This window comes from Vanacampus margaritifer, chromosome 7 (genome assembly GCF_051991255.1).
Source record: "Vanacampus margaritifer isolate UIUO_Vmar chromosome 7, RoL_Vmar_1.0, whole genome shotgun sequence".
In the NCBI taxonomy this organism is placed as follows: domain Eukaryota; kingdom Metazoa; phylum Chordata; class Actinopteri; order Syngnathiformes; family Syngnathidae; genus Vanacampus; species Vanacampus margaritifer.
In genome coordinates this window covers 20,938,059-21,009,617 of record NC_135438.1, presented here as the reverse complement: position 1 = coordinate 21,009,617, position 71,559 = coordinate 20,938,059, and the positions used below count along the sequence as shown (strand labels likewise).

The window sequence follows — 71,559 nt, the reverse complement described above, 5'->3', positions numbered from 1 at the left end:
GAACTCCAAGACTGAACATTGAGTACAGTACATCATTGCTGCAAATTACTTTACTTGTGCTTCTTGCGCTTGCTTATTATCTATTGAGAAATGGCAAGGCTATATTGCGCATACATTCTGATTGAGCTAATCTGCAAGACAACATTGTGTGATAAACGCCCAATTCACACTGACTGCTGGACGGATGCGGTGCGTTTTCCGTACGGCCGCCGCAAGGAATAGAAAGCATCTTATGAGTCTGTGTGCCAATTCACACCAGTTGTGGAGCGTACGAATAGACGTGTGGAATAGATGCGGTGCTGCGGAAGGTTTCCGCAAGTGTTCTATTTTTTCCGGACGCCGCATGCGGGAGGCTTGCGGATTGAAGCTGAATAAATTACACGAGCCGGACAGGAAGTCGAGCGTCGGCATCAAGGTGGATCCGGTATATTTCAAAATAAAACCATTTGCGAACGCATTTTTTTGGGGGGAGGGAAGCTAGCTAACTACATAGTATGACACGAGTCGGACATTTAGGAGCTCAGATTAAATTAAACATGACAAAATAACACAATTTAAACACAAAACATACTTACCCATGGTAGAAGAGCCATGGTAGAAGTCACAGAAATAATGTCCAAAAGCATAGCGATGTGACAACAGGCAAGTGTGGCTATTGTTTACAAAAAGGACTCTATATACACGGTTGTTATCACGTGAACTCAACTTTCCAGCGTGAACCTCCATGATCTTGTGGTCTGCTGGGGGCAGATTTCCAGACCCGGACAGCTCATGCAACGCACGCGGTGTGAATTGCAGTCCGTGCAGCGGCCGTACGGAAAATGCACCATGGCCGTTCCGCAGTCAGTGTGAATTTCACACCAACTGACTCACACAATATGTTTCACACACGTCAATTCAAGGCCAGCTCTTGCTTTTAATTCTTTTCAATTGAAATTCTGTGTTCTCTCAGATTCCCGTCTGTGGGACGCGGTGCTGGACGTCCAAGTGGTAGGTGTTGTTGCAGCAGATGGCCAGAAGGCGGCAGGTTTTGCTGAGCTGAGGCGCATGTCATTGACTGGAGGTGCGGCGTGGGTATGGCCCTTGGTCCTTGGACTTAAAGTTCTGCAGTTCGCCAAAACTCAGGGATAAGCTACCGTTGTCCTGGGAACCATGGCCTACTCACCCGCTACTCACTGATGACTGCGATTCCAATGTTGTGGCGTCACAAACAGTTGTAGGGAACCCTGGTCCACGAGAGCCGCTGCCCTGTTTTCCATGTCTCCCTCCATCAACACACCTGATTGATGAACAAGATCGTTATCAGGCTTCTACGGAGCTTGCTGATTAGCTGATCAGTTGAGTCAGCTGTGTTTGAGGAGAGAGACATACAAAACAGGCAGGACTAGGGTTCGCTATTCCTGTTCTATGGGGTCCGTCATATTCACTACATAGTGGATGTGAAAAATATGCCTTTAATGGACACTGACTGCTGCTGCGGGAGACAAAAGCAAGTGCAACTCAAACATTTGTCCTCATCTTTACTGGAAAATGTATTTCTTGGATTAGAAATAGAATGAGAGCAGATAAATAAATACATTTTTCGGTCTAAATTGCCTTGAAATTCATATTAAATTCATACTACTAGTATTCATACTATACTTGATCTTTTTCACATCATTTGATCATGAGTGTATTTTGTTGAAATTTGAAAATAGTGTACTGTTTTCATTTGCATTTGTATTCAGTTCCTTGTACTCTGATTTATCTGCCTTCATAAGTCACCTAATTAGTAAATAGAGTCAACTTTCTTTTTTACTTCAATCCCATCATACTAAGCATGTCGAACCCCCCCAAAAAAAGAAAGTGGTCGGACAAATATGTGCAATATGAATTCAAATGTATAATGGGACGTATGGTGTTCCACAAGGTTCAATTCTGGGGCCTCTGCTACTTTCATTGTATCTGCTGCCCCTGGGTTCCATCTTAAGAAAACAGCAATGGTTGTTTTAAAGTGCTGTATGAATATAGAGTTGAGTGATGAGAGTCAGCATCCTAACTGCATGATTTGCAATGCCAAGTTGAGCAAGACTTGTGCAGCACAGCTAGCTATTTTGCAAAACTAAAGGGACACTTCCTTAAGCGGCATGGAAATGGAGAATACAAGTATTTCTGAATTCTAGGTGAAGAGAGTCAGATTCGATGAAAAGGCTACTCTCTCTGTTCATTTTGTTCACGAGGAAAACCCTTACTTATGTCTTGAATATTTTCCAGTTAGGGTTCCTTGCTGGTGCTGGTGCTGGTGCGGTTCAGTACCTCCAACAAGGTTAAGAACCACTGGTTTAGATCATTGGTTCTCAACTGTGACGACCCAGGGGCCCGCATTTTCCTGTTGACTTCAAGTTGCAATCTACTACAACCTATGTATTGGGGATTGCCGATAAACAGTAGAAATAACATTATATAAAATTGTATTACATAAAAACTAATGATGCACCGAATATTCGGCCACCGAAAATTTTCGGCATTCGGCCAAAATAAAATTAAAGCCAAAAGAATATGGGCTAAATAGATTGTGGTGACGCAGGTAAAAAAACGCTGCAAGCAAGCACGCGTCTGTTTGAATTAAACAGCGAACGCGGGGGTGAGTGTCCGCCTTTTCTTCTCGCTGGCTTTTCACCATGTGAGTTTGCACCGGTCGGTTGCAGCAGCTTCCTGGGTCATTGCGCACACCGGAGGAGAATTGTACTGCAGTACAGGTGAGCCACTCTTTCTCCTGCAGCGCCTTCCCATTTATTTTTATTTTTATAAGAGCCCCACGAACGCTTCCACTTTTTCACTGGCGTCCCGGTGGCCGTGCTAGATACTTTAACTAATGCTAGCACTATTGTAATCAACAGTTTTAATCAAGTAAACACTTACCGCTATCTCCGGGTGGTGACAGACGTGTACAGGACGCTGAGTGTGACATTGCAGTCCGTTCCCAAAGCCGATTAGCTGTTGCAAATAAATGTATTTATTCATTTTTAAACGTTGGTGAATATGTGAATGTGCTGATTTTAAGTGCGCCGCACCTTGTACCGACGCACGCATTCCGTCCCCGCCTGTGCGAACTACAATGACTATAAAGTGCAATCGCACTGCCAGAAAATGCTCAACCCTTATTTGGTGTTTAATGTACCATTAGCCAACATGTCTGTGGTGTGGGCACGTTTCAATTTATATTGTGCTTGGTTAAAATACCAGTGCTAAATAAAAAAATTATAATAATATTATAATTTTAATTAATTATAATAAATGCAATGATAGTAAAAATTGGCATAATTTTTTTTAGCCGTTTCGGTTTTCGGACAAGATTTTTTTCATTTTCAGTTTTCGATTTCGGCCAACCATTTTCATTTCGGTACATCCCTAATAAAAACACGACATTAATGGAACACTAAATAAAAGTCACGTAATATCCATTGAATGACCATTGTGCTGTTGCCTAGGGTACTGACATAGGACATTTCCAGTTTACAGATGGTGCACGGCATGCTCAGTTAGTGTCGTATTACTATTTGTCATTTTTGGCCTAGAAGTGTTTTCATACAAATATATACTGTAATCATGACTTAAGTACTGTACTGCACTAGCGTAGGCTGGTGATACACCAAGGTATCTTCCGACTTGCTTACAAAGAGGGGTTACATCTCGGCGTACTTGATGATTCACAGATGTGTGTCAAACCACTGCAGTGTAGCTGCTGCTGAGGAGGACTCACTCAATGTCAGTGGCTGGTATTGGCTGCATTCATGAGTAACCGATACCTTGAAATAAAGCTGTTGTCAGCCGATACTGATAGCCTATCTGTCATCAGTAATCAACCAATCCAATCCATAATAAAGTAATTTTATTTAGGCCGTTTTTGAACAAGACATGCTCCTTATTGTTCTTAACTTATGTAAAAGAAGGTCGCGACTTAATGACAATAGGGCAATGTTAGTCCCTGGGTCACAACAGTTGAAAAACAATAGTTACAAAGGTTCTCTATGTATTTCCAATTACAGTGAGTGTTAGCATTAGCATTAAGCTCCCAGACTAAATGCTATTCCATGTCAATCTTTTGCATAAACAACATGTAGTTCTCCTAGTTTTATGTTTAGTTTGACAGACATCTTAAATTGGGAGTGGAATTAACAGCTTGGAGCGATTTGATGAACGAATCTTTTGAACGGTTCTTTTTTAATGAACTGATTCTAAAGATTCAGTTCACTTAAAAGAACTGTCATGCCCATCACTACTAGAAGCAGGTTCTTAAATGACTGTCACTCCATTAGTTTGGTTCCACGTACGTCCGCTGGCAAGCTTCGTGATGCTTCCGTCTGTTCCCTCGCTTTCAGGATATTGACAAAATAAATGTGTTTAAAAAAACAAACAATTTTAGCCTCTTATACGTCCGTTTGGATCTTTCTTTTCTGTCTGGAAACTGGGAAGAGTGAACGAAGGTTTACAAGTGTATACTTCTGTCTTCTCGAGCATTGTTACAATGCTGTCACAATGTTGTTTTTTAACTCCACTACGGCAATTAAGAATGGCACCAAGTGCACCTGTTGTTTTGTCACTTAAGGCTGAAAGTCATTGAAACAATTCTTGCCAGCTTTAAGGTGTGCAGTTACGCAAACACTTTCAGCACTCCATTGGGCGCCATTCAAATGACAGCTTTGTTTGGTAGCAAGTTTTTTTTTAAAACTGGATTTTCACGCATGCGCAAACGTAATGCGCACTTCGCTTATTCTATGTGCATCTTTTAAATAAACACCTTGCGATTCTCTTAGTTTTCTGTTTCCTTTGATAGTTAACCATCTGGGAATAATATTAAACAGCTTGAAGCCTGTTGTTTTTTAAGGATTGTTTACTATTTGTAAAGGTGCTGCTTATTGTGGAGTTGAGTTCACTGCTACCATACACCACTCGAACCTTAGGTTTGCGCTTGCAAATCAAAGCAAAAAAAGAGAGATAATTATTGAATCAACCGAATGATGGTTTGTATCTCAAAAAAACTCTTAACTTGGCTCACTCTTACCTCAATCCGCCGCTGTATAATGCATTTAGAAACAAATCTCTCATTTGAAAGATTGTTATTTTTCTTTTTTAAATTTCTTTACGTGATCAAATTTCAGCATTAGAATGAGAATTACAATTATTTCCCCTCCTGTTAACAATAATATAAGAGGAACTGAACATGAGAATGTTTAAAATGGATGAATAAAATACAGTATATACATATAAGTATGTTCCATTATGTGCTGCACTCCATGCTATATGCGAAGAATACAACTTGGAAACAGTTGACCAACTGACTCAGACTTTTTTTTTTTTTTCAGCTGCACATTCAGCATCTTTGTGGTTTGTAAAATAGCTTCCTCCTGGTATTGTTACATATTGTGAAATAGTACCTGAGTTGTGCAAATATTTCTTTCTACCTGAAACTGGTTTACAGTATTTCTCATGTTCGCAAACACAGGGTCGATTAATGGATGAAGTGTGTCATAAGATAAATTGATGACATTGCTGAGGAACTATTTAACAAACTTTTCTAACGCCACCTAGTTCAGGGTTGACAGTGGGTCATGAAACCTTTTAGCCAATTTGGCTAAACAGTATAAGAATCTCCTCGCCACATCTGTGTGCAGTTAACTATGACATCACGTGTTTATGTGGCAGCAGTGCCCTTATCTTGCCACGTGCGCCGCACATGCGTGCACATTGCACACGACAGAGATATTGTAGTCCAAATAAAACAAAACACACAACACTTTAGGGTCAAGATGCGTTTTTCCAGGTTATGGGCACAGTGTGATGCCTAACTGCTCACCGTTCCCTCAGTGGATGGGTCGACTATCACCCCACTTAGATGGTATGACAATCACTTTAACCTTTTAATAATAAATACAAGTGTTTCACCAGAGAAATAAAAAAAAATAATAAAATAAAATAAAATAAAATAAAATAAAATAAAATAAAATAAAATAAAATAAAAATAAATACAAGTGTATTTATTTTATTTCTTCCGCACTCCACATTTTCTTAGGGGTGGGGAGGGGTTGAGTGTTGGAGGGTGACGTCATGCTCGTCCTCACGGGCATGTAATGTTGTGTGTACGACACAATAGATAGTTCCCACAAAGTCATCCGGTGGGCGTGTCCAACCTCTATCTGCCATATTGTTTGGAATGTCATGGTTCGAAGCATAGACAAAAGTATACAACGATGTTAAGGACTAAATTGACGGTAATGAGCACATAAAAGTTTACATTGTACCGGGAAAGCCTACAGGCAAAGGAACTCAAGCGGTACAATTAAAAAAAAAATAAAATAAAAATTGGACCGGTCTCCAGGAAAGATCCCACTGAAGAAGGAAGATCTGGTAAACGGTGCTAAACGCCCGCCACCGGTCATGTACATCGACATCATAAACTACCTAATAAATGCAAAGAGTGCGTATACCTTTGAACAACCAAAGGCATATAAATCAATGGAGGCAAATGCTAATCTGTGTTGTGGGTGGGTGCACAAGTACAAAGCATGACTGTGAACTCCAATGTGTTGATGGTAAATTATTGTAACGGGAAGAGGGGAAAACACACTATTGTGGGTCCGCCACCGTATGTTTGCGTTATCCATTCGAGATGGGATGAGAAGCTCAGCCAATCTGGGAGGTGCTCAGAGTAGAGCTGCTGCTCCTCCACATCGAGAGGAACAAGTGTCTGGCTCGCATAAAACCCAGACACTGATTTTTGAAAACTCAAGTGCATTTTATTTGGCTGTAATTTGCAATGTCACCACAGTGTGCTAGTGGGATTCCAATTTAGAATTGCCGATATTGTCTTCAATAATTATATATACACCAAGTCCACCAAATGAACAAATAGATTGTCTCCTTTCTGCCTTTTCACATTATTTTATAATCAGCATTAGAAAAAGGTAGGTTCACAAATGTCACCTATTTCTCCCACTGGACCCTCAAACTGTGTTGATCTTATATCTAAAATGGGGCATTGACAGTTGTGCATCAGTAAAAGTTGTTGTCCAAGTTTGAAATTTACAGCAGGAACAGGCAGAAGTGAAGTTGTTATTGCAACAGTACAACACTGCACGTCAGAGAATTTTAACATGACATACCACTGCTTGACGACTGCTTGACGACGTTGCAGTTGGAACCTCGGCAAAGGTATTGGCACATCCCCTCATTTGAATATGAAGTAGTGAAGACCGCCATCAACTACTTCGATATCAGGTTATCGGCGAGAACCTTATGCCTCAGCCATCATTCTGGTTAGAAAGAAGGATGGGAACTCGCATCAGCGGCGCGACACAAAGAACAACCTACCGATCTGTGCCACTGAACATCGATGGCCTGCTCAGCTTGCAACCTTCAAATGTGACCTCAAGTTTCACTCAGGGTGGAGTAGTAAAAAGACTGATGCGGTTTCTCAGCATTTAGTTCCTCTGGCGCACATACCAAATTCAATACAGGCATTTTCCTAAAGTTATTGGAATTGTGCATAACATCAGGACATGCATCTTGAAATTGATAACTAAGATATATATTAAAAAAAAAATGGGGATAAAGTTTTTTGCATTCAATTGTGTATCTATTTAAGAAGCATATTCAGAATTCTTGTGAGTGCAGTACAGGTTTGAAAAAGTTGACCAACCAACGCTGACGGTTTTTGTAAGTATGATGCTAAAAACTGCACATTCAGCATCTGTGGTTTGTAGAATCTCTTCTTCCGGATATTGTATCATATTGTGAAATATTGCCCAAGTCGCTGTGTAGTTGCATGGATTTCTCCTGCATGAAGCTGCTTTATTTCTCACAGTCACAAACACAGGATAGATCAGCGGATGACATGTGACTATCATTTAAACACAGGAACTATTTAACTAACTTCTCTTATTGTACTCACTGCATGTGGAGAAGAGAACTTTTAAATATTGATATAATCAGTGCAAGGAGAGGTAAGTCTTCTTATTTTATACCTCATTTGAAAGTGCCCAAAATCACATGCTAATGCTTATGTTCATACAGCAAAAACTTGACTTCAACAACCAAGAGCAAGCAGATGCAAAAATGTCTGTTCAGAACCAAACTTCATCAGAGACAACAATGGACATCGATGATGGCGGCTACAAGCGTCTTTTAGTGGATGGCAGCAAGCTCCAATATTCAGGTAACAGAATCAGAGTTTATTGTTGGTTTTTTTCACCTGAGTTGTGAAATAAGGTTTTCCTTACTGCAGATACAATGTCAACATGGACAAAATTATATATATATAATTAAAATCTATGTGTTTTATTCAGTTTATGCATTGAGAAACAGCCCTTTTAGGGCTGCCACACTTGTCCTTGGGCTGATGTGTGTTATCCTGGTGGCTGTGATCATCGGTCAATCGGTCCAATGTGAGTCCACCTGATTGTTAATCTACCTTGCTAGAGGTGTTCACTTTAACACATGCTTCTATTTTCTGTGGCAGGCTCAATGATGGGTAAAGACAATCAGAAAAAGTTGGAAGCAGCTGGAGGGGAGAAAGACAACCTCAAGTCCCAACTCAAGACTGTGCAGAGTGAGAAGAGGAATGTCGAAGGTTCATACGAGCATCTACAACAAAGTTACAACTACATATCTAAATCGACAACTCAAATCAAAACCAACAACAACTTACTCAAAGCGGAAGCACAGCAACTAAAAGAGAGTCAAAGCAAGTTGCAAGCCAGTAACGCTGCTCTAAACAAAGAACTTGAGCAGCTGAAGACCAGTAAGGAGCAGTTGCAGACTAATAATGATGCCTTGTCGACTGCTAAAGACTTACTGCAAACAAAGTATGAATCACTGGGCAAGAGCAAGAATGCCTTACAGGCCAACTACGATTCTGTGATGACAGAGAGGGACATTTTGCAGAACAAATTCAACAACGTAACAAGGTCACGAGAGAAGCTGCAAATGAGTTACAACAGCCTGATCAAGGATATCGAGCACCTCGAGGAGCGATACAACTCCTCCTCCAGCGAGAGAGACAACATTGCAAGCAGTCACCAAAACCTAACATCGGAAAAGGAAAATCTACAGGCCGTTTACACCACACTCGCCAAAGCTACTGACGAATTGATGGCCTCCTACAATTCCACAGTTGAAGAGAAAAAGGATCTTGAAAGCCGTTTGAAAAATGTGACTGCACAGAGAGACCTGCAGAGGGTGCAGATCAGCAACATGAGTGCTGAGGTAGACCAGCTGCTGGCTACCGTCACAAGACTCAACGCAACGGTAAAAGGTAACGCAGAAAAATGTTTAAGGTATATAGTAACTTGGTGTTTCCCAATTATTTTTTTTTGCTTATGCACCCCCAAAACCTTGTGAAAGTACTCCCTCACTAATGCAAAAAATAGTTGGCCCACAATGGGAATTCCCGCAAGCCTCTGGCCAATAGTTTTCAGACTGGATTCGGGTTTGAATTTCCCGCCCTCTGTCTGCAGATGTGATGTCATGTGTGCATTGTGTATGTGAAGAAGGGTGTGTACAGTTTTATATTTCATCAACAGGTGGCAGTAGCGATTGGAAATTTAATATTCTGCATTCAGTAACTTTAAATGAACATAATTTTATTTTTTTTCCCTTAATTTGAACATTTAATGTGCAGGCATTGTTTTTAACTCAAACATAAAATGTTGCCTTGAAAATCAATACCAGTAAGCGCAGCAAGATTAAAAAAAAAAAAAAATCCTAATCAGAATAAAGAATAAACTTGCCTTTGTTATATATAGCTCTTATAACAGTTACCACAGAAAAACTGGAGCTCCTTTGAAAGATGCATTCAAATCAGGAACAACACACTTAAAGGAGCATTGAGGACTTGGTCACTTTTTTTTTTTTTACTCCTGACTGCCACCTCTGGCTTAAAGCATAACTGCAGCCTCTGTGTGAAGCTCGTGCATGGCGCCACTTTTTAATAACCAAATTAATTAATTAATTTTGCGACTGCCTTTTTGAACAAAATATCAAATATTTGGTAGAGAATAAATGTGCACAACGTTAAGATTAAATAAATAAATAAATAAATGTTAACATCCTTCTGTTCTAATTCTAAGTGCGTCATCCATCAATAATTTTAAAACAGGTCTTTTTCTCTTTTTTTTTAAGGACAATGCACATTAGCAGAGAAAAAAAAGTTCTTCTTCCCTTTTTGAAGGAGGCTGCTCATCCTCCCTGCATAAACCCCGCCTCCCCCACCATTTCCCTCTCTGTAAACTATCCTGCGTCAGAATCTAACATTGACCCGTGCCTAGTTAGAAGTTAGAACCATATGTAAACACGATCAATGCATTTTGTTAGATTCTGCTACTTAAATATATAACAAACATTTACGCAACAAACATGCAAATACTTGCATTAAAAGTCTCCTTTCATTTGGGTTTGATCTCAGGCCATTGTGAGCACGTCCGTGTATCCTTGAGCAAGATACGGAACCCCCAGTTGCTCCTGTTGCTGCATCTTCAGGAGATGAATGAGTTGTCAGAATGTAAAGCGTTTTGAGGTCCTTCTATTTACCATATGAGAAGGCATAGACCCATCCGTATATTTTAGTGTATGTATATTCAAATCTATTGTGCTCAAGTGAGTTTGTATTTCCGTTATGTTTTGTTCATGAGGTTTTTGCCATGTCTATAATAATAAAAAAAAAAAAGATGAAAAAAGGACTTGCATATCCACAAAGATAAAACTGATTACAATAGTGTTTTGTCTGACCACATGCAAATTCTCTAACAAGAATGCGTTAGATGGCAATGAATTCCTTTGTTAGGTAATGATGACAATAATTATATTGCCGGTACTTGTTCTCATATATTTTTTCCCCCATCAATGATTAACATTCCATTACAGACAAGGTCTGTCTAAGTGGCTGGAGGAAGTTTGAGAACAACTGCTATTTAGCTTCTTCTTCCAAGAAGACGTGGTACCTGAGCAGAAAAAACTGTCAAGGAAAAGGAGCAGACTTGGCCATCATAAACAGCCGAGAAGAAATGGTGGGTTCATGTGTAGGACTGGCTCAGTCAATCTCATGCTTGCAATTCGTTTTTTATTAGAAACTTCATTAGTCAACGTTTCATACAAGCAACTGTAAATTGTTATGTTTGAGAAAGTACTTAAAGTAAAATTGATTAAAAAAAAACTTCAAAATAAAATGTGGAAAAAGTCAAGGTAAACAACAAGGATGTGTAAAGAGATGTGTCTGAAGAGTTTATTTTTATGATGGATGCATTTCTCAGAAAAAAATAATATAAAATAAGCAGGGCATTCCATAACATGGAAGCCACATACTCACCTTCCACCAACTAACACCATCCACCATCTGTTTATTTGGTTTCCTCTATTTCACAACCAATTAGTAGATATTTTGTTATAATGTATTATATAATGTAGAATTATAAACAACCAACATGACCGTTATCTTTCTTTTTCTAGAGCTTTGTTAATGGATTATATACAAATAACAAAGAGGTCTGGCTTGGACTGACTGATGAGGGAGTGGAAGGTCAATGGAAGTGGGTGGATGGGACCCCACTGACACTAGCGTAAGTAAAGGATATTTTCTCATTGTGCTTTATTTACTACGGCTGGGTTAAAAAAAAAAAAAAAAAAATCAAATCATCAATATTGAATTGATTTTCCTTTTCGAGACAGATATCGATTCATAAAACCGTTAATCAATTATTTTAATATCTGATTTTCCCAAAAATTGGGCAGCACGCTGGATGATTGGTTAGCACGTCCGCCTCCCAGTGCAGAGGACGTAGGATCCAGTCCGGGCTTTGGCCTTCCTGGGTGGAGTTTGCCTGTTCTCCCCGTGCTTGCGTGGGTTTTCTCCCGGTTCTCCGATTTCCTCCCACATTCCAAAGACGTGCATGGCAGGTTAATTGAACACTCCAAATTGTCCATAGGTGTGATTGGGAGTGTGGATGGTTGTTCGTCTCTGTGTGCCTTGCGATTGGCTGGCAACTAGGGGTGCACCGATCGATCGGCCAGCCGATTTATCGGCCCCGATTTCTTTAATTTTGGGGGATCGGTGATTGGCAGATCCCTTAAAAATAAATACATCTTTTTCACCTATCTCATCTGGTCTGAAAGAGTCAGCCACTGTCCTCTTCCGCTGAGATGACAAATTGGCTTTTCATTTTTATTTGGGAGGACTACTTCATGTGCAGTTAAAACAACACGTTTGTATTATTTCACAACTATCATTCAATGTTTTCCACTAAAACAAAACTGGAACACTGAAGGTGTATGCTGCTTGTTATGGAAAAAATCGGGATCGGGAAAAAATCGGGATCGGCAGGTCAGACTTTTTAAAAGATCGGGAATTGGCGATCGGACAGAAAATTGTGATCGGTGCACCCGCCTACTGCCCAAGCGGTTAAGAAAATAGATGGATGGATGGATTTTTCCATAAATTCTCAAGAAAACAGAATTTTAAAGGTCTTTTTTTTGTAACTTACTGTTTTCTTGAAATTTATTGTTCACAACAATTTAAAAGTATTTTCTTTCATTTATGGAAGACCTGACTTATTGCACTTTCAGACAATACAAAATCTTTTTAATTGACATTTACAATTATTGAATTAGAAATATGAAAATATTTTCAGCTCATCCTGACTCATCCTGATGTCAATGTTTGTATAACACTTAAGTGATTATAACACGTGTTACTTTGATGAATAAACTAAATCATTTAACCAGTTACTGCTGGTGCAAAATTTTTATTGGAATTTGTGGATAATTTTTTTTTTTTTACCATGTCCTTGATATTTAGGACAAATCAATGTTCCCTAATTATTAAATGTTGGATTGAATTTTAAGTGAATCGAATCGAATCGAACTGAACTCTTGTGAATCAAAATGGAATCAATTGAGGAAATTAGACTCGATACCCAGGCCTATTCTTTACCACATTGATCAAGGGTTACTGGTGGTGTTGGTGGTCTACAACCCAATGTTAGCAACGGTCCAAATTGTGCTTCGAAGGGTGTGTCGAGAATCCAGGTGGGAATTTCTGTCGTATGCATTGAAGCATGAGTCATAGTGGTGGGCTGATACATTCAAATATTAACAATAACGATACCAAGTCAATCTTAATACCGGATTGATACATTCGTTTCGCTCTTGTATCCACTGCTGCGGTTTTGTCAAACAGGCGATAGACGCGCATCAAGCAGTTTTCTTTGTACTACTTGGATACACTAAGCAACAGTCAACGCTAGCTAAAACGGAACCACAAACTTACCGATCCCTCTCTTTTTCCGGATTAGAAAACCGGTGGTTCATCAATCGTCATAGAGCAACTTGAACAATTGATGACGCAGTCATTTCTGTACAACTTTTTGTCATTTATTGGATGATCCATCATTCCTTTTATGTTTATTTGTCAAAATCAATCCCAACATCGCAATAGCTTTAACCTTAAAGTGAATCTTCTCTCAACAAAACAAAATGGCCGCCAAGGAAATTGCCGAGGTTTGCTGGACTCACCCGAAAGCGCGTATTGATGCTTCTGCTCTTATTCCTTATTCTGTGGAACCAATTGCCTGGAAAGCTTCACGTCTTCATAGAGCTTTATCTGGCCTTCACTAACCAAGGTTAGTCCTTAACAATATACTTGAATTGATGTTGTTTCTCTTGACATTGCAGATTTTGGGCTGACGACCAGCCAAATAGTTACAATGGCAACCAGGACTGTGGGGAGTTTTGGCACCGTTCTTCAGGAACCAGCCAATGGAATGATGAAAAATGTAGCTCACAGAGATATTGGGTGTGCGAGATGTAAATGACTTCGAGGCATATTCTTCCATGCGCTTACATCAGAAAAGAATGCTACTCACAGTACACCATCTTCATGAAATGGGCGGAGCCATCCTGGAATGAAAGTGTTTCCTGTACTTCGCCTGGACTGCTTTGTCCCACAGACAACGGCCAAATTGCTGTTGCACACTCCAAAGGCTGTGCTCAAGTCTAGCACTCTGTGAAGGCGAAAACATCATATTGCACGTTTTGATTCAAACGCTCATTCACGCTGAAAGCGCCGCTCACGACATCCGCAGTCATCGCAATGTGTGGCGTCAGACGCTGCTGGGCACGATTAGCAAATTCTCTTCTTTACTATTGCGACGACTCCGACGTATTCAATCATGAGCGCAGTATTAATACAGAATACAAAAACACGGACCTCCAAAGTAGCCTCTTAGTAGCCTGTATTATACTAGCAGGTGATATTTAAGTGATTGACTTTGTGAAAACAATACTTTACCTAAAGGGGTATTCCAGTTTTTTCCTCATAATCACTGAAATATGGATATCATCTACAACTTTATTCATAAAGTATGCGGAATGTTATGGATGTCAATTCAAGTGCTCTGCTGTTCCTTTTTTTTTTTTTGCTTCAGATTCCCTAGCTCCCTATGTTAATCGTGGATGTATACATTTATAATTACTTGATTCTGAAGATACATAATACATGAAAATGCATAAACGTGAAATCCATATATGAACAAATGAAAACCATAACAATGATCAATAAATGTTGTTTATTCATACTTGTCTGAATGAATTTTTTACGTCTATAGCCGTCAATGGCAGCGAATGAGTTAATTGTCATGAAGAATGGAACATCTTATTTGTAAGGTATGATAAAGGTGTTGACCCAATAAAAAACGAGTTTTAGAAAAAAATCGAATCAGCGAAAAGGAGTCAAAACGTCACACTGTGCGGCTTTAGGATGTTATTTTCTATCAAAGGGGATTCAAGAAAACGAAGTAAGCCTCCATATTTTTCCTAAAAAAAGTGGAGAATACAGTAACAGAAGTTGACGCAGTTGTCAGAGACAACCTTTCCCTGCAGTTGTGTTTTCGTCATTTTAGCCCCGACCCCCAGACTTCAGTTTTTTAAAACTCATGGAAAGAATTTCCACATAATTAAATAGTTGAAATAGTAAGCCAAGGGGTCGGAAACCCGCGACTCCAGTAGTGTAGCGTTTTCAAAGCTTTATCTTTGTGCCATCATAAAATCCTGGCATTCTGAAAAGGGTTGGATAGACTTTTCATATGAATTTTAGGAAGGATATGCATGATGACATTCATGACTAAGATACATAAAAAAAAATACAATTGTGTATCTATTTAACCAGGATGATCAGAATTCTTGTGCGAGTAATAGGCCTACAGGTTTGAAAAAGTTTACCAACTGAGTCCTGACTTTTTTTGGTAAGTCATGGCATAACTGCACGTTCAGCATCTCTGTGGTTTGTAGACTCTGTTGTTCCGGATTTAGTTTCATATTGTGAAATAACCTGAGTTTATGTGCGGCTGCATCGATTTCTTCTGCACGAAGCTGCTTTATTTCTCACCGTCACAAACGTAGGAATGAGCAATGGGTGAAGTGTGACTATGATGCAAATTGATAATATTGCTAAGGAACTATCAAACTAAGTGCTCTAATTATTCTTCCTACGTGTTGCCGAATCAACTTTTGAGTATTTATAGAATTGCCGCAAGGAGTGGTAAGTCTTATTTTGTATTGCTCAGTTTAAAGTGCCAAAAATCAAATGCTAATGCTTATTTTTATTCATCCAGCAAAAACCTGCATGTGGGTCATCTATTTACTTCAACAACAAAGAGGAAGCAGTTGCAAAAATGACTGTTAAGGACCAAACTTCTGCAGAAACAACAATGGACATCGATGATGGCGGCTACAAGTGTCATTTAGTGGACGGCAGCAAGTTTCAATATTCAGGTTACAGAATTTAAATTTTTTTTTTTTACCTATTATGTGCATTTAAGAAAGCCTCCCCCATACACACACACACACACACACACACACACACACACACACACACACACACACGCACACACACACACACACACACACACACACACGCACACACACACACACACACACAGACATTACAGTAGTTATGAAATAAGGTTTTTCTTCGGTTGAAACTACAGAATTATGCCTGTTGTCTGTTTTGCCTTTTTAGAGTTGTTATCGCATTCTGTAGACACAAAACCAACTGACAAATGTTTAGAGACAGCATTTTACAGAAGGAATTCGCACACAGCTTCCTGATATTGTTGCTCTTAAGAAGGTCAGATTTGATTAAAAAACACAAACAAAACAAAACATAAGAATCTCCACATAACTGTTTCAATACCATTTTTAACTGAACCAAGAAATTTATTGTTCAGTTAAAATATAAAGAATTAAATGCAGTTTAGGTTCATCCTTCAACTTTGTTTGAAAGCAGAATATACCAAACCTTTTGTGTGTATACTATTTACCACAGATTATCTTCAAATCAGTATTAGTGTGCACTTCAATCTCCGGCCGTGCAATTTTCACATTTGTGTACCTCCAAAACGCTATTATTAATGTAGCAATAATCATGCAATGCTCGCAAATAACAAAACTATAAATAAAATAAAAAAAAGAAATTGTCTGTTGAATAATTGACAGCATGCATAGTAGGGCTGGACAATAAAATTTTTTTTTTGTAGTCGTCATTTTAAAAATTGATGATTTGAAAATTTGCTAAATGGTGAAATCGAGGGAATGAATTTATGAGTTTAATTTGAATCAATCAAAGCTGGTGCTGATTATTAAAAGGTGCTGCTTTGTGTAAGTGTAAGAATGCTGGATGGGGGTTTACATGTTTGCAATAGTTACTAACTATTGATGTGTGGCATTTAAGCAAACAATATGTAGAAAGGTTCCGCTAAATGTACCATGTTAACCAAACGCCAGTTGAATAATAGTTTCATGAAGCAAATGCAATATTTCTTTCACTTCTGTAGATGGTAATGTTGGTTTAAAAATAATGGCTAGTCCAATGGAAACTGAAATTTCCACTGCATCGTTTAACCAAGAGTAGATGGTGTCTGTGTCTCTTTTGGTCATTGGATATTACGTTTGGAAACAGATATTAAAAATAGAAAAATGACTCGTTATTTGATTTTCAATTTAAAATAGAAACACCAAAATTGAAATACAGCTTGATTTTCTCGTTTGGATGTCTGGAAACGGTAACGGAAAAGTTCAATTACAGTTTGATTAAAAAAAAAAAATGTATTTCAGAAACGAAAAATAGGATATAGCACAAGATACAAATCGAAAAACGGCCCGTATTTTTGTTTTGGATTGGCGGAAGTTGTCACCGCGAGCATTTCAAAGAAAGAAGAAGGAGACAGAAAGAGAGAACAATAACATTTAAAAATATTTTTAAAAAACAAAACAAAACACAAGCAATGTATAAATAAATAAATAAATAAAATATAAATAAATAAAATTGTTTGAAAATCATGGAACATGCCTGGACCCCCCAAAAATGATGGTCCCCCTAAGATTGAAAATAATTTGACTATAGGGACATGTTCAAGGTGTGTCGATTAGCATGACAGATATCTTCAAACTTGTAAGCGTTCATTTGGGCAACGTTTTGGAACGTATTCTCGACTATCACTTAAGTTTGTTGATAACTGCATTCTCAGGGTTTGGCTCCCAAGTTTATAGCATGTCAGAAAATGGGCAAAAAAATGCTTCACCCAAGTCCAATCTCCATGATCTCTTGTTTGACTTGAAACACAAAGATAGAGCCAGAATCTGAGGATCTGGACTCTTTAAAATTATAATGAAAAAAAAAATAGTTCAACATTTTTTTCTTCCGGTTTTGTGTGCAATAGGCTTGGTAGCAACACTAATGTTTTACTATTGGGCATTCAATTATCTTGATATTTGAGAATAGTGCATCATTCTTATGTTTTAACAGAGGTGCAGTTGAGAAATTTCAATGCATGTTCTCCTTAAAACCATTCGATCAGGTGTATGAAAGCATTGTTGACATTTTATTTTTAAATGATTATTATTGTACTACCAAATGTTTTTGTCCAGGCCTGGTTTGTGTTGTTTTGAATTTTTCAACCCAACAATCAGAATATGTGTTACTGCTACTGGCACTGAGTAATGCAAGTTTGAATACAAAAAAAAGAGACACATTTTATGTTCATCAATATTTATATATTTATTTGTTTTTTATTTTTCACAAAATTTGCCTTGGAAATGAATGGTGAATGGTGTGGTGGACTGGAAAATGCAACAGGATCACAGCTTGAAGTCTTACCTAGTTCCAGTTCAAATTCGACAAAAATACTACAGAAAATGAGCAATTTACACAGGTTTTTCCAAACCACAATTTAAAAGCAATGTCTGATATGTCAGATTTTTGTTGATGAATTATTATTATTATTATTAATATCATTATTATTATTATTATTATTATTATTATTATTATTATTATTATTATTATTATTATACTTACATTAAAAGACTTGTACCAGCAATTATCTCCATGTGTGTAGATCGCCATCTCCTGCCCAGTATGAGATATGCTCGCGGTGACAACTTTCAGAATTGAAAACAAAAAAACAAGGCGTTTTTTTTTATTTGTGCCTCGTGCTGTATCCTATTTACGTTTTTGAAATAAAAATTGATAATCAAACTGTTATTAGGCGTTTCTTTGCTCAATATAATCAAACAAGAAAATCGAGCTGTATTTGAATTTTGGTGTTTCTATTTTAAAACAAAAATGAAATAAATAATAAATAAAATTGCTGAATGACATTCAGACATGTCAAGAAAGCTGGAAAAATACTCAACGCAGCACGCTGCCTATGCTAAGGCCAACGTCAAAATAAAGCGTTCCAAATAATACATTAACGGCAGTGAATATAGCCTTAGTAGACTTTTACTATAAAGTTGGCCCGCATCGTGGCGTGATGGCTAACTTGACTTCCTTTTTCGATGTTTCAGATTTCTTTATCATAGTTTTGTTACCAATATCAACACAACGCTATCCCGAACTCATATTCACAATAAGAAACCGCTAGTTAATTATGCCATCATTGTATGGTATGGCACAAATCTCCGACGCTAGTGGCTAGCAGCTAGCTGTTAGCATTAACAATGAGTGCCTTGCTGGTAACAGTAAATGAGGTTGACAGCTGGTGCCTACCTTGCTTTATTTACTTCGTTTTCAATATTCTGGACAAAGTAATTCACTCTCCATGTTTAAAGGAAAGGAATGTGCCTTAACCCCAACCCTCCCCCCCCTTCCCCTCCTTTACGCCAGCATATTAATTTTATGACCACTGTTGATTTCTTATTGTGTTGACTTTGAAGTAGAGGCAATAACAAAAATTTGGCCATAAAATAAATGTTGTGAAACATGAGTAGGTCACTGCTCTTTTGCTTTGTGTGTGTGTGTGTGTTCCTGTAATGCAGTAGAGTTAATGCAAACCATTTTAATTGAATATACTGTTTTGAAAATCTATGTGTTTTATTCAGTTTATGCATTGAGAAACAGCCCTTTTAGGGCTGCCACACTTGTCCTTGGGCTGATGTGTGTTATCCTGGTGGCTGTGATCATCGGTCAATCTGTCCACTGTGAGTCCACCTGATTGTTAATCTACCTTGCCACACACATCAAAAGTCTGCCATTGGTGTAAAACTACTTCCCTTTAATACATGCTTCTTTTTTCTGTGGCAGATTCAATGGTGGGTAAAGACAATCAGAAAAAGTTAGAAGCTGCTGGAGGGGAGAAAGACAACCTCAAGTCCCAACTGAAGACTGTGCAGAGTGAGAAGAGGAATGTCGAAGGTTCATACGAGCATCTACAACAAAGTTACAACTACATATCTAAATCGACAACTCAAATCAAAACCAACAACAACTTACTCAAAGCGGAAGCACAGCAACTAAAAGAGAGTCAAAGCAAGTTGCAAGCCAGTATCGCTGCTCTAAACAAAGAACTTGAGCAGCTGAAGACCAGTAAGGAGCAGTTGCAGACTAATAATGATGCCTTGTCGACTGCTAAAGACTTACTGCAAACAAAGTATGAATCACTGGGCAAGAGCAAGAATGCCTTACAGGCCAACTACGATTCTGTCATGACAGAGAGGGACATTTTGCAGAACAAATTCAACAACGTAACAAGGTCACGAGAGAAGCTGCAAATGAGTTACAACAGCCTGATCAAGGATATCGAGCACCTCGAGGAGCGATACAACTCCTCCTCCAGCGAGAGAGACAACATTGCAAGCAGTCACCAAAACCTAACATCGGAAAAGGAAAATCTACAGGCCGTTTACACCACACTCGCCAAAGCTACTGACGAATTGATGGTCTCCTACAATTCCACAGTTGAAGAGAAAAAGGATCTTGAAAGCCGTTTGAAAAATGTGACTGCACAGAGAGACCTGCAGAGGGTGCAAATCAGCAACATGAGTGCTGAGGTAGACCAGCTGCGGGCTACCGTCACAAGACTCAACCCAACTGTAAAAGGTAACCAGAAATACAAAATAAAATTGTAATATTTAGCAGGGTTTATGTACAAAAAGATAACATTTGACACTATCTACCCATTTTCAAACATGTTGAAATGACATATGTTTTTTTTGTAGGGTATGTATTAGGATGAGTGTGATTATAGTGTAGCAACCTTCGGGGTGGGTCACGGGTTGGTTAGATACATACTTGGCCTGATTATTTCACCAACGCTAAAATATTGCATGTACAATGTATGGAAATACAGATAGGTTGTAAACACTCTTAACATTTATTTTGTATGTAAATGTCTATTCACAAAATGAGAAAAAAATGCTCAAATGTGTAGGCCTTTTGCACAGTATACACGTAAACATATTGCTGGTGTTGGGCCGAAACCTTCTAAGTCACAATTTGACAAATTTCATATTACTTTTGGTCAATCTACACATGTGGGTGTCCATCCATCCATCCAACATCTAACGCTCATCCGGGGTCGGGCCGCAGGGCAAGCAGTTTTAGGTTCCCTCTCCACAGCCACTTCAACCAGATCCTCCGACGGGATCCCAAGGCCAGCCAAGAGGCATAGTCTCTCCAGCGTGTCCTGGGTCGTCCCAGGGGCCTCCCGCCGGTGGGACATGTCCGGAAGACCTCTCCAGGGAGGAACTCCTTGAACTTTGAACTTGAACTCCTCCACTTGGGGCAGGATCTCATCCCCAACCCGGAGAGGGCATTCCACCCTTTTCCGACTGAGGATCATGGTCTCGGATTTGGAAGTGCTGATCTTCATCCCTCTCGGCCGCAAACTGCTCCAGTGAGAGTTGAAGATCATGGCTTGAAGAAGTCAACAGCACCACATCATCTGCAAAAAGCAGAGATGCAATGCTGAGGCCACAAAACCGGACCCCCTCAACGCCTCAGCTGCGCCTACAAATTCTGTCCATAAAAGTTATGGACAGAATCAGTGACAAAGGACAACCTTGGCAAAGTCCAACTTTCACTGGAACCGAATTCAACGTACTGCCGGCAATGCGGACCAAACTCTGACATCAGTCGTACAGGGACCGAACAGCCGGTATCAGGGGGCTTGGTCCCCAATACTCCCGAAGCACACCCCACAGGATTTCCCAAGGGACATGGTCAAACGCTTTCTCCACAAAGTCCACAAAGCACATGTAGACTGGTTGGGCAAACTACCGTGCACCCTCGAGGATCCTGCCGAAGGTGTAGAGCTGGTCCACTGTTCTACGGCCGGGAAAAAAACCACACTGCTCCTCCTGAATCCGAGATTCAACTTACAGCCGGACCCTCCTCTCCAGCACTGTCCACGCGATGTTGTAGAGTTGTGTAAACCACGACAGCCCCACAACATCCAGAACCTTTAAGAACTCTGACCAAGGAGCTTTCCAACCACCTCAGTGACTTCGACCTCAGAGATAGGGGAGCCCACCTCAGAGTCCCCAGACCCTGCTTCCTCAAAGGAAGACGTGTTGGTGGAATTGAGGTCTTCGAAGTAGTCTCCCCACCGAGTCGAGGTCAGTAGCACCCCATCTCCACTATACACAGTGTTAATGGTGCACTGCTTTCCCCTCCTGAGACGCCGGATGGTGGACCAGAATTTCTTCAAAGCCATCCGGAAGTCGTTTCCCATGGCATCACCGAACTCCTCCTATGTCCGAGTTTTTGCCTCAGCGACCGCCGAAGTTGCATTCCGCTTGGCCAGCCGGTACCTGTCAGCTGCCTCCGGAGTCACACAGGCCAGAAAGGCCTGATATGACTCCTTCTTCAGCTTGACAGCATCCCTTACCGTTGGTGTCCACCAGCGGGTTCGAGAATTGCCACCACGACAGGCACCAACCACCATACTGCCACGGCTCCGATCAGCCGCCTCAACAATGGAGGCGTGGAACATGGTCCACTCGGACTCAATGTCTCCTGCCTGTCCTGCGACAAGGGAGAAGTTCTGCTGGAGATGAGTGTTGAAACTTTTTCTGACAGGGGATTCTACCAGACGTTTCCAGCAGACCCTCCTAATATGTTTGGGTCTGCCAGGTCGGACTGGCATCTTCCCTTGCCATTAGAGTCAACACATCACGAGATGGTGATTAGTTGACAGCTCTGCCCTTCTTTTCATGCGGCCGCAAATACGATGACACGACTACAAAGTCGATCATCGAACTGCAGCCTAGTGTGTCCTGGTGCCAAATGCACTAATGGACACCCTTGTGCTTGAACATGGTGTTCGTTATGGACAGTCCATGGCGAGCCCAGAAGTCCAATAACAAAACACCACTCGGGTTCTGGTTGGGATGGGGCGTTTCTCCCAATCGCGCCCCTCCAGGTCTCACTGTCATTGCCAACCTGAGCGTTGAAGACCTCCATCAGAAAGAGGGAGTCCCCAGAGAGAGTGCTCAACCAAGCACAAACAACAAACTCGTCCCCCCACCCTCTTGTCCACCGGGGTAAACCCCAACGTACAGGCGTCTAGCCGGGGGGCAATAAGTATGCCCACACCTGCTTTGCGCCTCTTACCGTGGGCAATTCCAGAGTGGAAGAGAGTCCAACCCCTCTCAAGAGGATTGGTACCAGAACCCAAGCTTTGTGTGGAGGCGAGTCCGACTATATTTAGTTGGAACTTCTTGGCCTCGCACACCAGCTCCGGCTCCTTCCCTGCCAGAGAGGTGACATGTTCCCAGAGCTAGCTTCAGTTGCCGAACCCTTTGGCCCCTCCCACAGGTGGTGAGCCCATGGGAAGGGGGACCCATAATGCCTTTTCGGGCTGTGCCCAGCCGGGTATAGGCTGACGCTCGCCTTTGAGCCCCTCCTCCGGGCAAGGGAAACCGGGATCCAAAATTGACGTTCATCATAGAGGTCTTTTTAAGCCATGCTTTGTCTGGTCCCTTACCTAGGACCTGTTTGCCATGGGTGACCCTACCAGGGGCATGAAGCCCTAGACAACATAGCTCCTAGGCTCATTGGGACACGCAAACCCCTACACCACGGTAAGGTGATGATTCACAAAGGAGACGTGTGGGTGTCATTTTTACAAATTATTGTATCTAGGTGTTGAATATGGCTTGTTCTCTTCAATGATGCAATGTTAATGGTTGAATATTTTTTGTTGTATTTTGGCTCTCCTGAAAAGTGACAATTTTGGAGGTACAAGGTTTTGGCCCGATGCCAGCGATATGTATGTTTGCATGTATGAGTATGCATAGAGATATGTATATGTTTAAGTGTATGTAAGGATATATTTAAATCTCTTTGGCGTTAAGGATATGTAGGTGTGCGATTGTATTTATGTTTTGCTCATGTGATTTTTGACGCCTGGAATAAATAAAATACAAATTTAAAAATAGCACTTGGATATCCACCAAGATAAATTGGATTATAAAAATGTATATTTCCGACCACATGCAAATGTCTGCTCTAACAAGAAATTGTAAAATGGCAATTAATTCCTTTCTTCTGTAATGATGACAATATTTCCTTTTACTTGTGCTAATGATACTTTTTTTTTCATCGATGAATAACATTCCATTACAGAAAAGGTCTGTTCAAGTGGCTGGAAGAAGTTTGAGAACAACTGCTACTTTGCTTCTTCATCCAGCAAGACCTGGTACATGAGCAGAAAATACTGTCAAGGTCAAGGAGCAGACTTGGTCATCATAAACAGCCAAGCAGAAATGGTGGGTTGATTTTATACTGTATAAAACATTTCCTTCTTACAGACTCAGTTAACCTCATGGTTACAATTGTGTTTTCATTGAAACTTCCAGAGTTGGGCACTTCCTTTAATTGTCAATTCCCGTTGACGACGATGTCCATTGTTTCGGCGCGTGCTTCCGCATATTCTGTGAATTCTTTATGACACAAAAGCTCGCAAAAATTACACGGAATGAGAGGGTCCGTCGGGGCTCAGAACATGTATTTGTCTGAGGGTTCATGTCATTGTCCACTTGCAGCAAGGTGGGCATAGTTAAAGACAGGAATTGCCGATTAACAGAAGTGCCCAGCTCTGGAAAATTCACTTGTCAACTTTTCATAAAAGCAAACTTACTTGCTCTGGATTTCACAGGGCAATAGTCATAAATTGCTGCACAGTTGAAAACAAAATCAAATTGCCCAAAACCTTATTTATAAAAACACAATTAAAACAAAACTAAAATATACAAAACTCATAGCAAGTTTGAATATTATAAAAGGCTTCAAGGTTAGTAATCAGCTCAAACTCACATGCAACACTTGTTTTTTAAGAGATGATTTATTTATTTTGAATAAATCAATACAGCATTTCTTAAAAGAAAACGCTTCCATAACCTGAAAGCCATATAGGCTACTTACATTAATTTCAACCAACATATACCAGATTGGATTTGGTTTCCTCCATTTGACATTTGAATTAAGTAACGGGTCTTTTGTTGTACAGTTGATGTATAAACAAATAACATGACCATTATTTTTCATTTTCTAGGTATTTGTTAATGGCTTGTATTCAACGAACAGAGAGGTCTGGCTTGGACTGACTGATAAAGGAGTAGAAGGTCACTGGGAGTGGGTGGATGGGACCATTCTGACCCTAAAGCAAGTTCTCATTGTGTTTGATTAATTACGGAAGAGTGGAACTGAGTAAACAATTTTTACTGGCAAATATGTTTAAATGTATTTGCAAGTATATTTGAATGTATTTGAATACACAAAAGTGAGCAAAACCGTCGTTACGTCGGTTCATTATTGCCAGATGTCCACGGTGGGCATCCCTCAATGACGGGCCAACGATGGTTTTGTTCAGCTCGCTCTGTTATATTTGCAAGTATGCTAGAAAATACTTGCAAATACATGTGAACCTACTTCTATTGGATTTATTTCATAAACAGATGACAGGAATGAACCCCCACAAGATCTAATTAGGTGTTTTAATTTCAGTAATTGTTTCCATGTGGTCACTATTGCAAGACTGTAAAAAAAGCCATCACACTTAGTTCAAATGGCAATCAAGGTTTTGCAAATTATTTTATTTTATATTGTTTCTCTCCACCTTGCAGGTTTTGGGCTGACGACCAGCCAAACAGTTACAATGGCGATCAGGACTGTGCGGAGTTTTGGCACCGTTCTTCAAGAAAAATTGAATGGAATGATGAAAATTGTAGTACACAGAGATATTGGGTGTGTGAGAAGTAGATACTTTTCTTTATTTATTTATTTTTACACATTTTAGCACTTTTTTGATTATGCAGATCCTCCAATTGACTTAAGTGTGTCATTAAATACACACCCTTGTGGAATGTCCACTCTCTGGTTGGAGCAATCCTGAAATGAGGGGCGTTCCCTTGTTTATGCTGTACCTCGCCTGGACCGCATTCTCCCAAAGACATAAGAACATTTTCTTGTTGCACACTCAAGCGCTCTGTGAAGGTGAAATGAGTGTGCACAGGAAAAGATGTCCCTTAATGAGTAATGCAGGTGATATTTGAGTGACTATATTCAATTTTGTCAAACACATAAAATGCCTAAAGGAAAGAACTAAGCTTCCCCCCGCCTTCACTTTCATCACTGCAATATAGATATCATCCACAGCATATTCCAACTGTAATAGAAGTCAATAGTAAATGCTCTGCTGTTTTTTCCCCTTCAGATTTCCTTGTTTAATCGTGGATTTAAAATTACTTGATTCTGAATAACATGGAGTATGGATTATCGTTCATCAAATACATGAAAATGCAAAAACGTGAAATTTGCATGAACAAATACAATGATCAATAAATGAATGTAAATGCACAACATGATCAATAAATATTGCTTATTCATATTCATCTCTTATGTTCACGTCTTATTCTATTTACTGTAAACAGGTGATATAAAAAAAATTGACATTATACGACTTGATCTGAGTTAAGAAAAACATTTACATTTAGTCACAAGGCCTCGCTTTGAAACTTGGAGGTTTGTTTGCAGCCAAAAGTGACCAAAAGGTCGTTTTCTTTTTTCCCTATTCGGCTGCTTGCTTCCTTTCCATGCCATCAGAAAAGAAATCAAAGTATGATCAAGTTGGAGGAGTTTTATTTTGAAATGCAACATCAGATTTTGGTCAAAGTACTTTGGTTGGATACCTGGGGTGGTGTAGTGTCCTCTAGAATTGGTCTGGTCCTGGGATAACAAACCTTGATTTTTTTTAAAGATTTTTTAAAATCAGCGATAATAGTCTAAGTTTCAATTTTCAAAACGAGTTTTATTTTGAAATGCAACATCAGATTTTGGTCAAAGTACTTTGGTTGGATACCTGGGGTGGTGTAGTGTCCTCTAGAATTGGTCTGGTCCTGGGATAACAAACCTTGATTTTTTTTAAAGATTTTTTAAAATCAGCGATAATAGTCTAAGTTTCAATTTTCAAAACGAGTTTTATTTTGAAATGCAACATCAGATTTTGGTCAAAGTACTTTGGTTGGATACCTGGGGTGGTGTAGTGTCCTGTAGAACTGGTCCTGGGATAACAAACTTTGCGTTTTTAATGATTTTTATTTTAAACCCTAAACCAGGTGTTGACTAGCTTTTATTTTTTGGTGGCCAACGCAGCGGCATGTCGGCATGTTACCGTAATGCACAGTATTAACAATGGTTGGGGCGGCTGGCTTGACTTCGTCTTTTGGAGTGGAGGCTGGCAGTGGGATCCGCCTTAGGGTTGATGGGTTTGGTGGCTTCAGACCCTGTACGAGCCGTTGACTCGAGGTGGCCAGTTTAATGAATGAGGCTGAGCTTTCCATTCAACTGAATGAGCGCTGGGTGTGGGAGTAAGTAAATTAACTTTACTATATGTTTCAGAATCAGTGTATTTAATAGACACATAATATGTTGCCATATAGACATACTGTTGTTAGTTTATGTTAAGAGGATTCAAAAAGAAAAAAAATCTGGAAAATTTTTCACTGGGAAGAAAATTGGCTAGTGTAAATTGTGTTTGGCTAGTAAAAAAGTTCATTTAGAGCCCTGCTTACAAGTACACGTAACATTTACCCGGTGGAGTATACTTCCAATTAGTACAAGAAAAGTAAACAAGAAGTATACTTTCCTAAGTTTGAGTATACTTCAAGTTCAGGTATGCTTAAATATACTTCTTTTTGGTAAGGGTAGACCAGTTTTATTTATGTGCTCACTTGTCTAATGACTGCCATGATAATAAAAGTCCAATACTCCAGATTTTCCTTTGTCACTTTGGCCTGGACTCTCGACTCATCAGACCTCAGAACTTTGTGTTCTGCAACAACATTTACTATAACCTCCTATGGATTGTTCTGGTGCAGATCTCCAAACAATTAGGTGATTATAAAGTTCATACACCTTTATGGACCAGCCAAAAGCATCTACTGGCCACAAGAGATGACTGCTGTTGGATTCTTGCTTCAGATGCTCACTGTGTGATATTGATTTGACCAGGGTTTATATGAACCGGCCTGTAGTGGACAAGTGGTAAATGACAGTACACAATGCAGTTTCCAAGAAACATGGACATTTGTGAATTTATTTTGTGAATTTTGGTTAGTGACACTGTGACAGACATTTCTCTGTCATAAGTTTATCAGCTTGGAGTTGGACACTGTAGAGAAATCTATGGACACACTGATTGAATACTTGGACATTTCTGAAGAAATGTTTACCAACGATGTCAACATATACATCAATTTGAGTGAAAATGAAAAAGTAAACCCATCTAGCTTTTCTGTTTTTTGTTTAATTGATGTTCCGTGTCCTTAAGAGTGAATTTTCAAGGTAAAAATATAGGCCAAATACAGATTTTTATTCAGTCTTTTGATTGTGAATATCAGAATATGCATGTTGAAATTGAAAACTATCATGACTAAGATACATGGAAAAAAAAAAGTTTTGTAACCACCTGACTGACTTTTTTGTTGTTGAAAGTATGACGTTATAAAAACTGCACGTTCAGCATTTCTGTGTTCCGTAGAATCTCGCCTTCCGGATATTGTTTCATATTATGAAATAGTTTGTGTGGTTGCATCGACAACTTCTGCATGAGGCTGTTTTATTTCTCACGGTCACAAACGCAGGATAGATCAGTGGTTGAAGTGTGACTATGATTCAAATCAATAATACTGCTAACGAACTATTGAACTAACTGCTCTAATTTTACTTATTATGTGTACGTACTCAAAAACAACTTTTGAGTACGGTATTTATATCATCACCGCAAGGAGTGGTAAGTCTTATTTTATATCTCACATTCAGTTTAAATGACCAAAAATCAAATGCTAATGCTTATTTTTATTCATACAGCAAAAACCTGCATGTGGGTCATCTAATTACTTCAACAACAAAGAGACAACAGTTGCAAAAATGACTGTTAAGGACCAAACTTCTACAGAGACAACAATGGACATCGATGATGGTGGCTACAAACGTCTTTTGACGGATGGCAGCAAGTTTCAATATTCAGGTAACAAAATTTCAGTTTATTGCCACACTTTATAAATAAAATGATCAGAAAATGTTACCTATTGTGTACATGTTTTTTTTCCCACGTGAATAATAATATACATATATATTTTCTAATTAAAATATTTGTGTTTTATTCAGTTTATGCATTGAGAAACAGCCCTTTTAGGGCTGCCACACTTGTCCTTGGGCTGATGTGTGTTATCCTGGTGGCTGTGATCATTGGTCAATCTGTCCACTGTGAGTCCACCTGATCGTTAATCTACCTTGCCAAACACATCAAAAGTTTGCCAGCGGTGTAAAACTACTTCACTTTAATGCATGCTTCTTTTTCCTGTGGCAGATTCAATGGTGGGTAAAGACAATCAGAAAAAGTTAGAAGCTGCTGGAGGGGAGAAAGACAACCTCAAGTCCCAACTGAAGACTGTGCAGAGTGAGAAGAGGAATCTCGAAGGTTCCTACGAGCATCTACAACAAAGTTACAACTACATATCTAAATCCACAACTCAAATCAAAACCAACAACAACTTACTCAAAGCGGAAGCACAGCAACTAAAAGAGAGTCAAAGCAAGTTGCAAGCCAGTAACGCTGCTCTAAACAAAGAACTTGAGCAGCTGAAGACCAGTAAGGAGCAGTTGCAGACTAATAATGATGCCTTGTCGACTGCTAAAGACTTACTGCAAACAAAGTATGAATCACTGGGCAAGAGCAAGAATGCCTTACAGGCCAACTACGATTCTGTCATGACAGAGAGGGACATTTTGCAGAACAAATTCAACAACGTAACAAGGTCACGAGAGAAGCTGCAAATGAGTTACAACAGCCTGATCAAGGATATCGAGCACCTCGAGGAGCGATACAACTCCTCCTCCAGCGAGAGAGACAACATTGCAAGCAGTCACCAAAACCTAACATCGGAAAAGGAAAATCTACAGGCCGTTTACACCACACTCGCCAAAGCTACTGACGAATTGATGACCTCCTACAATTCCACAGTTGAAGAGAAAAAGGATCTTGAAAGCCGTTTGAAAAATGTGACTGCACAGAGAGACCTGCAGAGGGTGCAGATCAGCAACATGAGTGCTGAGGTAGACCAGCTGCTGGCTACCGTCACAAGACTCAACGCAACGGTAAAAGGTAACCAGAAAAATGCTTTTAATATTTAGCAGGTTTTATGTACAAAAAGAAAACATTTGACATGATCTACCCATTTTCAGACATGTTGAAATGGACATATGTGTAGGATATGTATTAAAATGAGAGTGATTATATCGTATATGTAAAAAGTATGAAAATATAGATATTGTGTAAAAACACTGGGGAAAAAATATTTTTGCTCAAAATATGTTGTATTTACACAGCATACCCTTGCAAATATGTATGTTTGAATGAAAAGAAAATGGTGGTTTGTCCAACCACATGCACATGTCTGCTCTAAAAAAAGTGTTCAAGAAAGATGACAATTAATTCCTTTATTAGGTAATTATGACAATATTTCGAGTACTTGTTCTCATATTTTTTTCCCCATTACAGACAAGGTCTGTCCAAGTGGCTGGATGAAGTTTGAGAACAGCTGCTACTTTGCTTCTTCAACCAGCAAGACATGGTACATGAGCAGAAACTACTGTCAAGATGAAGGAGCAGACTTGGTCATCATAAACAGCAAAGCAGAAATGGTGGGTTGATACTATACTGTATACAATATTTTTTTCTTAAAGGCAAAGTTAATCTCATGCTTACAACTGTGTTTTCCTGTCACCTTCACTCATCAACATTGCCTACAAACAACTCAGTTTGAAAAAAGTAAAATGGATTCAAAGGGCTGCAGTTGAAAATAAAAACAAATCGCCCAAAACCTCGGTTGTACAAACACGTGTTGATATATTTATTTTTTGTAATTATTTCAACATTTATTTTTACATTTATTTTAACTTTTTGAATCTCGTTTATTTTTGCATTTATTATTACTTTTATTTATTTAGTGATATATATATATATATATATATTAATTATTATTTTTTTTTTTTAAATTTGTTTTAATTACATTTTTGAATTCTATTTTTTGTAATTGTTTTTATTTTTACTTGTATTCATTTATTTATTTATTTATTTAGTCAATTATTTATTTTTAATTTGGGCAGTTTTGGTCCTCCAATAGCGTCAGACCCTCCTGTCCACTCTTGCATGAAAAAACGCATACGACGTATGCACATGTCATGTATAGGCGGTGACTAGGAGTTCTGTGACGTATTGATACGTCATGCGGATTAAAAGAGTTAAGTCTGTGAGCCTATCTGAGCGAGATGATCTGGACGTAGTTGGAGGATAGGAGCGTTGGAATTCCACAAATCCTCCAAGTACTTCTGGGTCATCTCGCTCAGATAGAATCACGACACAGTCACACATTTGTAGATTCACGTCATGCATTTGTGACTTCAGTTACAGATACAAATTCTTTTTACACATTTGTGGAACGAAATACGAATTTGTAAATAGTTTTGCCAAAGTAATGGCCCCATAAGATTCCACCAACTTACATTACCATGTGTCAGATTTTATTTGGATTCCTCCATTTCACATTCAATTAGCAGGTCTTTTGTTGTTAAGTACAACTGTATATGGTGTAGAAGTATAAACATCTAACATTTGACATTTGAATTAAGTAATGGGTCTTTTATTGTACAGTTGATGTATAAACAAATAACATGACCATTATTTTTCATTTTCTAGGTATTTGTTAATGGCTTGTATTCAAAATACAAAGAAGTCTGGCTTGGACTGACCGATGAGGGAGTGGAAGGAAACTGGAAGTGGGTGGATGGGACCGCACTGACCCTAAAGTAAGGAAAAAATATGTTCTCATTGTGCTTTATTTACCACATTTTTCAAGGGTTGCTACTGGTGGTGTCAGTAGTGTATAACCCAATGTTAGCAATGGGCCAAATTGTGCCGAGGCTCTGAAGTGTGTGTCGAGCATCCAGGATGGAATTTCTGTAGCGTGTATAGAAGCCATTCAATACAGCCATTTGGCGGCTCCATCCAAATATCGATACTAAGCCAGTCTCAACATCGGATCTATATTAGTGTTATGAAATTGATGCAGTAGTTTCAGTTTTGCTTTTGTATGCACTGCTGCAGTTTTGTCAAACAGGGGATAGCCAGGCTGCTGGACTCGCCACATCAGTCTCAGTACATAGAAGGCACACTCACTGGGAAATAGGAGAGCAAACAAGCAACCCGCCGGCCCGGGTCCACCCACCCACCAGCACACACCCAACGCATCCACAGAGTTACAAAGCAGCTCGCTGGACTTCTGGGGAAAATGCAGTTTTATTTTTTGTCTTAGATTCCCTGAACAGTAATTCTACTTGAAAAATATATATGTTGTTTTACTTTTTTTTTATGTTATGGAGTAAAGATTATGTCTGTAAATGTTATGGAGTAAAAACCTTGTCTTTAAAAAAAGAGAAAAAATACAAAAAAGAAGTGCAATGAAAGAATAATTTTGATTTAATTTTAGTACAGTACCTGAAACAATATTTGTTTAACGCTGATCACTCCGTACGATTCATTCATTCATTCATTCATTATCTGTATTGCTTATCACACACGGATCGCAGAACACTTTGTTTATTGAAAAAGGGGGGTCGGCGTTGGGGGTGCCAGAATCCTGGGCGTACCTAATCAATTGGCCAGAATCCTGGGGGTACCTAATGAATTGGCAAAGATGGTTGCCGCCCTGGGTGGCCGGAGTGGTGAGAATCCTGTGCGTACCTAATCATATGTCCAAGGTACTAGTAGTAGTAATAATATTTGCAATAGTAGTAGTGGTACATAAGCCAAGCCTTGAGTACACATAGAAAAAAAATGGGGTGAGTTGAGCTCAACAGTGAGAGAGATGACAGGCAGTCCTGATTGGCTGAGGCAGTTGCTATGCAGAAGTGAGAGACCAGGGAGTATAGCTAAAAAAAAAAGAAGCACTATTTAAATAGCAGTATTATATATTAATATATATATATATATATATATATATATATATATATCAATATTTAAATTACATTTAAAAACAAAAAAATAATATTGTGCTTTTATTTTTGAAAATGTATTTAAAAAAAATAAAATTGGAAATTAGCTAAACAGTTTAAAATTCTAACGATTAGAATCGGTCAAGAAATGTGGAAGTTAACCATATTCAACATAAACTTAAAGTTCCTTACTGTCGCTTTAAGAACCATGCACATTCACGCACACACATTTGTTTTTAACTCGTTTGACACATCACACACATACATTTAACTGAAATGTATGAGAAAACGCACATCTCGAACAAAAGGCTTTCACGACTTAACGGTTCAAGATGCAGATTCCAGAACTGACTCAGAACGGCAACGGTTTGGGGAACGAGCATGTTCAAATTTTTTCTATCGGATGAAAAATGACCGAATTAGAGCAGGTTGAAAACTTGTGATTTTAAAAAATTGAGGAGAAAATAACATGGGATTGAATGGCTGAAAAAGTGTAACTTCTCACACCTTTGCCTAACAAAAGTGGGTTTGTCTGAAAGAAGACCCCTGTGACTCTAAAATGTCTGAATTTGATGTTTAGTGAGCAAATATTGTGGCCACGGTGACGAGATGAAGTGAGATTTTTCGAAAAGAATGTTTTTTCTCTCCTCACTCTGCCGTTGATTGCTCCACTCTGGCAGACGCAATACACACCAATGTTAAAAGCCTTTTTTTCTCCATTTCGCTCACTCTTTCAACCCGCACAGGAGGGAGAGCTCACATTCCTTTAAAAAAAAAAAAAAAAAAAAAAAAAAAAAAAAAGCACTCGACACTGAGTAAAGATGGGAAAAATTGCAACAAAATGAGCTAAAAATCATATTGGTCAGTTAACGTATGCGCGCGTAGCGTGGTTTGGAAAAAGGTTGTTGATTTGTGGACTTTTTTTCCCCTTCTCCATTCATTCCAATGGGACTTTTTTCAGGAACTTTTGGGAAATGCGTTGCCATGGTAACTCGGAATTCCAAGAAAAGTAATGTCGCATCTTTTGATACCTCATTTATGCCGGTGCGTTCAACGGTACGGGCCACATTTTTGCGTAAAAATCCGTGGAATAAAATATAATTGTCAGGATGGGGGAGCTTGGGGACCCAAATGCGGGAAGACAGGGCGAGGAGGCAGAGGTTCAATCAAAAAAAGGGATTTTAATTATTTCAAACAAAAGGTGATCTTCCCAATTAGAAGATGAACCAAAACTAGAACCAACACATGGGGGAACAACAAGGCAGAAACGAGCAGCATGACATGTGGAAAAGATAAGGCAAAAACGGGCAGCATGACACGAGGAAAGACAATGAACCCACCCAGACAGAGGGGAGACAGCTGACTAAATACACAAACACTAATGACACAACAAGACACACCTGGGGCAAGACACAAGTGGCTGAGGGCACTAATTGGATCACACGAGGAAGGGCAGGATCACACTTAACAAGACAAGGAAGACACACAAGGAAAAAACATCCTAACATGACAGAAACCCTCCGTCGAGGGATGGCTCCCAGACGTCCCTATAACAAAAAGGTTCAAAAACAGGGCGGGCGGAGGGGGGCATGGAGGCGGGAACCTGGCACATCCATCAGGGCCAGTTCGGGGGGCGCCCGGCAGCGCCGGTCCGGAGGGCGCCCCGGACGCCACACTGGAAAAGAATGGCAGTGGGACGTACACCTCCTGTCCACCCTCATGGGCTTGACGCCGCCATGGAAGAGGCGAAGAGACTTTGCACGAGAGCGGCCGAGGCCAGGAGGCCAGGGGCGGCAGCGGCAGCGGCGAGGATGCCCGGGGACTTGAGGCTGCTGTGGAGGCGGCAGACCTGGCACGGGGACCAGGGGCTGCCGTGGAGGCGGCAGACCTGGCACGGGGACCAGGGGCTGCCGTGGAGGCGGCAGACCTGGCACGGGGACCAGGGGCTGCCGTGGAGGCGGCAGACCTGGCACGGGGACCAGGGGCTGCCGTGGAGGCGGCAGACCTGGCACGGGGACCAGGGGCTGCCGTGGAGGCGGCAGACCTGGCACGGGGACCAGGGGCTGCCGTGGAGGCGGCAGACCTGGCACGGGGACCAGGGGCTGCCGTGGAGGCGGCAGACCTGGCACGGGGACCAGGGGCTGCCGTGGAGGCGGCAGACCTGGCACGGGGACCCGGGGCTGCCGAGGAGGCGGCAGACGAGGCACGGGGACCCGGGGCTGCCGAGGAGGCGGCAGACGAGGCACGGGGACCCGGGGCTGCCGAGGAGGCGGCAGACGAGGCACGGGGACCCGGGGCTGCCGAGGAGGCGGCAGACGAGGCACGGGGACCCGGGGCTGCCGACGAGGCACGGGGACCCGGGGCTGCCGACGAGGCACGGGGACCCGGGGCTGCCGAGGAGGCGGCAGACGAGGCACGGGGACCCGGGGCTGCCGAGGAGGCGGCAGACGAGGCACGGGGACCCGGGGCTGCCGTGGAGGCGGCAGACGAGGCACGGGGACCCGGGGCTGCCGTGGAGGCGGCAGACGAGGCACGGGGACCCGGGGCTGCCGTGGAGGCGGCAGACGAGGCACGGGGACCCGGGGCTGCCGTGGAGGCGGCAGACGAGGCACGGGGACCCGGGGCTGCTGCGGCAGACGCGGCTCGGGGACCCGAGGCTGCTGCGGCAGACGCGGTTCGGGGAGTTGGGGCTTGCGATTCCGAGCGCCACCAGCTGAAGCCGAACGACGCCTGACTCCCTCAATCAAGGACGATAGTAGGTCCATTTGGGTGGCCATGGCGCGCTGGAACTCCTCATGGCGTGACAGGCGTGCCTCCTGATTCCACAACGTGGCCTTCAGCGCTCCCGCTGGGTCTTTCTCTGGTGGGTTCATTCTGTCAGGATGGGGGAGCTTGGGGACCCAAATGCGGGAAGACAGGGCGAGGAGGCAGAGGTTCAATGATAAAAAAAAAAAAGGGATTTTAATTACTTCAAACAAAAGGTGATCTTCCAAATTAGAAGATAAACCAAAACTAGAAGCAAAACATGAACCAAAACATGTGGGAACAACAAGGCAGAAATGAGCAGCATGACATGGGGAAAAGATAAGGCAAAAACGGGCAGCATGACACGAGGAAAGACAATGAACCCAGACAGCAGACTAAATACACAGACGCTAATGACACAACAAGACACACCTGGGGCAAGACACAAGTGGCTGAGGGCACTGATTGGATCACACGAGGAAGGGCAGGATCACACTTAACAAGACAAGGAAGACACACAAGGAAAACAGATCCAAACATGACAATAATAAACCCGATCTTCTTGGATAGTAATATGTGCTATGTGCTTGCTTTGCTCCACTACTGCTTTGCTGCTCCGCAGCAGTTCCATAATAATCTATCACAAAAACACTTAAAAGTGATTCAAATTTATAGAGATTCAATAATTTGACGATATCTTAATTATTGTAAACAGATAGCAGCTATCCTGATAAAAATACCAGATAAAAATGCACCAAACGCCTCTCGCTGTTCAAATTCAACAAGGAAATGGTAATTAAATGCAGCATCCATTTGTCTGTTAGGTTTGTTTGTTTGTTTCCCCCCGCCATCGGCGCTTATTGGTTTCATCCTGCCTAAACAACGCCTGATTAGTCCGAACTAAAAAAGGTCGGCTGCAAACGTATCAGCGGGAGCGGTACAATATGTATTCTCCGGAGTTTGTGAACTCACAAATTCCGCAATAATTTATCTTGCTGGCAAGGTTAGTTGGCGAATCCAGGTCCAGAAAGTAGAAACCCAGTAAAAACAGTTTTACCCACAGGTGCTTCTGCTCAACAAGTGGAGACGAGCTTGTTTACCTGCCGAGAAAAACACCTTTCACTGCCCAAGGTTAGTCCTTAATGTGTACTTTAATTTATTCAGTTTCTCTTGACATTGCAGTTTCTGGGCTGACGACCAACCAAACAGTTACAATGGCAATCAGGATTGTGGGGAGTTTTGGCAACGTTCTTCAGGAAACGCCGAATGGAATGATGAAAAATGCAGTGCAAAGAAATCTTGGGTGTGTGAGATGCATTAGGGTCATATTCGCCCTTGCGCTTCAGTCAGAAAAGGCACACAGCTGCACACTTTTTGGACTGTGCAGATCTTCCCATCAACTTCAGCGTGTCATGAAATGTACACACTCTAGGTGGAGCGACCCCAAAATAAGGGTGATTATACTGCATCTTGCCTGGCCTTCTTTTTCCCATTGACCACAATTTCAGCACTCTGTGAAGGTGAAACGTCACATTGCACAAATATGGCCCCAATTGCAATGACTGAAATTTGGTTATCCTCCACAGCTTTATTCACAGCGTGTTGCTAAATGTTATCAAAGTAAAATTAACCCTATAAAGCCAAACGTATCATATTAAATAAAATACATTTTGAGCCCACTTTTTCATGAATATATTTTTTGCCATTAAAACCCAGACATATATGATCTGACACATGTATTGCACGGATAATCCATTAGAGGGCAGTATGGCCCAGCTGATGGCTTTTCAGCGACCTTGCAAGATCGCCATCAATTGAGAAAGGAAAGAAACTTATACTTATTAACTCATTCATTCCCAGCCATTTTCACTGAAGCAACCACCTTCGCTCCCGGCTGTTTTATTGGATTTTGACTGATTTTGTAAGGCTCACAGAATATTGTTTTCTATTGCTATAAAAACATGGAACCTACTGAAAGAAAGTTTAGTCTCTTCTTTCATCAGGAACAAAAAAAGATTTCTATCTGTTTCCGTTTTGCAGCAATTAACATTATAATATAGCTAAATTTAATCATTGTTCACAAATCTGTTTAAAACAGATCCCTATTTTGCTCTGCTCCCACCTGCTGGCCGTTTGTGTAATAACTACCATTGCTTCAAGCATTCTCTTCAGTTCAGAGGCTGCATCAAAGCCTTGTGTATGCTCTAGCACACGGGTCAAGATCCGGTTCTCGAGGGCCCAAGTCCTGCATGATTTCAGGGTTTCTCTACCTCTAACTCAATGATCAGGATAGTTATCAGGTTCCTGCAGAGCTTGCTGATTATAATGCATGTGTTGAACGTGGGAAACCTCGAAAACATGCAGACCTTCGAGGACCGGACTTTGACACCACTGCAGTCTAGCATTAAAAAATATATTTATAAATATGTCTTTGGGACCATGGTAATATTTAAAATAGAACATATTTATACGTTTTTGGGAACAAATAGGTTAATTGTGGGAACTCTTCTTTCTAATTTGGGGAAATACTAATATGTTTGAAATGTCTGTTTATTACTATATTTTTGACAGTTATAAATGTGCAAATTTAAAGCATTGTAACCAGATGTATCAAATATGACACAAATCAAGTCATAGAAAAATTATAATTGTTTGTTCAAAAGGACCAATAAATACTCTATTTACAAAAAATCGAATTTTCTCTCATTTATTTAATGGTTGTGAACGTTGTGTTTTTGATGATTACTGCAGCACCATATGGACAAAAGCGGCAATGTTTGCCTGTCGAAAGACCACATTTCTCACGAGGAACAGCGCATAGCATCGTCTTTAAGCCCACGGCAGTGAGTGAAAGGCCGGCGTACTGCCGAAATAAGATGCTTGCCAAAGGGCACTGAACCCCAATAGGACTGCGCATGTGCATACTGAGTTACCGTCAGCTCTTCTAAGCAGGCTGGTGCTTCGAGTTTGGCTATGTTACTAACCTAGTGTGTTTTATCTTTATTTATCCATTATTTGATAAGTATAACACATAAATTAAAATCCATTTGAATGTGAATATAGGACTTCAGTTCATTTCATTCATGTAGTATGTCTTGACGGCCTTGACAATCCAGTGTTGCCAGCTTGGCGACTTTCTCGCTAAATCTGGCGACTTTCCGAAGCCTCTTGGTGACTTTTTGTTGTTGTTGTCAAAAGCGACTAGCGACAAATCTAGCGACTGTTTTTGTGCTGTTATTTATAGTAGAGTGTTTTTTGCTCACTTTTTGCCTCTCCCATGACGTTATTTTTCTCTCTTACAGCGTCTATTATTATTACAAGCAAATTGCCAACTATGCAAATTAGGCAATGATGTCATTTACTGACTTCTAGCGACTTGTAGGACAGCCAATCGCTACTTTTCTCACTGGGGAGTTGGCAACACTGTGACAATTTGTGTGCTAAGTGCCAATAAATGCGGGACTGACCACCTCAGGCCACGACAGTCATTCAACTAGCTGTAAGTCGATGCTTCATCATAGAGTTATGGAAATATGTTTTGAAGGTTGAAAAGTTGCAAAGTATTGATCTATGTCATAGGTGTCAAACTCAAGGCCTAGCCCTAGGGGCCAGATCCAGCCCACCACATCCTTTTATGCGACCCGTGAAAGCAAATCATGTGTGTCCACTTCCATGACCCCTTCTGAAATCTATAACAAGCCTTAAATTGTAATAACGTTGAGAATCATTTTTATGACCCTTTTTTAAACTAGTAGTAATTCATCAATTTGTTGTGTATACTGTATGTATACAAGGAGACGATTAAACATTTATTTGGTTTCTCAGTCATTGCAGTCTCTGAGGAAAGCCGCAAACTGTGTCAAAAATAATAACACCATTTGTTTTCAAAACACTGGCGAATAATAATAATTATATTTTAGAAGCAAAAGTCAAGTTCTGTTATGACATCTGTTTTAAAGATGGCCAGCATTCTACAGTTTTGGTTCTGAATGTGTAGATGGAATTTGGTCGCTGTTCAGTGCAAGGGTGGATATAGTCAAGTGGGATACATGGCCAAGGCCTCACCAAAATCTTGAAAATCCTGAACTATTTGCCTAATCACCTAGAATGCTATTACCCTGCAATTTTTCAAAATAACTGAAAGTAAATTCAAATAATTTGAAAGCGCCCCCTTGCATCCTTCCATATTTCTGTATGCAGCCCTTAAATGAAAAAGTTTGGACACCCTTGCTTTAACCCCAGTGGGGAAATCACCATACATTTAAAGAGAGTCGTGGAGCAATGTAACAGCGGGTAATTTGGCACAGGTGGTAGAAATGTCATCTTGAAACCAGAAGGTTGCAGTTTTGCTCCTGATGGCGTAAACTTAAGCGAAACGCAGCCAGGCGCTACTGATCATTATGTCCATGGAATCAGCATATGCTCTTTCATATGCTCTCTTTGATTCTCAATCTGTGAAAAGGATGTTGAGGTTGCACAACACACTGACAGGTTACACAATAAGATCCAATTTTGAAACATCAGACAGGGAATCAGTGTGGAGTTACAGATTGGTAATGTAGAAAATCTATGAGGCAATTCAAACCTGCAACCCTTTTGGATCAAAAGTTATGAGCATAATACAATATGCATCATCAGGTAATAAGCGTAATCTGTGAGGTTGTGTAGGTTTCTGTAATTGTTAGTGATTCCATATGTCAGTGTGTGGCAGGCAGCCATGTCGCTGCAAACAATAGATGATGGTCCGTCAGTCCGACACTGACAAACGCCTGTCAAATGATGGGAAGCTTAAAAAACACGGGTTTTCGTCCTTCACCGGAATCATCACTAACTCTTTTACTGCCAAAGACGTTAAATGACGTTCTGCAAAAACCTACGGAGGAGCGCCAAAGACGTTAAAAGACGTCCTCCCATTTTTTTTAATTTTTTTTTTGAAACGGGTGCTGGGAAGGCTTGCGGAGCTCTCCTGAAAGTTTTAAGCAGGTTTTTTGAGCCTAATGACTATTTTTGGCCCCTAGAGGGCAGCGATGACTCTCTTTTGACAAGATCGGGTGGGCGTCAGTAGAGGCGGAGCTAGAGCGTTGAGCAGGAGATCAGAATGGAAAACAAAGGAAAAATGGCGGCCGGTCGCGAGGAGCTAACGCCAGAGCCGTTTTTTTCAAAGACCAAAAGCATCGCTAAAAAAGCACATTGTTGATGACGATGATCATCATCGATGATGAAGATGAGGGTGGTGACTCCGTGGTTGGAAAGCATTGACGCGGCAGTAGAAGACGTTAGATGGAGCTAGATGGAGGAGGGAACGGGCAATGGCGAGCGTTTGCAAGCAGCTCTACACTTACAAGACGAAAGGCATCGACCAACGCTAAAATAGTACATTGATGACGACGGTGATCACCCTCGATGATGATGAAGGTGAATCCGAGCTTGACGGCGAAATTGGAACCGCTGACACGGCGGCTATGACGGTGTCGTAACGCGGAACGCAACCGAGCACGCACAGGCGGACGTTCGATCGGACGACGGAGAGTGCCCCGAGTCCAATGCATATTCATCGGAGGAAGTGTGTACAGTCTGCTACTTGCTTTTTATTCCCCGGAAAAAAAGGCCGTCAAGAAAGTGTAACGTTTGCACGCAAAACGGACCAATGTGAAAGTGAAAGTAAACTGTTGTGCGCGTCCTGGCGTCTCCTTGCACGCAGGAGAGCGTTACAAAAGGAAAAACTGTATTTGAAACATCCACATAATTGTAAGTAGTACCACAGTTGCACACATTTGTAAATAGTTTGCGAAATTGTTTTGTCAAATTGTTACACTGTTGAATGGAAATAAACGTATTTTGCAATCAAAAAACACTTTTTCATTGTTGGTGAAAGCGTTTTACAGAAGTAAAGCACTATTTAGGTGTTTGTGGCATCATTCATGGACAAAAAGAAGTGTACAATTCACTAGAGTGCATGAAATAACATCGTTTCACAAAAAGCTCTTTTTCTCCGTTTTTTGTTTCAAAAGAGAGAATTTCGGTGAAAGTAACCATTTTCTATTGTTGATTACTGAAGAACGGAATAAGGTAGAAACAAACTTTTTTTTCAAATCTTTCATTTGGTAGTATGTGTGTTTCCATAGTCCAAACACAACATTTTCTGTGGACCTTGAAAGATCACTCAAAATGCTTAAATCGGCTGGCACTGGCGACAACCCGTTTTTGAAAACGTCTGGCAGTCAAAGAGCTAACCGAGTCAGTCTGGACGGGCCGATCAGTCTGTCAATGGCAGACGAAAAATAAACTAGTTCACAGTTTCTTTTTTTTTTAAATTTTTATCTTATACACAGTAAATTTTGTTGAGTAAATTTGACTCTATTTAGAGTGGAACCAAATACACTCAGTTTTAGAGTAATATTTACACTTGGAAGAGAGTAAAGAATTTGGAAAAAAATAAATAAAAGTCACTCAATTGTTGAGAAATGACCTTATGACCTTCAGCTTGGGAGACACATTACCACATGAGCTATGCCCCTCCTCCTGTTTTCTTACGAAGAGTCCAGCTGACACGAGCGATATACTAACAGGGCAGCTCTGCGTGGCTCAGCGAGTAGATCGGCTGTCTCCCAAGTTGAAGGTTGTGAGTTTGTTCCGCAACCCTTGAGTGGCTTTTATTTATTTATTTTTCAATTGTTTATTTTACTCTCTTCTGAGTGTAAATAATACTCTAAAACTGAGTCTATTTGGTCCACTCTAAATAGAGTCATATTTACTCTACAGAACATACTGTGTAGTCAAAATGTAAGCTGGGAAAACTATAATTTACTGTGTACTTTAAATGTAACTTAAAAGGACAATGAGAAATGAAATTAGTAGGAAAGTAATATAAGAATTTTTTGGTGTGTGTCAAAATTACATCGATGAAAGTGTGGAGCTATTTTGCTTGTATATTTGTTTGTTACACAAAAGACACATGTAAGTGATGAGTTAATTTTAGAACCATGTTGGTGACACCTGGACCCATGGTCTATATATCAACCTCACGTATTGGACAAAAAAACTAACGGGAATTACGATTTTAGTGTAATAAAATGGGGGCATTGCTTCCAATATTATATATTCAGTTCAAGCATAAAGAAAAAAATAATCTCATTTGTTGGAAACATGAGGTCTGTGACTGTGACTTCAGTTCGGTGTTCTTGTGCAGTAAAAAACAAAAAACAAATAGTGTTAATGAAATTTAGCATATACACAGAAGTTCAAATAAAAAATGTTTAATGATTATACATTGCTGAGAATGATGGTTATCTAGTGGGAAACAAATACTGTCATCATAATGTTTGATCTGTTCAAAGACTGTGATATAGTTAACAATAGTAAGTCCAGAAGTCCCCTTTTTGTATCCCGAGCTTGTACTTTAAATGCTAATGTTGTTTTTTTACTTTTAGATGTCTCTGAGACAATTAAATTGGTAGAGAGCCATTTTTATTGTGTTTTATGTAAAAAAAAAAAAAAAACTGTTTGTATTGTCTACTTGGTGTGGTGGTGTTATTTTATTTATTTATGTTTTTTGTTTTTTTAAATACAGAAGCCCTTTTGCTACAGCCGTGACGTGTTCATTCTTGTGCTTACCCTCCTGGTGTACACACCAAATATGGGTGTAAGCAAACATATGCATTTTGGGTACTGTCCACATTCTACTTTCTCTTCCTCTTTCATTGAACTAATGTGTAGCCTAAATGTCAGGCTCTTCAAGTGTTAAAAAATAAATAAATCCTGCAAAGGTTGATCAGCTCTGCACTGCACTCAGCAACATTGAAGTGGAATTGGGCAGTTTCAAGGATGCAAATATAAGTTTCATTTAGGGTCAACAAAACGACGTGCTGTTTGCCTTCATAACCTTCAGGGACATGGACAAAGGTCAATTCATGCATGTAGTTAAAAAAACAACAACAACGTGGTGGAACCTCATGAAACATCCAATATGAATCAGTTGGACAAAAGTGCTTTATTTATATTAGTTTTTCAAATGTACATATTACTACGATATTAAACTGTAAAAATAGAGCATTTGTTTCTTGAAACAGTGAAAAATTATTACTTGATACAATACCATCTAACAGTGACTTGTCACTATAACCCCATTCTATTATTTGAACAAGTAGGATTTTGGGTTATGCAAGTAGTCAGTAGGTTTGGCGTTTTTTTTAATTACTTTTTCATCAAGTACATCATCTCATAATTTATTAAGAATCTGTTTTTATTTTAATTACATTTTGAGTGAAAGTGATTCTCATAGTAAATCATTGACTTTCTAAGACTGTTTTTGGTTCGTTTTACTTCATACCAAGTTTGTTTCACATACTGTTAATACATTTAATCTCACAAACCCTAAGTAGTATTTGGTTATATAATGCTTTTAATTCCATTATTAAATTATAACATTGTTGACCAACAATGAGAAACAGATTTTAACTGGGTAGTACAGTATTTGGTTTTTAAACACTTGTTATCATATATACTTGGCGTTATAAATCTAAATTGTGTCACCGATAATTTCCAATGTCTTTGATTAGACTTATTTTTAGACAATACAGCATACAGGCCCACTACAAACTAATTTGGTTCATTTTCAAAAAATAAAGTAAAAAAATAAATAAATAAATCATATATTTGAAAGTTGCATAGCAAAGTGTAACTAACTGAAATGAGGGCAGCATGTTTGTTTGATGAAAAAAACAAAAAAATGTTTGATGAAAAAATATGTATTTGTTTTCTTGTGTTTTTTAAACCATTTTATGTTTCACTCTATTTTGAATGTTTGACCTGAAGTGTTTGAGCCTAGTCAAGCCTCTCCCTGTTCAACTGCCCATCTGTTTCATATCATCATAATATGTCTCCACGGTCACATGAAATTGTCACAAAACAGTAATACATGCAAAGGGTTCTCTTATACTTGTTAGCGAATGAAAGGATGGACACAAACATGAATGTATAAGAAGAATTACAATGACAAGAACATTAACAGTGTGTAGTCCCCATTCATTGCAGCAAAGTCGGTCCAGTCAGCGAGACATCATTCGCACAAACTCTGAGAAAAGAAAATGTTCATATCAAGGGTGAGACCAACTTTCATTCCATTTTAATCTGACGGAGTGAGACATGTATAATGTACAGATACTAGCCATAATATTAGGTACACCTGCACATTCAATATAGAGCTCTTATTTTTTATTGCTGCCTTTTAAAATACAATAGGACAGACCTACTCAGTTTTGATTTATATTGTCAAAGACGTATTAATTTCAAAGTATTTCTAATTGAAACACATCTTCTGGGGCAGAAATCTTGCATATCACATGTGATCTCACAAAAAAACAAGAAGACCCAACACTTCCCTAAATGTTGCATCAATGGTCATTACCCAACATGAAGAACAATTTCCAGAAAACCTACGCGAGAACGTGAGTCACTTTGTAATGTAAACTGGAAGGGCTGCGTAATTGTTAACTTCCCCCAACTGTGATTTGTTTTGGTGATAGCAGCATAAAATGCATCTTGGATGTTTTCCTTGTCATGTCTTCACTCGTATCCAACTTACGCATCCTTGGTTTAAGCTAGCTGACAAGAACAACATCCGGGTATTCTGTGTGCGCTTGTTTTATTTGTACTTTTAAGAGACCCTTCCCGAGTGGTCACATTTGTTTGTTTGTATGTCTGTAGGCGTGGGTAGTGATGAGCTACATTTACGCCGTTAGATTTACTTGAGTAACTAAAAAAAAATAAGTACTTCTAAGAGTAGTTTTACCACACAATACTTTTTACTTTTACTTGAGTAGATGTGTGAAGAAGTCACGCTAGTCTTACTGCGCTATATTGGGCTACACTAGAGTCGTTAACCGCCGCCCCATTCATGTATTATATTTGCCGTATTTTCACGTAAGCGCTCTGCTTGACTGACTGTGTGGGAGCATTTCCGCGGACACTAGTGATTTGACGTTCGAACGAATCAAGTCTTTTGAACGGCTCTTCAATGTGAAGATGGGAACCGAGTCTTTATAGAGACCCGTTCAACCCCCGAAAACTCACCCCTTCCCCCAGCGCCACAGTTCGCTTTGGGAGGGAGCGTCATCTTTGCATATTAGCGTCAATCAAACAGTTAACTTTAAGTGGGTCGTTAAGTTCTGAAACAAGCACAAAATAAAAATAAAAAAGAGGTCACTGCTAATTGTGCATGTCTGCTTTAGCACCGTGGCAGAAATTAAAACACAGCACAGTTTTTTTTAAATAAATAAATAAATCAGACTTCATGTTCAAGCAGTTACTCAGTACTTGAATATTCTTTTCAGTGAAAAATGTTCTACTTGTACTTGAGTGATTTTTTTCATGACTACTTTTTACTTTTACTTGAGTATTATTATTTTTGAAGTAATGCTACTCTTACTAGAGTACAATTTTGGGCTACTCTACCCACCTTTGTTTGTATGTGCAAAGGCTTCCGTGTTAACGCATTCACTTTTCACTGAAGCAATCACCTTCGCTCCCGGCTGTTTTACTGAATTTTGACTGATTTTGCAAGGTCCACAAAGTATTGTGTTCAATTGCTATAAAAACATGGAACCTACCAAAATAAATATTAGAGTCTCTTCTTTCATCAGTAAAAGTATTTTTTTAAAGCACATTTGTATCTGTTTCTGTTCAGCAATTAGTATTAGAATATAGCTAAGTTTCATCATTATTTCTTAAACCTTTTGAAAACACTGGGAAAAAGAGCTTGTTGCAATGGCCCTTGTTGATCTCTTATACTCTGCTGCCACCTGCTGGTCGTTTTCTGTAATAACTAACATTGCTTTAAGAGACCTCTTCATGTCAGAAACTGTAACTCAAAGCCTCTGTATGCTATTGCATAAAAATAAAAAAAACTTGAAAGAAAACATATAACTAAGTTTTTGGGAGTGCAGGACAAAGTATTGAAAAACCTATGTATATGTTTTTGTGTTTGAATGAGTTAAAGGGCACGTGGTCGAGTGGCTTAAACAACAGAGGCAAAATATGTAGTTGCTAAGTCCGTTTTGTGTTCACAAGTTCACTTCCGCCTGCGATCCCTTCATAAACACTCAGGCAACATCAGTGCATCATATCTTGTAGTGAAAGTTCTTCTTTTTGTTAGATCAAGTGTGATGACGGGAAATTTCTGCCTTGCAAGACTTGTTTGGAAATCAATGGAGGAACAGATCGTTATGTGTACAGTGTTCTATGTCGAGATTTTCAGCGCACACAACACAATATATAATAATAATAAACAAATGTGTTAACAATGCTGTTACGGCCCTAATCATTTGTCTCATGTTTAGAATACAACAGGGCAACATTCTAAACACAAGCAAAAGAAGAAAATAACATTATAAAAAGTGACAAGTAGCGTAAATGAATACTGTCACTGTATGGTGCTGTTGTATTCAAAATAGCATAGCATAGTTCCAAAGACTTTTGTACAGAAATTATTTTTTCAGTTAATACATTAAAAATAAGTATGCCTGCTAAAACTGAACATTAATTTCTTAAAAAGGATAAAATATATATATTTTTGCAGGTGTATCTAACATACATAAAATATATGCACAAACTCACCCTCAAAATCAACCTCTCCGTCCCCGTTGAGATCAACGTCACGCAGGATCTCATCGATCTCACGGTGGTTGAGTTGCTCTCCCATCAACTTCTTCATGGCCTCTCTCAGCTCCCCAAGGCTGATCTGACCATCCCCATCTGAGTCAAACTGGGAAGGAAAATCGCAGGAAAGGATCCCACATATTATTATTATTATTATTATTATTATTATTATTATTATTATTATTATTATTATTATTATTATTATTATTATTATTATCATTATTATCATTATCATTATCACTATCATTATTATTATTATTATTATTATTATCATTATTATCATGATTATCATTATCATAATTATTATTATTATTATTATTATTATTATTGTTATTATTATTAATATTATTATTAATATTTAATGGAGAAATAATGACTTATGAAAGTCGCATCTGTAATGCTTACCTCTTTAAAGGCATCCCTCAGCTCCTTAACTCCAATCATGTCTGCAGTCTCAGCCAGCATTTTTGGACCCATCAGCTCCACAAAGTCTTCAAAGTCTACTCTGCCGCCACCTGGAGGCCAACAAACAGGAAGCGTAAAAGAAACTACAGTCCATACAGTATAATACTGTTGAGCTATTACAAACTACTTACTCCACCAAGAGTACATTAAGAAAGCAAATACTTTGTAAATTTTAAGGACCATAGATGCCAGCTCAACTGTTTACTTAATCATGTTGTTAAAACAATTATTTGTTATTTATAACTTGCTTTGGTATTATAGAACTTAAATAAAGGTGTCCAGTTGGACCCTACACAGATGGAATGAAGATGGAATAATCACTATGATAATAGTTCATATTTTCTGCAATATTTACATGTATTAAAAAACACACACAACAATATATTACTGTAATACAAAACAATGGCAAAATACAGTGAATCAAGCTGCTTCAACCTTTCACCTGTGCATTGCGTTAACAAGTAACTGTTCTTCCTGTTTTCTATTATTAAGTTGTCACCTTGACAATTTGGTCGAGGCTCACATTTGCTTAATTAATTTTTGATTTGTGTTAGATACAGTATATAAACCCAATACAAAAAAAAAATTATGCAGCTTGTTAAAAAAAAATGTCAACAAAGGCCGATCAAATTATACATTCCAAATAAATGTGCAACTTTTTGGTCGATTGTGTTATATTATTTAAAAATAGCTTTTAATCATTTTTCAATTGATAATAAAATAATTTTGGGGAGAAACAAAACATGCACTTCATTATGAACTCACCACTAACATATTGGACATGATATATTTTTATCCGAAGCAGAATTCCTGTTGTGGGATTAAAAATCTTTTTCCTGCTTTCTGAATTTTTTTCCACTTTTTTAATGAGCAGTTTTTCTGGACTTACAGATCTGCTGGCTGAGCTCGATCAGTTCCATTTCTGTTGGCATGTATCCCATAGTCCTCATGCACTCGCCAAGGTCCTTACAGCTGATAAAACCGTCCTTGTCCTTGTCAAACTCTTGGAATGCCTCACGCAGCTCTGTTGGAATAATTTATATATACATTTAAATATGTTTGTTTTTTGTTTTAGCTTTCTAAAGCATTCACAGATTCAGGATGAAAATCACTTTGGAAACCCAATTACCACTGCACCAATAACATGAAACTGCAATTGCATTTTTATATCTTTACAATCAAGACTTGTGTTGACATGGACCGTACATCTGTTTAGCATTCACAATCTGAAAACAATCACGGGGGAAATGCCTCCTCTTCATCTTTTACACATTTTTATTTTCTATAATAATGTTTATTATAAATCTACTGCAGTACTCTCTGTTATGCATCTTTACGTGAAAGCCACATATCATTAAACCACTTATTGATACAGTTCAAAACAGAAATGGGACGTGTCAAGGTGGGGGCAAAGTTAGAGCAGCTCTCCGGTTCCCAATTAATTGATTACATTGAAATGAATGACAGGGTAAGGGAAGAGATGCAATCATTTAATAAAAGAGTTGTCCTACCTTCCATTTCTTCAGGCCGCAGGTCTCGGTCCTGCCGGGTGTAGATTGAGTTCAAATAGTGCATGAAAAGAAGAGAAAAACCAAGACAGCAGAAAAGCAGTTAGATTATGTACACACTACATGGACGATACTGACAGCAAACTCACTTAGCAAAGCTTAGCAATCTTTTATGCCTAATGTCAGAAAAAAGTGTTGTGGTTCGTTTAGCCACAAAAAGGCTCCATTCCGACACACATAAATTGAACTGTATGTGCTGAGTGAACTTGCAACAACTAGAAACGAACAACTGAGAAGATAAGTAGGAAACAAAAAAATAAAAAAATAATAAAATACAAAAATATATATATAATTCACACAGTTTCACAATCAAGGGCCTTATTTTCGTGTCGAGCACAAAGTGGAATTTTCTTTCTTTTGGTGCTTTTGTAGACGTACACAGGTCAAAATGCGCATTTACGCCATTGTGGGAGTGAACACAGCTGACTTGCTTCCCAGCCAATAGAATCAGCCCCTCTCATTCCCTTTAAATTCAGCTCAAGAGATGAATGTGGTCACTGGAGTCTATGAAGGAGATTAGGCGAGTGTAAAGTACATTTGTAAAACAATTTTATTTGCTTCTATAATAACAATTTTAATTAACAAAATCACTGTCGTCCCAACAGTAATTTTTTGCTAAATTATTGAAATAGTGTCCCAAATTATTCAAAATATGACATTTATCTGCAAAAAATCTGTCATTACCCAGTGATCATTAAAAAAAAAAATCACTCAGACGTTCTAGTTTGACAAAAAAAAGAAAGATCTTTACATTAAACATGGCCCCCCCTTTTTGATATCTATTTAACATTTACGTCTTGACTTGATGTTTGGAGGTATACGACCATCCGACGTCATAACTCTTTCTATTAAGGATGCACCATGGATTCTCAATAGGTTTGAGGTCAGGGGAAGATAATGGCCACATAATGATTTTTGTTCTTCATACCTATTGCAGCTCAAGCTTCATTTGTATCATTATTTTGTTAATTTAATGGTGCATTAGCATTAAATTATTTTATTGTAGAAGGCCTGATGCTGTTTTTGTTGTTGTTTTTTTAACCTATTTTGCAGCGCTCATTTTGACATCATCAGCTATCCTAAAGGAGCCAAAAACATCACTCCCCATTATTGAAGCCCAAAAGATTTCCCTGCCTCCTCAAAGGGTATGCATAAAAGTTTGTGAAACAGTGTTGAGGTGAAACAAGGATACATCTGTTCACGATATGTTTTGCGAGGTTGTGGAATCATCAGCAGGAATAATACTGCGTCGGATTAGAGGTTGCTGAGGGGACAACACAAGGAGATTACAGCCCCAAATTGTATTACAAATCACGAAAGCTTATCGGTTTTTCATTTTCCATCCCAAACCAATTTTGGCAGATGTGGTTTCATTAAACAGATATTAATTCACCTGCACACTCGACACACATTCACATGTATGGATCTTGATTGAAATGTAATAAATATGAATTTTTACATAAAGATGACATATTGTGGTTTGTTTGATTGATTTTTGTTCTTGCATGACCAGTTTTTCTGTTACACTACAAATCAAGGTTATTCTAATCTAAACTAAGCATAAATTAAATGAGGTCATTATGGAAAGACCTTACTATACATATCCTATTTCTGAATGTGTGGCAGTATTGCCATGTAATAGAATACACTGTAAATACTTTGAATTTTCCTTTATCTTTAATGAATTTATTCTATTTCAGGGCAACTTTTACCTTTTTTTCCTACTACATTTACTAAATAAAATGTATATTGTTACTCTCATACATTTCCCCAGAAACATGTTCGTTATTTGTTACTCCCAAATAAAATCAGAAATTGTCCTGCCAGTCCCGAACAAGATTGTTTTCCGCCCCTGCACCACTTACCGGTAAGTACACTAAAATAAAAAGAAAATGAAAATGAAAACAACAAAAAATATACTTTTCCTTCCATTAACTATGTTTAATATCAGAAAATTACTTAAAATATTTAAGTACTGCAAATGTCAGATACTTTTAAGACCAGTGGCGATTGCTCTAAGACTGCAAGGGATGCTCAGCTTCCCCAGAATACCCTCCCCCTGAAAAAAAGAAAAAGAATAATGAATAATGAATTATGCACTGCTGTGTGTACAATTCATTTGCACTTGAATAACTTAGTCTTTTGTTCCAAATCAGCTACTTATCACAAATAACTGACACGACTTCCTTCTCATTTATCCCTTAATTTACACAGTCGAAGGCTGCTTCCTAGAGTGAGTTGTTCCACTGCGCAAAACGGGCAGTCATTGGATAAATGCTGGGCTTTTTCCCGCCCATCAGACGCTCAAAGTCTATGGGGCTTTATGGAACGGTGGGCCGGCCCAGACGTTTGACTACTGCGTGATGATTGGATGATCTGTCTGATGCGTTAAAAATAAATAAATAAATAAGAGCTTCCCCTCATTTGAATGACCAGCAGCCGTTTAGACTTCTACTCTTGTCGTATTGGACTAGGTGATTTTATTTCTACCAAAGTTAATTTCTGTTTGAATATTTTTTCTATTTCTTTCAGGTAACTTTATATAAGACTGACTTCTGATAAAACATACAAGTCTGTATTTATTGAAAAATGTTTCCGGCCACTGCTGACCGCGTTCCAACAATCGCACCCCCACCCCTGCGCCCCCCAACCGCATGCTTCCGCTCATCGGTGGGAGGGCGTCTCGGCTATCTGAAATGCTTCGGACACTGAGACAGACACTACACGCTCGCAGCCTCGCACCCGTCGACGGGAACGCGCAACAGAGGGGCACAAAGGCGGACGCGCAAGTACTGGGACGCGGCCCACACGTCGCAAACCGGAAACGGAAACAAAGTTGATGGGTCGGAAGTCCCGCCTCCTCCGTGGCATATAGTCCATAGAGGAATTGCTCTGTCAGGGGTCTTTCAAATTCATGGGCGTGGTCAGGGGAAAACTCTTCTCTGTTCCTACACGGCTTCGCGCAAGGTTAATAAGGGCATGATTGGATACATTTGTAGTATGCAAATAAGTGATATATTGTAATTAATCTGTTGAGCACTTCTGTCTGAAAGGTCACAAATTCTCCTGCCTGGACTGGTTTGAGAGAGACAGAGATTGGGTGAAAGAAAAATGCAGCAGAAGGTAACAGAATAAGTAAAGACTAGAATAAAATGATATACAAGTGTCATATTATTATGTACGTCTCACAAAAAAGCTTGAATGCTCAAGGGCTGCGGCTCAAGGGCTGCGGGAACGCTTCCATGCACGGCGTGTGACACTTTAGCACTGCGAAGTGGCTGATGCAGTCTATTTATTTATTTTTACTGGAACCGGGACTGAGCATGGCAGGAGGAAGGGCAAGTGACCTGGAGTGAGTGATGGTTAGTTCTTTCAAAATAAAACCAGAAATGGATGGACGAAGAGCGACACAAGGCCCGCTTACTGCGGCGTGACATGTTGGAGCTTATCGTAGTTGACTTGAGAGGCGGGTTTCACCCTGGGTGTGTCGGCGGCCAAACACATATACAAAACAAACATTCAAACAAACATTCACAACATGGAGCAGGGATGGGCAACTTAAAGGGACTACAAGTTTTTTGCTAGTGCTCCAAGAGTGCCACATAGGACTGGACTGGGCACTTCCTTACCAGATACAAGATCAAAATGCCATTTTTAAGTCGAACCAACATACTGTATATTAACTCATTCACTGCCATTGATGGCTATAGACGTCAAAAATGCATTTGAACTATTGCTATTAGTTTCACTTTTTTTTTTCCACTTTTGTTAACAAGAGTATGAAAACCTAGAAAAAAAATTATTGTACATATACAACAGATATAAAATTTGTGATTAATCTTGAGTTTAAATAATTAAGTAATCAAACAAAAAAGAAAATATTATTAAAAAATTAGGGGCGTCAGACAAATTTTTTAATTGTAATTAATCGCATGACTTCAATAGTTAACTCGCGATTAATCACAAATTTTATATCTGTTCTAAACGTACTATACATTTTTTCTATGTTTTCATAATCTTGTTAACAAAAGTGGAAAAAAATTTGAAACTAATAGAAATAGTTCAAATGAATTTTTGACGTCTATAGCCGTCAATGGCAGTGAATGAGTTAATGCCAAGGTAATGTCTAATCTTCCACTGAACTAATCTACACATGTATCAAAGTATCTTAATATATTTTAAGGGCAAATGTATGAAAGATCTACTCTTCAACAACAAAGGGCGTGATGAGGTTTCACACATACTGTGATTTGATTTTTTTCTTCTTCCCAGTGCAAAGGGCTTTTGTGCATAAAATGTAGTGGAGAACCTGCAAAATGATTGGAACCCCAAACCTTCGACTTGTGAGGTGCATGTGTTCTCCAGCAGCAACAACAACAACAAAACCACTGGTTCGCCATGCAGCCTGGTGCATAAACGTGCAATATGATTACTAGGGGTGTAGCAGACAAGATTACGAAAAAAAATAAACAAAAATTCAAGCAACAATTTTGTTAACGAAATAAAATAAAAACTTTTTAAAACTAACTATAATTATAGTGAAAATGTCCTTTATTTTAGTCTTTGGTAATTTAATGCATGAGCCTTTGGGGATGATTTTAAATGTGACTTTAAGTATATTTATTTAACCGGAATAAGGATGTTTGAAAGTGTGTTACACAGAAGTGTGTGTCTGTGTGTGTGTTGGGGTTAAAGAAGAGCCATTCAAAAAGACTTGATTCGTTCGTGAATGTCACATTACTAGTGTCCGCGGAAATGCGCCCACACAGTCAAGCGGTGCGCTTACGTAAAAATACGGTAAATCTAATGTATGAATGGGGCGGCGGGTAACGACTCTAATGTAGCCCAATATATCGGAGTAAGAGTGGCGTTACTTCTTCACAAATCTACTCAAGTAAAAGTAAAAAGTATTGTGTGGTAAAACTGCTCTTAGAAGTACACTTTCTCACCCTAAGCCGGCTGGAGAATTGTGTTCGAGCGCTCCTCTGAGTGGCCATGCAAGACCGCCCAGCCCTTGCAGTACAACTGTGTCTTCTTTAAATATGGAAATTGGATGGATGTGCAATTTTTCAATAAACATTTGAAATAAAACAGCTCCTTTGCCGCAAGAAATCGTAATGGAGGAGGAGGGGAGGGGGAGAAAAAAAAAGAAACACTGAGTGGGACGTTAACCTGGGACCTTCTGCTTACATGGTGTGCTCACTAACTACTACACCCTTCACTCAGTTAGCTACAAAAGTGCAGAAATTTTACTTGTAGTTTACACAAGTGTCAGCCACCCTGGAATTTTAAGACGGCAAATTGTCATTGCACTTTGGCATCGCAAATGAGAATGATAATTGATTGCTTTGAATTCATTTGGACAGAACGTTTACTGATAAAGGCTACTTTTATTACTATCCTGCGAGTATGGAGTTTTCAGAGAAAGTGTGTGTGTGTTTTGTCTGCATAGGCGGTGCGGGTGTGGGTCCGCACCTGATGATGTCATAGAGTGAGCACTTGGGTTGGGAGGGGCTGGTGCTTGGAGAGCAGAATGGCCTAGAATTTCTCATAGAGGGGCCAATGGAGGGAATTAGTATTTTAAAATGGCTAAAAGCTCCCAAAAATTATTTTTCACATTACTATCCCTTTACATTTTTTCACAAAAATAACTCAGCTTACTCTAAATGTTATTATTATTGGGGTGTTTGTTCTGCATAACATTCCAAATCTGCAAAAAAAAATTTTTTTGACCTTTTAATGTAGCCAGACTGCAGTGGAAGACCTGGTGTACACACAACTAAGACATGTCTTCCTAGTGGTGATTGGTGATATTAACTACAGTCGGACCCTGCAAATTTGCAGTTTAGCAACCCAGATTCAAATAATCACAGATTTTTGTTTCAATATTTGCTCATATTTTATAGTTTATTGAAGGTTTATCAGCATTTGTGTGTGTGCGTGTGTGTGTGTGAGGGGGGTAAATGATTTAATTATTATTATTATTATTATTATTATTATTATTATTATTATTATTATTATTATTATTATTATTATTGGGGGCTTGGGGGCCTGGGGGGCATAACATGTAAATATTATTTATTATTGTTATTATTATTATTAATGCTGATGGCAACATGCCCCTTGATGAGATCAGCGGCACGTTGGTGGAGGGGTTAGCACATCTGCCACACAGTTTAGAGATTAGCAGTTCAAATGCATGCTCTGGTCTGTCCTTTGCATGGTCTGGTGAGCCGTTGGAGCAATTAGTCTCACTGTTTGGAAGTTGCCTGAAACAGTATGTTTGAACCTGCTACATAAACAATGTGCAACAGGGTAACATAATACACATGGTAAGATATTGCCAAGATATTGTATTTAAGGCCAGCCGTAAATCGTCTCCTCTTCATTCAAGGTTATCTTATGTACCAGTGGACCATAACTCAGTAAATCAGCCATAATCTTAATGCCTTTTGTCAATTAGCGCCGCTAGCCTCTTATTGATCTCCACATAATTGCATGACATAAATCTGCACTAGATCATCTTCATGTCTCCAGAGTATTTTCTGTTGAGTGTGTGCAAGTCATACATACGAGCTGGCTCTGTGCGAAGCCCTGTTTGAGGAAGACACACGCAGGCCCAACAATGTTGTGCAACATGTTGCAGTTCTTAACCAAAGCGCAGAGCGGCTCATCAAACTCCGGCTCGCTCCCTCTTTCCTCCTCTTCTTCCGTGTCCATCTCACCTGCTTCTCTCAGGCCCCCGAGCATGGCTGTAGCCAGTGGGGACCCACTTCGCTCTACAGGAGACACCGCCTTAGAAGAGGGGATCCAATTAAAATGATCAATGGCACCAGTGGAACAGATTCATTTCGACTGTATACATTTAAAATATGAATTGCAATTTGTAGCATCTAATATAGAATGTTCACTAGAATTTGACATTTGTATAAAATGTGTAAAGTACATACTAGAGGACCATTCCATCCCAACATCCTTACCTTACTCTTTGTACTATTTTTTCTAGATGTCTTGTTGATATTTCCCATCACCACCCTCTCTTTTCCCCTTGTTTGCCCACTTCTGCTCGTCCTCAACAGTCACATTCAAGTCCGAAATCCAACAGTGAGCTACATCCTGCGCATGCCTCTCAAAACTCGCACGCAAACTTTCCTCTTGTGCGAACAAGCTACAATCCAAGTTTCTGCTGGTCCAGATAGAGCCAATATATCCACATGGTGCTGCGTGCGATATAAAACTCTAATAAGTTAAAAGCTGGTGAAATTCAGTTCTAAGACAAGAAGGATAAAATATGAACAGTTGGAGAAGAGTGAGAGGTCAGTATTGGAGAGCCTGGTCATATCCCACAATCTCTGATTGCATGACATGAACATTTTCTCTCTCTCTCTCTCTCTCTCTCTCTCTCTCTCTCTCTCTCTCTCTCTCTCTCTCTCTCTCTCTCTCTCTCTCTCTCTCTCTCTCTCTCTCTCTTTCTTTCTCTCTCTCTCTCTCTTTCTCTCTCTCTCTCTTCCACTCACTCACTCACTCACACACACAAACACATTTTGTCTATCTATCTGTCACCCCAGCCCACTGCGAGTGATATTTTGAATTTGGACCAACTTAATCTAATCCATCCCACCTACTTTCCTCTCTCTGCCTCTCGAACATCACGTTTATGGCCTCAAAATGACCACTAGCCTGGCACAACTCCGTATGTGCATGAGAGCACATGGAAGGGGGAGGTGTATGGGCAGAATTACGGATGAGGAGTTGGCTGTCTGTTTAATCCCTGGCATTTCAGATTAGAGGAAAGGGTTATGTCGGACATGAGTTAAGGCTTGAATTGAATTCCCGTTACAAGCAAGCAACATGAAATTGTAAGACATTTATAATTTTGCAACAAGTTGTTTAAAAACAAGCCATATTATGCATGTGTATACCATTAGGTGTTTTAAAGTACGGTATGTCCAAAACATATGGAAGTTGCTGGAACAGTGACAAAAAACTATAGTAATACTTCTATCAGTCATGACGCACAACATCGAATATAATGTGCATTCATCTATTATCTAGTCCACACCAACATCCTGTTCAGGACAAAATCAGACCCCACCACACTTCACTGGCCACCAATCAGAGGGCACATAAAAGAATAGGAACTGAATCCATGCTGGCTGCATAGAAGTCGGGCGAGCGAACCACAACACTGTAAGCAATCCTTTCAGGAAAATGTATGTAGTATATGTAGTATTGTCACATTATTGAATTCTGACTATAATATAGCTGCATAAAGCATCTCAAAACTGTTCTGCTACTTATTTCCTTCAGACCCATAGATGGTTGCAGTGGACATATCTGCGTGTCTAAACAAAACAACCCCCGCATAATTTGGATGATGTCAACACTTCTGGTTCATGATTGGATCTTAACTAACCAATCAAAATCGCAAGTTAAGTGATTTGCATGATGTTCATGTTAAAAATGTTGCATATAAGCTTGGTAAGTTTCTTTACAGCCATATTATCCTGGTGTCCACTATGACAATTAAAACATTAAAAACCATCCGTCCTTTGATTAAAATTGATTATGTCATATGGATGGTAGATTACCCCAATACTTGTAATGTTTATGATATAATGTTTTTAGAAAATATAAATATATTTTTGGGAAGTTGGGAGAGGGGAAAAACACAGTTGCAGAAGTAGTAATATTTTTTATACGGTGGTGGTATGGTACTAGTGAAATGGTCCACTGCCATTCATAGGGCAAGTGCATGCAGATTCTCGGGCAGCGCACCAACAAGCAGCCACTGGGGATTACTGAGAGCCAAGAGTCGTTGTGGAGAGAAGAGCTTTCGACATGTTGCATTATCAAAAAGTCGCCACGAGAGTGCAGCAGAGCTGTTGAGAATCAAAAGCTGCACTCAAACTGCAATAAAGAATAGCCAACGGTAGAGGGCATACACAGAGAGATGCAGCACAAGACAGCAAGATGCTGAAAGGTTAAAGCCCTTTCATTTGTTCCACACCCAATCAGTTTTTGACACACGAGTATGATTCCTCAAACCACGCTGATTGACCTTTTCTTGACCTTGAAATTGGACGCCACAATGTAAATATAATTTGTACTGTACAAGGAGACTGATGAGATGACAAACAACACAACTTGAATCCACAATGTCTCAGTTATATAATACTATGTGCCTTAGCTCACTGATCCAGCTGGTCAACCATCAGATTAACAAGCCTCAGGCCGGGAGTGGGTTTACCCGCATTGTACATTTTCACACAATGATTTATATTAAGTAGTGCAGTAGCGTCCGTGTGTGTGTATGTGTGAGAGTGAATATATACAATGCTGCTCAAAAGTTTGTGAACCTCTTGAGCAATTTGGATTATCCAATTGTTTCAACCTGATTTAGTTGTTCAATCTAAACCATTACATTTAATATGAAATAACAGGTGTAGGTTTAACATTTCAATTGTTCTTTTTTGTAAATCAATTGCTCCCAATACATGTACCGCCATTACGTAATCAGATAACAAAAAAAATGTAAAAGTATTCCATTACAGTTACAGGAAAAAACATGAAATCAGATTACAAGTACATTTATTAAAAATGGGGATTACTTCGAGGGATTACAATTTCTACGATGGGAGAGATCGCAAAAGAGTGCGAGAGAGAGACAGAGAGAGACAGAGAGAGAGAGAGCGCATGCATGCCCGCGACGGGGAGGAGGGAACGAACGAACTGACTAGTGGTGTCCTCCACTCGCGGGCAGTTTGAAAAAGCTTCACGGACGGGAGGAGGAAATGGTGACCGGTATTCACTGGAACTTACTCGGAGCGAAAGTTTGAGCTGATAGTCCAGTGGCATGCTACGCGCTGTAGCTTCTTCCTAGCTAGCCCGCTAGCCTACAACCATGATGTGAGTTACACCTTCCAAACAAATCTTTCCCCCATCAATTCACTATTAAAACATCATGCGTCTCAAAACATTTGTCTCAAAAATATTCATACAAATAAATTTGTCATTTTCACATGTGTTTTTCAGATCCACAAACATTTATTGACAACAAATATTCATTTTGACCGCAGATGATGCTTTAGCTTGACAGTGAATGGTTACGTGAAAGGTAGCACAGGTTGTGATTCAGCAGTAAACATAACTACATGCATTAAAGTAAAACATTTACTTTAAGGTCCCGGTGGGGTGGATGGGGGTTTGGTGGGCGGGTGCGCCTCCTGCTCCTCTTAACTCACTGCACTAGTTTTGCACAATACACTTTTATAGACATATAGGGCACATAACACACTTTTGGGGGGGGGGGGGGGGGTGCACCGTCTTCGCCCTACAACTCCCCTCCAATTTGAATGCACCACACAACTGTGTGTGTGTGTGTGTGGGGGTGGGGGGGGCTGGTTTGTGTCGGGGTGGGGTGCCATCGGTTGGGGCAGACCGCAGTATAGAGCAGTGCTGCGGTCCCCACACTCACACGCACACACGCACATAAACATACTCACCCACATACAAAAAAAATAAAAAATAATAAAAAGAGAGAGCAATGATGATGATATGTCAAATCGGTAAAATTACCGAATGAACAAAACTGAGCTCTCATGAAAAAAAAAGTAAAAGAAAAACATTTAAAAAATGTTTGCGTATGACATTCTTAATATTTGTTCATGTCAAACTACTGGGGTCATTTTTTTTCATTTAAAATTATGCAAGTGATTAAATGCTTATAAAAAAGGAGGAGGATGAGAGTGTGTAGTGGATCAAAACATGTTGAAGACAACCTCATAACATTAAATGTCGAAAGAATATATATATATATATATATATATATTGTACTTGCACTTCAACACTCTTGTGGCGGTAAACCGCATATGTAGTCACAGCTGCCCCTGGGGCATGGCTGCCAGTGTGCGTCTACGGCCCCTCTGACCACCACCAGAGATGGGAAAAGTACTGACATTCTCTACTTGAGTAAAAGTACAATTACTTGAGTAAAAAAAACAACTTTGGTAAAAATAAAAGTACTCAGTCAAACAATTACTCAAGTAAAAGTAAAAAAGTACAGGCTCTGAAATACACTTGACGAGTAGAAGTAATACCGAATGTTTCCTCCTACGTCAATTTGAAAGATATTAGCCAATGGAGCAAAAATGGGCAGACATCGGCCAATTGACTCTCTGACCTGCCCTGCGTCGAATCGATAGTGTTGAGTATTAATCACTCATGTTGCTGGTCCACTCCTTGCTGACATGATTGAACCTTGTCTCATATTGTTCACTGGCAGTCTGCAGCTTTTTTCTTTTTTTAAATTAAATTCAAATTATCCTCTGTAATGGTGCGCATTGCCCATTTACGGGTTGTTATAATCAATGCAATTGCACGCCATCCGTCGCATAGCCAATCACAAGCTGGGATGTACGGGACCGTGTGTTACCCTTCATATGATTGGCGGAGCCAGTAGACATTGATGGCTGGTTTTCTTTCCAGGTCAAGTGTTTTAATCGTTTTCATGTACAGTATTTTAAAACAAAAGTAACAACCTTGTTTTTAAATTGAATCGCGTAAAAAGTACAGATAATCATGAATGAAACAGATAAAAGTAAAAAATAGTCTTAAAAATAAATACTAAGGAATGTACAAAGTACTGAAAAACTACACCAAACATTCACACCTGCCATACATCAGTGTGAGTGACACTGGAGGCAATGTCTATGAAGTGTCTTGCCCAAGGACACGCCGACACATGACTTGGATAGAGCGAGAATCAAACAGCTGACCCTATGGTTACTGGACAATCCTGTCTACCTCCTGAACAACACAAATATTATTTAAAACAGTCTGTGGTTTAAAGAAATGTCAATGACAAAGTTCCAAATAAGTTTATAAGTGTTCCCTCGACAGCCGGAAGCACAGAAGCTGGGTCAAAAAATCCAGTGCTGGGACAGCAAACAACAAGATTGACATATCTAAAAGTCGGGAATTCAGATGAATCAGAATTGCATCTCTGCTTTTTGCAGATTTGCAAAATTGTCCGCCAAAGTTTTGCAGAATTGTCCCTGCTCTTCTTTTCACACACTCACCCGTTGGTGAAAAGAGGATGACAGCTTTGCCACCTGCCCACAATTTACTTTTGAGTTGGCATGTGACCATAAAGTGTGTTCTACATTTTCTCAGCAGTCCGAGACATCAACTGGATGAACTATTTTCCACATCAATGGGATAATACATATACATCACAAATACCGCAGGCTAGAACTGTGTGTTCTTGATCTTTGTCCCATGGTAGAGGACACAACTGTTGCTGTAATAAATGCCACTTTGGTGAAGGCGCAGATGCTAACCTACTTCCATAAGACGGATCAAGCTGGACATGATGTTAGAATAGAGTTCTCATCATCAAAATTCATTTACAGTATATCATATTTTGTGAACTACAGATCACTTGTCAGCTCTGTAAAGATTTTAAATTATAATGGCAAAATAGGTTTCATATTTAACTCAGATAGATGATAGGGTATTATATAATGTATATTATGTATCACTGGTGATGTAGTGATTCACTCGCATGGCTTGGGTGCGGGAACCATAGATGCAGTCCCGGACCCTCAATGCGTGTGAATGCAAATTAATAAAATAGTGTCATATTTGGTTAGGACCTCTACCTCCCAGTCAGAGTTTATGGTTTCATGTCTTCCCCGTGTTTGTTTGGGCTTTCTTTGCTTTACTATGGCTGCCTCCCACAACCCAAAAACAAGCATGTTAGGTTAACCGATACTAAATTGGAAATACTTATGAACACTTTTGTGAATGACTTTCTTTAGTGTTATGACCGACGTGGCAACCAGTCCACAATGTCCCCCGCCTCTTGCCCGAAGTCAGATGGAATAGATTGGTCCAGACAAATAAGCGCAATAAATTGGATTGATGGATGGCCAAATTGACACACTGAGTCATTTCTGTCAAATCTGTGTGTCCAGACTGTGCTTCATGCCTGAAGTTCCTTCAGTCTCACTTTGTGAGAAAAAAGAGTGGTGGGAATGATGTGCATCTGGCTGTCTTGTCTTCTCACTCATTGCAGCTCGACTTTAATCCCTGTCAAATCCCAATCAATCGCTTCTGCCTTTCTTTTTAAATGACATCAATCAGCCTCTGGTACTCATCCTAGAGCCCCCACCACCTTCATCATCTGCTACATTTGTTGCTGAGAACATAGATAACTTATTTTAACAATGTAAATTGTAACAATGTATTGGTGGACATTGCAAAAATAATCACAAACCAGTATTTCTTTCTTTCTACTGGCTGAGTACTGATTACCGTCTGGACCCAAATTTCAAAGAAAGCATCTGAAATGAAGTTGTTGTGAGATTTTTGCTTAAAAGACACAATATTTACTGTAATAGCTGTTTTAAGAAAGTAGGAGAAATTTGGCCTTAAAGCCCCCTTTTCTGAAAGTAATCATTTTGTATGTATTTTATGTATTTTTAATGAGTAACAGTACCTATTATTTTATATATCAAAACCTTACAGCCTATATAAGTGATATTTATGCAGTTTCTTGGAGTGATACTGTTTCCCTTTGTAGTAACTGCTGCTGTCCCAAAGCATGGCACATTGAATACAATTTTCTAAAGGATGAATACATAAAATCGTAATCTGTTCATGAGTCAAACCAGCTCCATCATAAGCCCTAACTATCAGTGGTGAAAGTGTGCCGGAACAGTCCGGTACTATGTATCGGTAAAATATTCGATCCGGAATGGTGCCTTGGTCCCGACGGCTAGGCAACTGTCAAAAAAGCATGTTAAATAACCTGCCGGGCTTCCACACATGCATCTACTAACATCAGATTTACAACACAAGTCCATCTACCCGCCGGAGTCCCGTTGGGGGGTTGGGGGATGGGGTGGTGGTGGTGCTAGGGGCGGGTGCGCCTCTTGCCCTACACCGTCTTTGCCCTACACCGTCTTTGCCCTACAACTACAATGCACCCCACAACTAGGAGGGGCGGGTGTGTCGGGGTGAGGAGCCATCGCCGCGCCACCACGCCCCTCCTATTTTTTTAATGCACCACATACACTCACCGACACGTCTGGGAAGCAGGTGGTTCAGAACGGGGGGATATCATTTCCCTCTGCTCCATCTCACCTGCTCCCAATTTTAATGCACTGCACACACACACTTGTATATACACTGGGTGGGGTCACAGCCACGGTGTAGGGGTAGGGTTTGCCAGTCGGAGAGCTGGCGAACTCAGTAACAGGGTTAGCTTTGACTAGGTACGCTGGCGTGACGACCGGGATCTTTCCCCGCAAGGCCTGGGGTTCAGGGGTGCCGCCAGTCTCCCTGTGCTTCCATCTCCTCTTCCGCCACCAGCGTTTCGTCCCACCACGCGGCTGGAGGTGGGGTTGGCGCGGGTGCCCTCGCTGCTCTGCTGTCCCGCCCCTCTCCGGCACCGATGCCTGGGTCCGGGGGGGGTCCCCGGAGTTTGGGGGTCGGGGTGGTTATAGGATGGCTGGGTGGGGGGGTGTCTGGGTTGTGGTTTGGTGGCGGGTATGGTTGGGGGCGGGAAGGGCGTGAGGGGAGCGGGGGCTGTGGGCCGGTGGGGTGCCTGGTGGGCCTGCCATGCCCCGTTGTGCTGCTTTGGGCTTGGGGCGTGGGTCATGTTGAGGTAAGGGGCGCTCCGGGCTCCTGGGTTTGCTCTCCGGCCGGTGGCTCCTACAGGGCCCGGGGTTTGTGCCTTGGCGCTGCCGCGGCCTGGTTGGCCCTGGGGGTTGTGCTTGCTCTGTCCTGTCCTGTCCTGCTCTGTCGACGGCTCCCCTCTTTGGTGGAGGTTTTCAAGCATGCCAGAACCACCACACCAGCATCTACCGAAATTCAATCACAATGTGCTTCTTCCTCTGATCGTTGAATCGGTGGAGGCTGATGTCTGTGGATCTCACTCTGCTTCATCTATTCTTCATTCCTTTCCTCAGTCTTTCCTTTGGTCTCTTGAGGTCTCCCTAATTTGTTGGAATTTAGATGTTTCTGGGGGTGGTGAAAGATTCTGGTTGCTAACCCGGTGGGTTGTAGGTGATGTCTGGTCGGTGCTGGATTTCACTTTTCTTTCTTTTCTTTGATCCTTCCTCGGGTCTCCTGACTTCAGGTCTCTAGGTGGATTCTGAAGTATTTGGTTTAGGTGAACGGTGTGGAATTTTTTAATAGGTTTTAGGTGAATTAATGAGCACACACTCACACGCACACACACGAACATGCAAAAAAAGAAAAAAAAAGCGAGAGCAATGATGATGACATGTTGAATCGGTAAGATTACCAAATGAACAATACTGAGCTCTCTCGCTCATAAAAAAAAAGATTTACAACACACGTGTTAACAAGTCTAATAAAGTGCTTCTGAATCATTCCAGTGTGCTTGCGTAGCTAATCCATTTCCACCAATATTTATTATTTTATTTATTCATACTGTAGCATGGAGTTCTGTCCACCGGCGCCGCAAACCACCACGCTCCATTGGCTGACAGACTGACACGTGATCAGCATGGATAGTAAACTGAGCTCTGATTGGTTCAAAGGCACCTGTGTTTTCTAAAAAAACAAAAAACGACAACAACAAAAGAGAGGGGTAATGTACAACATTTGTTTACAGTTGTTTGTTAACGGCACCATCAAAGTTAACCGTGCCATTTATGTCACTGGTTAGCACAGATGTATCCCACAATTTCTCTTTTTGTTTACAAACCCAATTCCCAAAAAGTTGGGACACTATACAAATTGTAAATAAAAACTGAATGCAATTATGTGGAAGTGCCAAATTTCAATATTTTGTTCAGAATAGAACTTAGATGACAGGTCAAAAGTTTAAATTGAGAAAATGTATCATTTTAAGGGAAAAATATGTTGATTGTAAATTTCATGGTGCCAACAAATCTCAAAAAAGTTGGAACAGGTAGCAATAAGATGCTGGAAAAGTTAATTGCAGTAAAAATAAACAGCTGGAAGACCAGTTACCAGTAATGAGGTCCATTGGCAACTTGAGTGGAGTATAAAAATAACTTCTCGGAGTGGTAGTGTCTCTCAGAAGCGAAGATGGGTAGAGAATCACCAATTCCTCCAATGTTGCGCAGAAAGATAGTGGAGAAATATCAGAAAGGTGTTTACCAGCGAAAAATTGCAAAAAGGTTGAAGTAATCATCATCTACAGTGCATAACATCATCCAAAGATTCAGAGAATCTGGAACAATCTGTGTGCGTAAGGGTCAAGGCCAAAAAATCATACTGGATGCCCATGATCTTCGGGCCCTTAAACGGCACTGCACCGCAAACAGGAATGCTTACTGAAAGGGAAATCACAGAAAGGGCTCGGCAATACTTGCAGAAAACATTGTGGGTAAACACAATCCACCGTGCCAGCCGCCGTTGCCAGATGAAACTCTATAGTACAAAGAAGAAGCCATTTCTAAAGCAGACCAAGAAGCGCAGGCGTTTCTCTGGGCTAGGGGTTATTGAAAATGGAGTGTGGCAAAGTGGAAACCTTTTTTGTGGTCAGATGAATCACGATTAGAAGTTCTTTGAGGAAAACTGGGGCGCTATTTCATACTGACTAAAGAGGACAAGGACAACCCACGTTGTTATCAGCACTCAGCTTATAAGCCTGCATCTGTGATGGTATAGGGTTGCATGAGTGCGTGTGGCATGGGCAGCTTCCACATCTGGAAAGGAATCGTCAATGCAGAAAGGTATATTCAGATTGGAGAACAACATATGCTCCCATCCAGGCATCATCACTTTCAGAGAAGATCTTGCATTTCTCAACACCATAATGCCAGACCACATGCAGCACCAATTACAACATCATGGCTGCGTAGGAAAAGGATCCGGGTACTTCTTTCACTTCTAGAGGACATTTGGCGCATCATAAAGGGGAAGGTGCAACAAACAAAGCCCAAGACAGTTGAACAGTTAGAGAGACGCGTGTAAGACAAGAATGGGACAGCATTCCTATTTCTAAACTTGAGAAACTTGTCTCCTCGATGCCCAGACGTTTGCAGACTGTTGTAAGAAGAAGAGGGGATGCCTCACAGTGGTGAAAATGGCCTTGTCCTAACTTTTTTTTTAGATTTGTTGACACCATGGAATTTAAATTCAACATAGTTTTTCCTTAAAAATATAAATTTTCTCAGTTTAAACGTTTGACCTGTTCTCTGTGTTCTATTCTGAATAAAACATAAAAATGTGACGCTTCCACATAATTGGATTCAGTTTTTATTTACAATTTGTATTGTGTCCCAACTTTTGGGGAATTGGGTTTGTAAATCTGGGTCGGCGAAAGAAATGGATACTATCCAAACGACCCCTTAAATTAATTTAAATTAAATAATTATCCACTATTCACATGATTGTTGTCTGTTTGATTATTGTTGACATGAAAGCAAACCAGAAACATCACAGGTAACTTCTCTTTGGAATCACCTCCCATTAAATATTGGGCAAGCCCCCTCCCTGTCCATTTTTAGAACTCATCTTAAAAAGCAAATGTTCATTCTTTCTCTTTTCACTCAGCATGAGACTTGGCATTGTATTACTGCTGGTAACTGTTATGTACGTAACTCTTCATCAGAATAATCACCAATGTCAAAGTCAAGCCCTCGATAGACTTTTTTTCTTACGCTGACAGGCATCATCCACACTGTTAATAAGTTAGCGGCGGTCCTTAGGTGTGTTAACTTTTACAGCAAGTTAACAGCCGGTTAAAGTTAACAGAGTTTTGAACAACAGGATAACAGTGCCGTTAAAGTTACCGGTCGGTTAAATCTACTTAACCTGTGGTTAAAGATATAAGTGAGTTTTTAACAACTGGGCCCAGATGTTTAAAGAGAGAGTTGAAGAGGCTGATTAAGATGCTGATGCAAATAAAGTTTGTAGAACAACACCCAGGGTTGATGAAAGAAATTAAGCTACAGTCCCAGACTCACAGCAGAGGGAGGGGGAGCCACCCTGCTAGAAGGGACAGCAGGACCATACAAGTACAGATGCTGCTGCTAGCCATAATGTCTGTGTGTTTTTGCATTTAGATGTGAGGGAATGAGGGAAAATATTATTAGGAGATGGAGTTTGGGGTTACTGCTGTTTTTATTAACTCTTATTTTGCACATCGTTGAAAAAATAACATTTTGAATGAATATCAGTTTCTCATGTAGGCATTGTTGCAAACATGTTCCAGTCAGTGTAATACAGTAACCTAATGCATGTGTAAAACCTGTTGTGTTTTATTGTGTGGCTGCACAGTGACCTTTATATGTCAGGGAGTTTCGGCAAAAATTTCTAACCACTTTCACCGCTTCTAACTATAGGAAGTTTATTCATTACTACTTCATCTGTCTGAAATGGAAACTGCCGCTTATATTTGCATTTTGATGACCACACTAGAAGCAATTGTTATTTTGCTTTGACTTGATAGTAATTGTGACAGTCTTTATCTAATGAGCTGCACTTGGCCATGTCAAATAAATCACGCCCAGGGTGTTGGTGTCTTGGATGCCCGATAAATAAGCTTATAGCTTTTTGGGGCGTCCTTTTTCACAATTTAAAACTCAAATGTATATATCCGTTGTGCAGTGTATTTATGTCTTGTGTGAAACAAACAAACACACAAACAAACAAACAAAAAAACAAAGGAATGTTCCAACAGGATTCTTCCTTGACCACAATGTGACTTGGAATTTTAGTTAAGGTATTTCATTTTAAAGTAAAAAGATAATGTTTCCTCAATTGCAAGTGAAAGTTTTTGACCGTTAACACGGGGTGCGTTTGGTAATTCACTCTTATGCCCCTGCACCGCTCTGAGAGCATGTGTGTTGTGGGTCAAAGACTTGAGACTTGACTTGGCCTTTGGGACTTGTGCCCATCTCTGGTAATGAAATGTGTGACACACCGAGCAAGTGGGCGAGGACAGAGAAAGCTATGTCAACCCTTGAAGCTAACTTAAAACCTAAAGCACTAAATAAAAAAAATAAGTGGTAAAGTCATGCATTTGAACATTGGTCCAGCTGGAAACTACATATAAATAGCACAACTAGCGATTAAAGGGATACTTTACTTTGAGCCATTTTCAGCAGTAAAAAGTTATTATTTTGTCCAGAATTAATTTGATAACTTCATTATTTTTCATGCACAATTAATACCTTTAGAAACACATTTACCACTTACTGTCGACTGAATGACATCACCTGGGCTGAGGAAACAGGTAACGACCAATCAGGGCTCATCTTTTTTCTGTGTTGGTCAGCAAACTGAGCCACGATTGGTTGTTACCTTCTTCTTCAGCACAGGTGATGTCATCTTCAGTCGACAAAATTAGTTTTTTAAGGTATTATTTGTTCATGAAAAATAATGAAGTTACCACATTAATTATAGACAAAATATTATCTTCTTACTGTTGAAAATGGCTCAATGAGTCAAGTATCCCATTAATGGTAAATTAGCTACGTTATGGATTAATACTGAAAAAAGAATAAACTGCTAAGTGCTAATACTCATAGCAAGGAAATAATTGTATGCAAGTTAACATTAAATTACACTACCATGAAGGATAAACAATAGATCTTGGCATCTAGCTCCTAATCGGAAAATATTTAAATTCAAAACAAAAAACTCATGCGTAAAAATATATAACTCTTGCTGCAATTGGCTAGTGACAAGTCAGGTTGTACCCGCCTCTGGGCCCAAGTCAACTGGGAGAGGCTCCAGCTGAACCACAACCCGAATGGAATAGAAAGTGGATGCATATATTTTGTATATTGACACTTACTTGATATTTATTTATTGATATTGATGTATTTATATCATGCAGTAATACACATTTCCCCCATCATTTTGTAGTCATAAGATTTCTAAATACAATTATGAAGGGATTTCAGTAAGGAAAGTGTTGGAACTTCAAGAGATGCGGCATCAATTTACTGTAAGATCTGTCTTGACAAAATCTGTATTATTTTTGCACAGCTTCACTTTTCTTTTGTCGGTTGTGAATTAATCTTTTTGCTGTTCAACAAAGTAAAATAAAATAATAAGTTAGATTCACCGCTGTTATGCGTGTCCAAAAACTCACCATTTCCTGTATATGAAAGCCATGCTGACAAACTTCATGCAGTACTATACTCAATAAAGAGAATTGTTGAACCAATTTAGGATTACAAATTGAATTGTTGACCAACAACAAAAAAAAAAAAATCACTTCAATTGGTAACACACATTTGAATTAAGTTAGTCTTTTTTCTTAAGTGCTTATACCTCACAAGGACTAAGTTGAATTAATTATGAGTTCATTAAACGTAATACTTTGGATTGGAGTCACTTTGGAGTAACTTTATTCAGGTGAATATATAAAGTTTAATGATCGTGTGTTACCAATTGAAGTGACTTTTTTTTTTTTACGTTGGTCAACAATTCAATTAATAATCCTAAATTGGTTCAACAATTCTCTTTTTAGAGTGTAGTCTGCATTACTGAGATACATTGTATGTTTATTTTCACCCCAGGTTCCTTAATATCTCTTCTGAAATATTACAATTGACAACGATATATTGCCCAGTTAAGAATCCTACCTGTCCAAAGACAGAGTCCACAATGGGCCGCAGCTTCCTCCTGTCTCCCTCTTGCAGCCAAAGGTCATCGCGGTCTCCCACAGGGGAGGACAGGCTTAAGGTTTTGGCCTTTGGCTTTGGAGGCCTCTTTAAGCTAGCTGAACTCCAACGCCTCAGAGACTCAATCTTCTTTTTGATGGAACCCTATAGACAATGCAATACACAATTATAGTTAGGGCTCAAATGAGAAATACAGAAGAATACAGACTGAGATAAAAAAAAAAAGATGAATATAGCAGGATGCAGGTCACAACCAAGCTGTACATCAACTGACCTTCTTCTGTAACTTTCCCTCTGGTACCTCCATGGTTGACATGTTCTTCACGTCTGTCATCTTTTCTGCCCAACTTGCATGCACAAATATGTCTGCTCTTTCCTTTCGTCCTCTTTATCCGTTTGTAGAGCATCTGACACTGGTTGATAATCTGAGGCACATCTCTTACTGTGGTTGCTCCTCCTTCCCTCATCCCTGCCTCCCTTTCAACCCTACCGCTCGATGCATCATATTTTAATTTGCCTGCTAGTATCCTGTGCATCTCATGTTTAATTCACCACAGTGTGTTTCCACAAACACAAGACACAGCATTATTTCCTTTCATGGCAATATACAGTATATGCGTATGCGGATTAAAAAACAAAAAACATGTTTAGACAATTGATTTAAAATGTGCACTCTTTAAAGAAGTATGTCAGATGAATTGCAGACACATTTTTTTCTCCCCCTGCAATAATCCAAATTTCTCGCTGTCTCTCCCTGAATGAATGATTGTATGAATGATCGTGTTCCATGTGATTTGACTGGAGACCAACTCCAGTGTGCATCAAATGATTAAATGCTGTACTGCTATTTATATTTATTAATTCAAAACCATATTTTCACAAGACTCAATTGGCATTTCTTTTTACTAATGTACGCTGAAGCTAATTGAGTATTATAATGTAGTGATAGCATCCAATGCAAACAATGCTTACATACACACATGGATAAGCACCTGTTACTTCAAGCTGCTGTACTTTATTTGATTTATTGTTTATATTAATGTAACACACACACAATGCCATATATATGTTTTGTTTGGTAAAAGCAACAAGCCATCAACATGTTGAATTGAAGTAAATAGGAGAGTATAGATTATAGCATTAGTCCCTGGTGACCAAAAGAAAATCACAAACATGCTACACAGATTTAATGCTCTACCCAGCATCTGTCAACTATAAGTACTGTATTAGCGCATTAAACCCTTTCAAGCAATTCTTTCAACCTCCTGCCACCTTCTCACTCTTATTCTTCTCCTGTCTCACAATCTTCCTGTTTAGAATAATACGTTATAAGCATTTTCACATTCTGAGTGAAATATCCGATCTGATTTTATTATGTTGGTGCTAAAATCCAGCCAAACATTTTTCTGAATTTACTCTCTTTGTTTTTCATACTTGGTTTCATTCAGTGCTTCTCAAATGGGGGTATGTGTACTCCTGGGGGTAGGTGAAGGCACTCAAGGGGGTACATGAGATTTTTAAATATATATTTCAAAAGTGTATGTAAATATTTCTTAAAAAAAAAAAAAGAAGTTCATAAAATGAATTTTATATTCAGTAGGCTATTCAATTACAGTGTCCTAAAAAC

General features: G+C 39.7%; 4 protein-coding genes across 7 annotated transcripts; 3 read left to right on the top strand and 1 right to left on the bottom strand.

Annotated features, from left to right (window-relative positions):
* Positions 1–7,853: 7,853 nt before the first annotated feature.
* On the top strand, positions 7,854–14,603 carry LOC144055228 (uncharacterized). Its single transcript, XM_077571034.1, has 7 exons — positions 7,854–7,982; positions 8,053–8,194; positions 8,325–8,423; positions 8,498–9,292; positions 10,900–11,042; positions 11,482–11,591; positions 13,702–14,603. The coding sequence occupies exons 2-7, from the start codon at positions 8,095–8,097 to the stop codon at positions 13,835–13,837; spliced, it is 1,383 nt and encodes a 460-aa protein (XP_077427160.1). The 5' UTR covers positions 7,854–7,982; positions 8,053–8,094; the 3' UTR covers positions 13,838–14,603.
* A 799-nt stretch (positions 14,604–15,402) lies between these two features.
* LOC144055254 (uncharacterized) lies at positions 15,403–26,192 on the top strand. Its single transcript, XM_077571080.1, has 7 exons — positions 15,403–15,565; positions 15,639–15,798; positions 19,405–19,503; positions 19,607–20,401; positions 23,930–24,072; positions 24,858–24,967; positions 25,429–26,192. Exons 2-7 carry the CDS (start codon positions 15,699–15,701, stop codon positions 25,562–25,564), a joined length of 1,383 nt encoding a protein of 460 aa, XP_077427206.1. The 5' UTR covers positions 15,403–15,565; positions 15,639–15,698; the 3' UTR covers positions 25,565–26,192.
* Positions 26,193–28,443: 2,251 nt separating this feature from the next.
* Positions 28,444–38,284, top strand: LOC144055808 (uncharacterized). 2 transcript variants are annotated; one of them, XM_077572127.1, is made up of 7 exons: positions 28,444–28,595; positions 28,673–28,832; positions 28,973–29,071; positions 29,175–29,969; positions 30,366–30,508; positions 31,563–31,672; positions 36,785–38,284. In XM_077572127.1, exons 2-7 carry the CDS (start codon positions 28,733–28,735, stop codon positions 36,921–36,923), a joined length of 1,386 nt encoding a protein of 461 aa, XP_077428253.1. In that variant the 5' UTR covers positions 28,444–28,595; positions 28,673–28,732; the 3' UTR covers positions 36,924–38,284. The 2 variants fall into 2 exon arrangements, with proteins under 2 accessions (XP_077428253.1, XP_077428254.1); XM_077572128.1 differs by lacking the exon at positions 36,785–38,284 and adding an exon at positions 31,971–32,318.
* A 5,289-nt stretch (positions 38,285–43,573) lies between these two features.
* cabp2a (calcium binding protein 2a) lies at positions 43,574–70,374 on the bottom strand. Of its 3 annotated transcripts, none has more exons than XM_077571283.1 (7): positions 70,207–70,374; positions 69,894–70,076; positions 49,234–49,264; positions 48,612–48,746; positions 47,663–47,772; positions 47,216–47,363; positions 43,574–44,675 (listed from the first exon to the last, which is right to left on the bottom strand). In XM_077571283.1, the coding sequence occupies exons 1-7, from the start codon at positions 70,264–70,266 to the stop codon at positions 44,650–44,652; spliced, it is 693 nt and encodes a 230-aa protein (XP_077427409.1). In that variant the 5' UTR covers positions 70,267–70,374; the 3' UTR covers positions 43,574–44,649. The 3 variants fall into 3 exon arrangements, with proteins under 3 accessions (XP_077427409.1, XP_077427410.1, XP_077427408.1); XM_077571284.1 differs by lacking the exons at positions 69,894–70,076; positions 70,207–70,374 and adding exons at positions 55,860–56,085; positions 56,271–56,691; XM_077571282.1 differs by lacking the exons at positions 69,894–70,076; positions 70,207–70,374 and adding exons at positions 55,864–56,085; positions 56,271–56,691.
* Between the last annotated feature and the right edge of the window lie 1,185 nt (positions 70,375–71,559).

What these genes read in the sequence shown, in the direction of transcription:
- cabp2a (XM_077571282.1), bottom strand. Translation starts at nt 56,318, where the DNA reads ATGGGAAATATCAACAAGACATCTAGAAAAAATAGTACAAAGAGTAAG. An exon ending in GCTTCGCACAGAGCCAGCTC is followed by an intron (nt 49,265 to 55,863) that starts GTATGTATGACT and finishes TACACCCGGCAG; the next exon opens with GACCGAGACCTGCGGCCTGA. An exon ending in CGAGCTCAGCCAGCAGATCT is followed by an intron (nt 47,773 to 48,611) that starts GTAAGTCCAGAA and finishes GTTGGCCTCCAG; the next exon opens with GTGGCGGCAGAGTAGACTTT.
- LOC144055254 (XM_077571080.1), top strand. Translation starts at nt 15,699, where the DNA reads ATGACTGTTAAGGACCAAACTTCTGCAGAAACAACAATGGACATCGAT. An exon ending in CATCGGTCAATCTGTCCACT is followed by an intron (nt 19,504 to 19,606) that starts GTGAGTCCACCT and finishes TTTCTGTGGCAG; the next exon opens with ATTCAATGGTGGGTAAAGAC. An exon ending in TAAACAGCCAAGCAGAAATG is followed by an intron (nt 24,073 to 24,857) that starts GTGGGTTGATTT and finishes TTCATTTTCTAG; the next exon opens with GTATTTGTTAATGGCTTGTA.
- LOC144055228 (XM_077571034.1), top strand. Translation starts at nt 8,095, where the DNA reads ATGTCTGTTCAGAACCAAACTTCATCAGAGACAACAATGGACATCGAT. An exon ending in ACTCAACGCAACGGTAAAAG is followed by an intron (nt 9,293 to 10,899) that starts GTAACGCAGAAA and finishes ATTCCATTACAG; the next exon opens with ACAAGGTCTGTCTAAGTGGC. An exon ending in TAAACAGCCGAGAAGAAATG is followed by an intron (nt 11,043 to 11,481) that starts GTGGGTTCATGT and finishes TTCTTTTTCTAG; the next exon opens with AGCTTTGTTAATGGATTATA.
- LOC144055808 (XM_077572127.1), top strand. Translation starts at nt 28,733, where the DNA reads ATGACTGTTAAGGACCAAACTTCTACAGAGACAACAATGGACATCGAT. An exon ending in CATTGGTCAATCTGTCCACT is followed by an intron (nt 29,072 to 29,174) that starts GTGAGTCCACCT and finishes TTCCTGTGGCAG; the next exon opens with ATTCAATGGTGGGTAAAGAC. An exon ending in TAAACAGCAAAGCAGAAATG is followed by an intron (nt 30,509 to 31,562) that starts GTGGGTTGATAC and finishes TTCATTTTCTAG; the next exon opens with GTATTTGTTAATGGCTTGTA.